This window comes from Poromitra crassiceps, assembly GCF_964638095.1.
Source record: "Poromitra crassiceps genome assembly, chromosome: 14".
In the NCBI taxonomy this organism is placed as follows: Eukaryota; Metazoa; Chordata; class Actinopteri; order Beryciformes; family Melamphaidae; genus Poromitra; species Poromitra crassiceps.
In genome coordinates this window covers 18394478-18455425 of record NC_139633.1, presented here as the reverse complement: position 1 = coordinate 18455425, position 60948 = coordinate 18394478, and the positions used below count along the sequence as shown (strand labels likewise).

General features: G+C 42.4%; 3 protein-coding genes across 3 annotated transcripts in view; all 3 read left to right on the top strand.

Annotated features, from left to right (window-relative positions):
- Window positions 1-341: 341 nt before the first annotated feature.
- scube2 (signal peptide, CUB domain, EGF-like 2) lies at window positions 342-25937 on the top strand (the record flags this gene model as incomplete). Its single annotated transcript, XM_083650937.1, has 23 exons — window positions 342-429; window positions 894-1010; window positions 1262-1387; window positions 1845-1979; window positions 3291-3416; window positions 3525-3641; window positions 4622-4711; window positions 5567-5683; window positions 5815-5937; window positions 7217-7333; window positions 7529-7651; window positions 7986-8102; window positions 8279-8368; window positions 8529-8651; window positions 9758-9925; window positions 10368-10574; window positions 19261-19431; window positions 21130-21297; window positions 21685-21846; window positions 23137-23334; window positions 23558-23710; window positions 23827-23906; window positions 24604-25937. 23 exons carry the CDS (start codon window positions 342-344, stop codon window positions 24748-24750), a joined length of 3063 nt encoding a protein of 1020 aa, XP_083507063.1. The 3' UTR covers window positions 24751-25937.
- Window positions 25938-26466: 529 nt separating this feature from the next.
- tmem9b (TMEM9 domain family, member B) lies at window positions 26467-30669 on the top strand. The gene is made up of 5 exons (XM_083650943.1): window positions 26467-26636; window positions 27460-27551; window positions 27917-28025; window positions 28175-28309; window positions 29409-30669. The coding sequence occupies exons 1-5, from the start codon at window positions 26565-26567 to the stop codon at window positions 29562-29564; spliced, it is 564 nt and encodes a 187-aa protein (XP_083507069.1). The 5' UTR covers window positions 26467-26564; the 3' UTR covers window positions 29565-30669.
- A 7156-nt stretch (window positions 30670-37825) lies between these two features.
- The window catches only part of dennd2b (DENN domain containing 2B), a 55026-nt gene continuing 31903 nt past the window's right edge, over window positions 37826-60948 (top strand). The window contains exons 1-4 of the mRNA XM_083650936.1: window positions 37826-37883; window positions 47837-47935; window positions 52635-53924; window positions 56049-56200. Coding sequence (XP_083507062.1) covers window positions 47862-47935; window positions 52635-53924; window positions 56049-56200 — 1516 coding nt within the window. The 5' untranslated portion in view covers window positions 37826-37883; window positions 47837-47861. The remainder of the gene's footprint in view (window positions 37884-47836; window positions 47936-52634; window positions 53925-56048; window positions 56201-60948) is intronic.

The window sequence follows — 60948 nt, the reverse complement described above, 5'->3', positions numbered from 1 at the left end:
GCTTCAAAAGCGCACTCTCTCTCTCTCCCCCACGTGTACGCGCACACACGCGCGCATTCCCTCTCTCTCACACACGCGCACACACACACACACACACACACACACAGACACACACACACGCACACTCTCACTCACTCTCTCTCTCTCACACACACACACACACACACACACACACGCACACACCCCCACGCACACAAACGCGCACACTCCTTTCTCTTTCCAAAAGCCCCTTGTGAAGCAGATTGACAGGCTAGAATGGAAATGAGGTGGCGGACACTCGGTCACGACTTCAGTGCGTACGCGTCCTTTTGAGAAGACCTCTAAACTTGGATCATATCACCATGGGAGCTATTTGGCTTGCAAGGGACTTCTGTTTGTTTTTGCTCTTGTTAAATAGTCGCCAAAGTGCAGCCCTTCCAGAGAATCGAGGTAGGACTATGCGTGTGTTTTTCCCCCCTCCTGCTCTGGAGACTGCTGTTCTTTACGCACGCTTTCAGGAGTGCACTGTTTCCCCAGTTCTGTCTTTAGTTTTATATTTTAACAAAAGTACCATAAATGTTTGTTTGTTTGTTTTTATTTATTTGGAATGTTTTGTCGTGGGAGTTTAATTTCCCCCTACACATACTTTTGTCAAATTTTCTTGTTATAGGCAATATATTTACTTTGATATTCGTTTTCAGTGAACTGTAACAAAACAGGCTATTGTGATCATCAGGGTAGCTGACATTTTACTGTTTGCTGTAGTTTAAGTGAGTATATAGACTTATTATGGTAAATGTCATAGTAGCAAGTGCTTTTTGAGAATTTGTCTGTTTAATAGTGAATTATGCTCAGGTGCTCTGGAGTGCATTAGTAGTCTACCTAATGTTAAGTCCCATGATGTATTTGAACAGATCCCTGTGCAGAGGAGAGTGATGGCTGTCACATTGATGCTATTTGTCAGAATGCCCAAGGCTCATATAAGTGCACATGCAGGACAGGCTTTAAAGGAGATGGCAAACACTGTGAAGGTAATGTTCATGTATCCCCTTTCTGTTCATCTGTGATTTTATTTTACTGTGCACATAAATGAATGAATGACTGTGTAGCTATATAACCTGTCCAGGCTTATAAGTCTATGGTAGCCTCAGTGTTTATTGGTCTACTTTTATTGCACTATTAGATATTCTTATAGTTGGGGTAGTTTGAGATGAAACATTTTAACTTGTCGCTCAAACTGGTGAACTTTCAATATGTGTTCACTTGTGTTTCCATTCCGTAGACATTGATGAATGCGACCTGGAGTATAATGGTGGTTGTGTACACGAGTGTAACAACATTCCAGGAAATTATCGCTGCACTTGTTACGATGGATTCAATTTGGCACACGACGGACATAATTGTTTAGGTAAGATCCGTTTTTAACTACAAACTCAATAATGTTTAATGGAAACAGACAGCTCTGAGTTGTTGTTGTTGTAGCAAGTTTCTCATCTCTTATCTTATATACGTCAGTAGCCTAAGTGTAGCCTAACAGCAACAAATCCAGTTAGGCTACATTAAAGGCCGTATGGTGACCCCTCTCTAAAACACTTTCAAACCACTACTACTTGCTTTGTTGACATAGTGATTTAATGGACTGGAGATGTGTGTTTTTCTCTCTCTGAAATTTGGTTGGAAAGAGAGCTTTGTTTACAATGGTAAAACACACTGCAGACCCTTATTATTATAATTATCATGGCGAGTTAAGACATTCCTTAAAAGCATTTCTTAAGTAATTTATTGGAAGATACCAATCCAAGTTTGATCTTAAATGCTATTGCATGAATTGATTAATGGGTGACACTAAATCCACCTCCCTGTAGATGTGGATGAATGCAAGTTCAACAATGGAGGCTGCCAGCACACTTGTGTCAACACCATGGGCAGCTATGAGTGCCGTTGCAAGGAAGGCTTCTTCCTCAGTGACAACCAACACACGTGCATTCACCGCTCTGTGGGTGAGTGACACCTGTACCGTTTAGCTTCGTAGCCTACTGAGACTGCACAGATGCACCACGTAGGCTAGAACACAGTAGAATCTGACTGCGGGGAGAGTTGTTAGTGAAGGAAACGTGTTGTAACTCCTCCCATAGTTAGACTTAGAGGACATGGCTATTTTGTGTCGTCAAAGAAACTTATGTCGCAAATTCTCAAATACTCACAGTAGAGGTCTTCACCGGTCCAAAATGACCGACCCGCACCCGAATGGACCTGTCTATTATTAGAAAGCTGAGACCCGGGCCCGTACAGACCTGAAAAATGTTGGAACCGAACCCGACCCGGACCCGGAGTCACTTCTTTTGAATGGACCCAAGAACCGGTCGGGTCCGGGTCGGGTCCTCGGGTATTCGGGGTCTCGGGGCATACCCGAAGACCTCTAACTCACAGGCAAGTCAAAGATTGACAGCACAATGAGGGATGACAGCTTTGAAGTTGGCTCCCGTGTCTGAGGCTTTATCTGCAGCAGGCTGCATGCTGTGGGAGAAGGAGCTCTGTGTCCCAGGAACAAAATAAGCTAATAACTGCAACACTCTGCTCTTTGTGGCCTGTGTCAGAGATGAGACTAAAGTCCTTAGGCATTTGTAGCTGCCAGGCCAGAAAGTGCTTTTGTTTTGTCTTCTCCACTAAATTGAATTGAATTGATGCAAGTGCTTTCCACCCCATTGGCTTTTCCCTGGCAAGCCTGTTAAATCCTACAGACATGTCCACTCAGCTGTGACCCCTCCGTTCAAATGTTACATGTCTCATTCTGCAGTTAGATGCATGGTAGGAGGACAATTTGAGAAATGATAGTTTTGTTTTGTTTTGTTTTAAACATGAACTTAAATTCCTGCTCTGCTAGTGGTCTTTTTTTACACCAAAATGTTAAATATAACAACAACAACAACAACAACAACATCATCAACAACAACAACAATACTACTACTACTACTACTACAACTACTACTACTACTACTACTAATAATAATAATTATAACTTATATTAGACATGAGAACAATCACTGTCTCAGGCCAATCTAGGAACCCAGAGTCTATTTTTCAAATAAAAATAGACTCTGGGTTCCCAGATTGTTGTCAGGCTAATCTCTCAGTATGAGTGCCTTTCTGTTGTTGTTGTTGTTGTTGTTGTTGTTGTTGTTGTTGTTGTTGTTGTTGTTGTTGTGTTTGTTGTTGTTGTTGCTGTTTTCCTTTTTGGATTTGTCTTTGTGTGAAGGCAGCCAGTCTGTAGGATAGTTTCATTGTGTACCTCTTTCTATTTTCTATCCCAGAGGGCCTCAGCTGTATGAATAAGGAGCATGGCTGCGCTCACATCTGCAAAGAGACACCCAAGGGGGGCGTGGCCTGCGAGTGCCGCCCGGGGTTCGAGCTGGCCCGGAACCAGAGGGGCTGCATCCGTACGTGCGCATCCACATGAAGCTGACTTTATCTGTTCAGATGCACGCAGTGGGCTTCAACTGTGGCGCTGTTTATCTGACCCCAGGTTATTTGTTGTTGGCCTGCAGTGACTTGTAACCATGGCAACGGGGGCTGCCAGCACACCTGTGAGGACACGGAGCTGGGCCCCATATGCAAGTGTCACGCCAGGTACACCCTGCACCCCGACAGGAGGTCATGTGTAGGTAAGACCTGACCAAATTGCTTGTAGGCTCAGTCGTTACTTAGCACCGGGGAAATCTAAAATCTCGTCTAAAATACAATGCCACATGTACACATCCCTACATCCTCCACAATAGCTGTGACTTCTGTCCGTTTCTATTTCTTAAAACCCTCATTTTGAACATACTGTATTTTAAACCTCTGGATGAAGTAGCAATCCTGTCTCAAAGTGATATTTCAGTTTATTTAGTTCCCGGCACTCATATTCCAGTATGGGTTCATGAACAACTATCTGCCAAAACTGGTCCTAACACATATATCAATTCAATTGGGAGTGACAGATATGTGTGTTTTTTTCAAGCTCTAGGTCATCATTTTCAGAAAGTAATTTTTCCTAATTGCAATTACCAATTGCAATTGCAAGTTGACTGACAATGGAGCCTGAACACATGCAGTGAAAACACATTTCCAACTTCCAAGGCCAGCTGATGTTGGAGTGTTGGACTTTTTTGTTTGTGTAGTAACGCGTAGGCCATCTTGCTGGGAAATGAAAATATGGCACCAATGTGAAATATCTCTCTAAACAACTTGTCTGTGCCAGTTCTCCTTTTTTCCTACACAATGGTTATGAATGATAAGGATCAGCCATCAGATATTGGGGTAGTATCTTTCTCTCCAGCAGCAGTGTGTGTGAGGTCCAGGCGTATCACTGATCTGCTGTGTTATCTGCCAGGCACACTGTATATCTCAAGTGAAAACATGCTTCTGGTTACAGCAAAGTGACAGACACAAACACACAGAGGTGCTCAGCTTAAAATCATTTGTTTGGGGATACTTTTCTTTTTAATATAGCAAAGTAAAGTGGATAAACAAGCCAAAAGAGAATGTTAAAGTTCAATTTGAGTGAACAGAGAAGTCACGATACATGCATCAATTATTCATGAATTTGCTACCTATTGTTAGCCTGTTTATGACTCATCTCACTTTGCGTCTGTTCTCGCAGAACGAGATGAAGCCACCACCGAGTCCTCGGACCACAACTCCACATCCTTTACCGAGGTTGACAAACGTGTCAAGAGAAGGCTGCTCATGGGTAATAAGTCCATTCCCAATCGTAATGTTTATACATGGCGCCGTCTCAAACTGAATCAAATAAACTCACCAGCAGAAATGAATGTTTACAATGGCTTGACGGTGTGTCGAGCTGCCAGGAATCCGTCCAGAGCGTGGGGTAGTAATGCCTAGTAAACCAATGCATTCCTCAGTCTTTAGAGCAAACTGTGAAATGGCTATGGACTCCCGATCCCCCCCCCCACTCCCCGGAAAGATATGTGCATTTGTGACAGTGTGGTACATTTCGCGTTTTCCTTCCATTTAGGGAGGGTAGAGTGTGAACCCTTTCTGGTGTATTTAGCCCATATATCAGTTGTGCGATGCTGGGTCAGTCTGCACACCTAAAACATGATATCTGTCATGCTTTACTAAAGTGCATGACGCTGGATGTCTGTTGGTAGGTTGAACCAAGCCGTTAACATGGACTTCACCAATGTATGGGTGTAGTCTGCTTACACAGACATTATCCATCACAAATCCATTATCCATCACAAATTTACACCATAGCAGCCATACATTGGAGTCTCCTTCACCTCTGATCCATCAGGCGTTGTGGACATTCTGGACAAAATATTATTACAAACATACAGCATTATTGTTTGTGCTTCACTCAATCAAATGTTCGAAACCGCCTATGAAGTTTAGCAAATAAATGCACAGTCTTTGCGCTCTCACATGTTCTTCTCATGTTCATCATTTTGAGAGTTTAGCATTCAGAAAATCACGGTTCTATTTTGCTAAGGATTTATATGACAGATGGGGAACAGTATAGCACATTGTGCATGGAGGTAGGTCAATAAGTGGAGGGCATTCACGTTGGATCGTGTCATTTCAGAGACCTGTGCACTGAACAATGGGGGGTGTGACTGCACCTGTAAGGACACATCCACAGGTGTGCGCTGCAGCTGCCCGGTCGGCTTCACCCTGCAGCCGGACGTAAAAACATGCAAAGGTCAGACTGCCAAGTCCACTGACAACCTCCGCAGAGAGGCTGCAGTCTCTTGGCACTCGCATTCTAGCTTAGTGCATTTTGTGTAGTACGTCTGTCTAAAGGGTTGTCAGGATATCACCTGTTTCCCACAGATATTGACGAGTGTGAGCTTCACAACGGCGGTTGCGATCACTTCTGCAGGAACACCATCGGCAGCTACGAGTGCAACTGCAGGAAAGGCTTCAAGCTGCTGACCGATGAACGATCCTGCCAAGGTACCGATGGCTCCTGACTTGTCTGCTTTCCTCACAATCTAGCAGAGTTAGCAGAGGCGTCTCCCTTAAATGATTTAACTGATTTTCAACCAGCTTTGCATCATTACAAAATCAGTAGTATATGCAAATGAGCAATGTTTAACTTCCCTCCATCTTGCCTTGGACCGAGAACTCCCCGTTCATTCACAGAACTTCCTGGACCAAATTATGTCATAATGATGTCATCTTAGGGCAGGAAGTTCTGCGAATGAAGGTAGAGAGAGCAGTAATGATAGTGAAGTGTAATAGAGAGCAGTAATGATAGTGATAGTGATAGTGATAGTGATAGTGATAGAGATAGAGATAGTGATAGTGATAGAGATAGTGATAGTGATAGTGATAGAGATAGTGATAGTGATAGTGATAGTGATAGTGATAGAGATAGATATAGTGATAGTGATAGAGATAGAGATAGAGATAGTGATAGTGATAGTGATAGAGATAGTGATAGTGATAGAGATAGAGATAGTGATAGTGATAGAGATAGATATAGTGATAGTGATAGTGATAGAGATAGAGATAGTGATAGTGATAGTGATAGAGATAGTGATAGTGATAGTGATAGAGATAGAGATAGTGATAGTGATAGTGATAGAGATAGAGATAGTGATAGTGATAGTGATAGAGATAGTGATAGTGATAGTGATAGAGATAGTGATAGTGATAGTGATAGAGATAGAGATAGTGATAGAGATAGTGATAGTGATAGAGATAGTGATAGTGATAGTGATAGTGATAGTGACAGTGATAGTGACACCATGGCAAAACTGCTCCAAATGACATCATTATGACATAATTTGGACCAGGAAGGTCTGTGAATGAACGGGGAGCTCTCGGGCCTGGGAAGATGGAGGGAAGTTAAACATTGCTCATTTGCATAATATCTATCGCTTTTGTAATGATACAAAGATGGTTGAAAATCATCAAAGTAGCACTTTAAAATGCTTTATAATGAAATGTGTATTTTTGTCTGTCTCTCTCCCTCTCTCTCTCTGTATATATATATATATATATATATATATATATATATATATATACAGTATATATATATACATACATATATATATGGTACATGACCTCCCCTGCTAATGTAACACATCCACAAATGTCCAATTTAATTGAGGGGGAGGATTCAGTATCAGACACAAATGTGTTTTTCGGGTGGGAAATCCCTCCTAATGAAGATCGCAGCTGACTGCCCTGCTACCATGTCATCATCGCTGCTGCTTTTTCATTACAGATATAGACGAGTGTTATTTCGAGAGGACATGTGATCACACGTGTGTGAACTCCCCCGGTGGTTTTGAGTGTGTGTGCAACAAAGGCTACACCCTGTACGGACTGGCCCATTGCGGAGGTGAGACTATAAGCGGGGAGGAGGGGGGGGGGAGCTGCACAAGACCGATTTGGCATCACACACAAGTGTGCAATTTACAGATGTGTCGAGTTGTTCACACATAAAGTCACAATTAATAAAAGTGAATACTTTTGTTTTTTTTGCCATACGCTGGAGGAATAGAACAATGACGGTTTTCCAATTTTTTCCTCTCAGACATAAATGAATGCAGCATGAACAATGGAGGTTGTGAGCAGGGCTGTGAGAACACCTTGGGTGGATTTGAATGCCATTGCCATCCGGGCTATAAGCTACACTGGAACAAAAAGGATTGCATTGGTAAGCCAGTGCCTCTGCACGTCTGCTGAGTGAGTGCTCTGTCATGCTCATCATCTCTTTGGAAAGTGTGCGAGGAGATAACACACTTTGGACTGAAACTCGGGGGACAAAAACAGGAGATACTTTTAGTTTTCTTTTTCTCTTTAATTCTCTGTCGCTCGGTTTTCTTGTGCTTGAGAGAAGATTTGAAATGCTACAGTGCTGCCGGTGCTGTTAGGATGCTGTACTTTGTTTCTCGTTCTTCCTGTGCCTCTTGTCTTTGTGTGCCTTCTCCCCCCTGTTGCAATCACAAGTGTTCTTTTTTACCTTGGAGTTTGTTGTGATTTCTATCTAGAGGCTGAGGGTTTACCACCTGCAAACCCCCCCTTTAAACCCACCTTGAACTGTAGCAAGCAGGAGGGAGGGGACCGCTGCTTCCTGACATGCCAGTCCCAAGTTCATATCAGCAGCGGTGAGTTGGTTTAGTCAGTTAGTCGGCTAGTTCTTTGAATAGTCGGTAACATCAGCTTGCGGAGAGAGGCGTCGTGTTGCTACATGCTGTCTGTTTGCGCTCTCTGACTTTGACTTTTGTGGCCCTGACTTTTGTCTCGGCTGGTCTGTGTGTCACGGCTCCGTGTGTGTTTTCAGGGACGGAGGATTCCTACACTGTGACCTGTGGAATGCCTCTGCCCTGCTTGGCTGAAGCACAAAACAACAACAGTGGCTTGCATTGCTTAGGCAAGTACACGTGATCACAGATTGACATCAGGCTCTGTCTCGCTCTGACACACAAAACAGTAACAACTTGATAACTCTGGCATTTTTCTTATTTTTTTTTATACTTAAAAATAGATAAAAAGGCAAGATCTTTCACTTTTTTCCTTCCTGTGTCCTGCAGGTCCAGAAATGCCAAGTGTTCTACGCATTAAGACCACAGCCACTTTCAAGTCAGGTACCGCAAAGTGCAACTTAAAACGCAGTCAGGAGACACTAAAGGAGAGCCTGAATGCTGCACACTCAGGTACAGAGGCTCCTATATCACAAGCTTCAAAAAGACTTGAAATGACAGATAGATATGGAGTGAAATTACAAACTCTTTCCTCTTTTTGGAAAACAATTTGGCTTTACTAGTAAGAAGTGCCAACATCTCATGCAACAGTGTTGAGAAGATGAAGCAGACCTGAATGCCACTTTGAAGTTCAGTCAAACATAGAAAGAAAAGTGCAGAGAAAGCGGAGCGGTTCTGAACGTTTTGAATGTGCGCTGCACATTGTTTGCTGGTGACAGGGGAAGATGTAATTAGCCATAGCACGCCTTTCAGTTGGCCCTGACCTAGCCATCAATCAAATGGATTTCCGATTGTGGGATTATTTTGTTTCTCCAAAGGGTTCCGGCATGGTCCTCCTTAACATCCCTCACAGTCATTGAAAGGACACATCATCATCATCATCATCATCAGTATATAAATGGGAGCTAGGGCTCTGTCTGTTTGTCTGTCTGTCCCACATGTGACATCATCAGTGATGTCATAAATCCCACTGTGACATCATCAGTGATGTCATAAATCCCAGTGATGTCATAAATCCCACTGTGACATCATCAGTGATGTCATAAATCCCAGTGACGTCATAAATCCCACTGTGACATCATCAGTGATGTCATGAATCCCACTGTGACATCATCAGTGATGTCATAAATCCCACCCAACAGCCGGGCTGCGTATGCGAGCTGCAGGGCAGGCGAGGCTGCGAGCCCGAGCAGCGGGTGAGCCTAGGAACCGAGTGCGCGTAGCGCGCGCGAGATGCCTAGTTGCTTCAAAAAAGAGGACATTTTCACAGTCTCATCATCCTCTTTTGAGCTTGCCAGTCTACATACAGAATATAACATAAGAACAGCGGGGGGAAATATTATAGAATGAACTGCATACACAGGTTATTTGACACAGATCTTAATGGCGTCCAAAGTCTGATTTGTTGCAGTGCAATTCTTGTGCCATAACTTGTTTCTTTCCTGTATGAGCACCTGTGATTTACTTTTAACGATTGTGTACGTGTGTGTGTGTGTGTGTGTGTGTGTGTGTGTGTGGGGGGGGGGGGGGGGGGGGGGGGTTGTCTCCCATGTCCACAGATAGCAGGTTCTTCTTCACTGAAAACGTGCAGTTCAGCTACGTGAGCCTGCGCTGCACCTCGTCCGGCCGGCGCGCGCGTAGCCGCCACGGCAGGAGAGCGGGCGAGGAGGACGGCTCCTCTATCACAGCTGAGTTTGAGCTGGATGTGAACCTAGAGGAGGTAACAGGTTGGTCTCTCTCCGCTGCCTGCCTGTCTGCCTGTCTGTCTGCCTGCCTGCCTGCCTGTATGTCTGTCTGACTGTCTCTCTGTCTGCGCTGCTTGTCACCTCAGCACCCTTGGGTGTCACCTATGCTTCACGTTCTCTCTCTCTCTCTCTGCTCATCACTAAACAAACCAAACTGTTAAAGTATCTCCTGTTTTGACTCGGCTGTGGTGGTGGGCTCTGGGTCGGGGCGCAGGGTCAAGGTGTTTTTCCCCCTCTCTTTGAATGGTGAGAAGATGATTCTTCCCCTGCCTTGATCTACTGTTTGTATACGTGAGTGGGGAGGTAAAGCATGTGTGCGTCTAGGTGTGAATGTGCGATCATGTGACACAGGTACTAGGTGTGAGTGTGCGATCGTGTGACACTGTGCTCTGGAGACAGTTGTGGTACGGAGTGCTTCTCTCAGCAGAGAGCTGTGACCTGAGCTGTGTGCGTCGGCGCTCGGAGAAGAGACTCAGGAAGACCATCCGGACGCTGCGGAAGTCCATCCACCGCCAACAGTTCCACCTGCACTTCGCCGGGTCCGACTACGAGCTGGCCAGGGGGCGGGGCCAGCCGCTCCAGCTGCCGGGGCACTGTGTGGCGGGACAGGTGCTGCTGGGCCGCAAGTGTGGTGAGCAGGCAGTTTTTTGGATTTGGAGTACAGTACAAACCCGAGTTGGCGCCACTCATGAATTGAATTGAGACTGCATGGTGAATTCCAATTCAACTCCTGGAGTTGGAGTTTGGAATTGCACCCGGCTCTAAAGAAACAATTCACTTCTAAGAGCGGTTGTCTCCACTTGCTAAACATTATAAATCAAATGTTATGAATCAAATGAACGACAGTTTTGCAATTACTTTCAATCACGTATGCATTACAATTACCGGTACATGTTTATGCATCAAATACCATCTGAAAAGTACATTCAACAGTTTATGATATTCAGTGTTGATATATAACACTACATGCAATCTTAGGTATGTGGTAAGAACAAAACAAACAAACAAACAAACGAAAACAACATGGAATTGAACAGAATGTCATTGAATTAAATTTTGAATTGGAATCGAGTTCATTCATGAATTGACCCCAATCCTGGTACAAAGCTGGGTAGAGGTCAGGACATTCACCATTCAGCCAGGCAGCACTGACATTGTAAATATCAGTGTGTTTCATCTCTCATGTAGGGCCATATGATTTCCGCAAAATGGAAAACATGGACGGAATCATGGAATTTGGTAATAAAAATTGAATCAACTGTAAGACATGCAATATTGCAAAATTTTTCATAATTTGGCTGAAATTGATAAAAGTAGGCCTAATTATCAAAATAAGAAGTAGATGTAATTATCGTTGTAACCTAAATGATTTCATAATTGTAAAATGGGCCTAGAGAAATTATTCAGTTTTCGATTGGGGTGTTTTGAGAGGGGGGTCGGTCTTGTGTGGGACCCTTACTACACCTCACAACTTAGTTTTCACATTGACAAACATGTCGAAGAGGCTGTCTGAGAGAGCCAAGTCATCAAAAAAGAAAAAGCATCGCGCCTAACCCCTAAATTAAAATTAAAATGGAAAAAAAAAAAAATTGGGAAAAAATAAAACGGAATTTGGAAAAAATAAAACGGATTTCATATGGCTCTACTCTCATGCAGAGCTACTTATTGTGAGAGCGCTGCTCCAACCGCTTCTGTTCCACCCAACATAAGGTCAGCAGCAGCTCTCTCTCTCATTGCTACACACAGGGTAGCCTCATACTCATGTCTTTAAGCATTGAAATAGTCCATGCCAGTGAGATATATTTAGACAAGTTGGTTTAATGATTGGATTTGGAGCAGGTGTTGGCCAGATGAGTGCCATATTTGGTTTGCAGACATGCTGTAATGAGCTCGCAGGGAAGAACAGAGAGACTGTTGTTGGTCCTCCAAGCCATGAGATCTTCCAGCATCTCCCTAGGATAAGAGTGTAACACGAGGGGTGATGGCAGGTCTCGTGGTAGCTGTTGGTTTTATATACAAGCCATAATGGAGAAAATGTTCATTAGGTATAACGCTGTGAGCGCTAGTGAGCTGAAGGCTGGCATGTGTTTTCTGTAGTGAGCTGAAGGCTGGCATGTGTTTTCTCTAGTGAGCTGAAGGCTGGCATGTGTTTTCTGTAGTGAGCTGAAGGCTGGCATGTGTTTTCTCTAGTGAGCTGAAGGCTGGCATGTGTTTTCTCTAGTGAGCTGAAGGCTGGCATGTGTTTTCTCTAGTGAGCTGAAGACTGGCACATGTTTTCTATAGTGAGCTGAAGGCTGGCATGTGTTTTCTCTAGTGAGCTGAAGGCTGGCATGTGTTTTCTCTAGTGAGCTGAAGGCTGGCACGTGTTTTCTATAGTGAGCTGAAGACTGGCATGTGTTTTCTCTAGTGAGCTGAAGGCTGGCATGTGTTTTCTCTAGTGAGCTGAAGGCTGGCATGTGTTTTCTCTAGTGAGCTGAAGACTGGCATGTGTTTTCTCTAGTGAGCTGAAGGCTGGCATGTGTTTTCTCTAGTGAGCTGAAGGCTGGCATGTGTTTTCTCTAGTGAGCTGAAGGCTGGCACGTGTTTTCTCTAGTGAGCTGAAGGCTGGCATGTGTTTTCTCTAGTGAGCTGAAGGCTGGCACATGTTTTCTCTAGTGAGCTGAAGACTGGCATGTGTTTTCTCTAGTGAGCTGAAGGCTGGCATGTGTTTTCTCTAGTGAGCTGAAGGCTGGCATGTGTTTTCTCTAGTGAGCTGAAGGCTGGCATGTGTTTTCTCTAGTGAGCTGAAGGCTGGTATGTGTTTTCTCTAGTGAGCTGAAGGCTGGCACGTGTTTTCTCTAGTGAGCTGAAGGCTGGCATTTTCTCTAGTGAGCTGAAGGCTGGCATGTGTTTTCTCTAGTGAGCTGAAGGCTGGCATGTGTTTTCTCTAGTGAGCTGAAGGCTGGCATGTGTTTTCTCTAGTGAGCTGAAGGCTGGCACATGTTTTCTCTAGTGACCTGAAGGCTGGCACGTGTTTTCTCTAGTGAGCTGAAGGCTGGCATGTGTTTTCTCTAGTGAGCTGAAGGCTGGCACGTGTTTTCTCTAGTGAGCTGAAGGCTGGCATGTGTTTTCTCTAGTGAGCTGAAGGCTGGTATGTGTTTTCTCTAGTGAGCTGAAGGCTGGCACATGTTTTCTCTAGTGAGCTGAAGGCTGGCATGTGTTTTCTCTAGTGAGCTGAAGACTGGCATGTGTTTTCTCTAGTGAGCTGAAGGCTGGCACGTGTTTTCTCTAGTGAGCTGAAGGCTGGCACATGTTTTCTCTAGTGAGCTGAAGGCTGGCACGTGTTTTCTCTAGTGAGCTGAAGGCTGGCACATGTTTTCTCTAGTGAGCTGAAGGCTGGTATGTGTTTTCTCTAGTGAGCTGAAGGCTGGCACATGTTTTCTCTAGTGAGCTGAAGGCTGGCACGTGTTTTCTCTAGTGAGCTGAAGGCGGGCACATGTTTTCTCTAGTGAGCTGAAGGCTGGCACATGTTTTCTCTAGTGAGCTGAAGGCTGGTATGTGTTTTCTCTAGTGAGCTGAAGGCTGGCACATGTTTTCTCTAGTGAGCTGAAGGCTGGCACGTGTTTTCTCTAGTGAGCTGAAGGCGGGCACATGTTTTCTCTAGTGAGCTGAAGGCTGGCACATGTTTTCTCTAGTGAGCTGAAGGCTGGCATGTGTTTTCTCTAGTGAGCTGAAGGCTGGCATGTGTTTTCTCTAGTGAGCTGAAGACTGGCATGTGTTTTCTCTAGTGAGCTGAAGGCTGGCATGTGTTTTCTCTAGTGAGCTGAAGGCTGGCATGTGTTTTCTCTAGTGAGCTGAAGACTGGCATGTGTTTTCTCTAGTGAGCTGAAGGCTGGCATGTGTTTTCTCTAGTGAGCTGAAGACTGGCATGTGTTTTCTCTAGTGAGCTGAAGACTGGCATGTGTTTTCTCTAGTGAGCTGAAGACTGGCATGTGTTTTCTCTAGTGAGCTGAAGACTGGCATGTGTTTTCTCTAGTGAGCTGAAGGCTGGCATGTGTTTTCTCTAGTGAGCTGAAGGCTGGCATGTGTTTTCTCTAGTGAGCTGAAGGCTGGCACGTGTTTTCTCTGGCTGAGATGAGCGTGTGCCCCTAGTCTCTGGCCTCACAGTGAGTTCACTGCCTGCTGCACGTTGTCTTAATATCAGCGAGATGGTACGAAAATGTTGCCTTTCTCTGTTGAGATGTTTAAACAATCAAATGACTTGTGTTTTGTTGGATAAACACACATCTATACCACCAGCACATCTCATGTAGACCTAAACCCATCATCTGTAAAATAGGGCTGATGAGGGGAGGAAAGAGTTGATCCATTCTAGGTCTTTGAACTTTGAACAAAAAAAGTCCAAATATCTTCCCAAAATTGTATTCATGGGGACATTGAAAGAAAATGTCAAATCATGCATCAACCACTTGCTTTATCTCCCTCCAGCTGTATTTTCTTTGGTCACTTTTTTGCCTCTAAATGACATAAAATGTAATGTAATTGCTTGTGCTGAGCTGACATGGCATAAACCCAAACTGCTCCTGTTAGTTATTTTTATGTTTTAATAACACGGGTCTTAAGTCTATTCCCCCCGCTGTGCTTTCAGGTCAACATTAAGCGCTCTAGTGGCCATGGCAGGGGTGCAGACATGTCATTTGGGAGGGAGGGGGGCTGAAAGGCATTCTTTAAACCTCCAGCTCTTTAAAAAGGAGCTCTATTTTCCCCTCCTCCCCCAGGCCAGCGCCTCCCGTCCCGCTCTGGCTCAGCTCCGAGTGCACTTCACTCCTTTCACTTTGCCCACTCCATTGAAAAGCTCACTGGGGCTTGTTCTCACTGCCAGAGGAGAGCAGACCGAGGCTATCTGCTGAGGCTATCCCGCCACAACAACCTCGCCTCTGCCGCAGCGGGAGAGAAGCTGCACCTTTACTCTAACTCTGTATATTATTTAAAGCATTTTCTCTCTGGACCTGTTTTTTTTTTGCGTTTTAAGTAGGGCTGCAACTAGCGATTATTTTCATAGTAGATTATTCTGTCGATTATTTTCTCGATTAATCGATTAGTTGTTTGGTCTATAAAATGTCAGAAAATGATGAAAAGTGTTTCCCAAAAAATGTCTTGTTTTGTCCACAACTCAAAGATAATATCAGTTTACTGTCATAGAGGAGTAAAGAAACCAGAAAATATTCACTTTTAAGAAGCTGAAATCAGAGACTTTTTTCTTAAAAAGTTACTCAAAGCGATTATCAAAATAGTTGTCGATTAATTTTCTGTCGATCGACTAATCGATTAATCGTTGCAGCTCTAGTTTTTGGGCAATGAGAGCATGTAAAAGCAAGGCATTAAGTTTGCCGTTTTATGCAGGGAGTGTTGCCGTCTAAACTGGGCCTATGTCTCTGATGTGTTACTGATAGAGGTTGCATCAGCTAGTATACTATTCCAAGGTATCATCTCTGTTTAAACACTTCGCTCATGGCTAATTGATTAATTAAGGTAATTAATTTAATTAACTAAGGCATATATCTTTTCACTTTATCCTTATTTCTGTTCATCTGTAATAAAACACAAATACTTCAGCATGTTTCTGCATCAGAACGTGAATCTTTTGTTTCATCAACACATCATCAACTGCGATGATCCAAGGATGCTGTGATTTGAGCTCGTTTGGCTCGTACTCATCCACTTGATGGTTGTAGTAGTCGACTTGTTTGCGTGTTTGTTTGAACGTTGGAGATGTTTAGGAAGTGCTGTTGATTCAAGCTGGCAGTTTGAGTGCTGCTGCGGCCCCCCCAGCCCCCCAGCCAGGGGCCACTTTGCATGACCCCCAGCCACTAAAGTGCTAAAGAGAATTGACTTCAGCCACACCATGGGAATCAATTAGCATCAGCTGTTTGGGCCCCCGCTTGATGGGCGCAAGAAGCGATTGGGGCCGAAGCAGAATGGGGGGATTCAAGAAAGCTGACCCCTTTTATTGGGTTCAGCTCCTTAGCACTGTGATAGCGTAGTGTTTTCCTATAGTGTTTTCCTATGTCATCAAGTAGGCAAAGACTGGGCACTTGAATAGGGGTGAAAGGTCTTTTAAAGAGGACTCTATAGAAGCGTTTCTTTGCATTTGAAAGGCTTCAAGGTTTTTTCTCTCTCTCTCACTCTCTCTCTCTTCTCTCGCTCCTTCCCTCTGTCAAATAAAAGCTGTTAGAGGACAATGCAGTGATGGCTCCTCATGGTCTTTCAGGATCAACAATAGGCTGCAAAAAATGAACTGCTCTTGAGAGAATTACATTTTCTTTCTTTGAAGGAAAATCTAACAATTTGCTGAGCCACGTATAATGGGGTCTCTACGCTAAAGCTTTTGTGTGTCGAGCTTTTAGAAATGGTCGGTTCTCTACCGAGAGAGGCAGATCTTAAAGGCTACTGCTACTGAGGCACATTTTGGACTAACACAGCCTGAGGGTCTACATTGATTTATTCTGTTGTGAGTTCAGCTACAGTTTTCAAGTCTTTAACGGCCTCAGACAGACAGACACAATCATTCCCAAATTAATTACAGGCATCACTCTGGATGGTAGGAACCAAAGCAAAAATGGTGCTCATCCCTTTAATCAAGCTGATGCCGTCTTGTGAGATGAGAGGCAAACGCTGCCTTTGATTTGCGGCGAGGTGAAGATGAGGGTGCTTATGATAGTATTAAGAGTAGAGCCCGACCGATACTGGATTCTTGAGGCTGATGCCGATACCGATATTGGGGAATAAAAAAATTCCAATAGCGATATATCGGCCGATATTCTTATATTATATATACACATTATATTTCACAATGTTTTTGCAATGATCCCTCAAATATCAAACACTTGACAAAGATATGACTTGACATGACTGGAGATAATGTAGGGAGGATATTTTACAGCTTATCAATCAACTTTATTGTCCAAAATGACATCAACGCAATGAAACAGTAAACTTAATTGGGAATTTACTAATTATAAATAACTAGAAATACAAAAACACAAATAGAATAAATATAAAATATAACTTAAGTTCAGAAGAAATATCAAATATACACATGCTGTCTAACATAAAAAATACAAAATAAAAAAATATCGGCCAACATATCGGCCGATAATATCGGTGGACCGATATATCGGTCTGTCTCTAATTAAGAGGGTGAGGGTGCTTATGATAGTATTCGATATCTTCCCTGATGCACAGCCATGCTTCATGCAGTATTCGGACGTGTCTGATGTGGGCCACAAAGACAGCTGTGGAGAAGCTCGGCGCTCTTTATTTGTCTGGATTTTTTGCATAGCTGCATCAGGTTGACTTTGAAAGGCGTTTTAACAGCTTAACACTGGGCCTCTGTGTGTGTGCGTGTGTGTGCGTACGTGTGCGCGTGTGTGTATGCACGTCCGTGTGTGTGCGCGATAATGCGAACAAGAGTGTGCACACCTTTTCTCTATAAGTGTGTGTTTGTGTGTACAGGCCAGGGCCATGCAGACTTTTGGGGGCCTGAAGCAGGTTTTGATTCGGGGCCCCCCGTCTGGTCCATGCCGTGATCAACCCACCCAGTGATCATCAGCCCACTAGCCAAAAGATCGTTTAACTGCTCTAATTAATAATAATAATAACAACAATAATGATAATGATAATGATAATGATAATGATAATGATAATGATAATAATAATAACAATAATACTTCTGGTTTTATGGGGGGTGGTTTTTGGATCTTTTCCTGGCATCATAACGATGCTGCCTGCATCAGTCGCATTGCAGTCAGGTCAACAACCTAATGTGGATTAAAATCAAAATGCAAACTCTGATTAATGGGATAAATGTTGCAATTGGAAGTAACACTTTCAATGACTACCATATATCTCACGAGGAATTATAAATATAATGCATTCATAAATTCTTATGACCATACGTTTAAGAAGACATCATGATTGCTGTTACATTATATATAAGCAGCATTACCCTAAAGCATTATAAATATGAGTCTTGTGAATGTTTATGACTAGCTGTCTGTCAGAGGTTGCGGTAGTCATCAACATTCACAGTACGACTGTAATGATTCATTATAATACTTTATGAATGCTATATAATGCATCAGTAAGCAGCATCATGTGTTTCTTGTTTATGACTAGTTCTCTCATTGACATTTAAAGGCTGACTGACTACATCTGATGGATAATAACTAGAGATAAACATTCTTAAGATGCTTTGGCCAAACTTTGATAGATCATAAAAAAAATGTTCTAGTATCATAATAACTGAAATCGTTAAGGCTATATAGCCTGTTTACAAAACTCCAGACACTGTGGTATTTAGGCATTTAAACAAGGTCAAATCACATATTTTCACATATATTATAAATTATTATAATTTATAATATAATTTAAATATAAATTTATAATTTATATTTATAATTTTGATTGAATTAATCACGCAGCCTTATGTCCCATCATCGTTTCTCCCTGTACATCATCAGGTGAGTAATTGTCTCTTTGGAGCCTGTCCTACACGGCTCTGTTTGAACACTCTCGGGAGGCAGCTGGTGAAGTCTGGCTTACTTTTGTGATTGAAGATTTTGGGGCTGGATAAATGTTCTGCTTTATAGCTCTTGTCATGCAACTGAACTGGCACATCCATCATAGTGTGTAGATGTGCCATGTGGTTAGGGCTGTTTCATTATGTGTAGCCAGAGGGCACTCTGCTGAAGTTGTTCATTCATGTCTGCCTTTCACATTGTCTATCTCACCTGTCCCGCTTTTTGTAGTCGGTTGCCACCACTACTTTAAATTGATTTGTCTGCTAAATGAATGTAAATGACGTGTGCAGACACAACATTAGGTTGATGTTTTTGTGTCTTTATTGCACTGGCTTGCCTTGATTAAATGTCTCTCAGTTTGATGCACATACTGTAATACAATATTCTTGTGAAGAGAATAGGTGCATTTAACTATGTAGGGTACATTATTTTTTTCTAAGCCACTGCAATCCTAAAACATAACTATCAGCCTTCAGAGAGATGAGGATGAGGAAGAGGAACAACTGACTTTGGCTAAACAGATGCATGTTTGGGGAATTCTAAGGGGTGCCATAATCAAACTTTGAAATTGTGAAATTGTGAACATGATCAGGGAGCATAACACCAAGATGGCGGTGTCACAATACAGCCTGCCCAGTTTTGCTTTGTGTACAGCAGCCAGATGCACCTGTTTGTGAGAGTCTTACTGAGTTCATATTATGAATCATTTTGGCAACTCTTGATGTAAGTCGGCGTCATTCTGCCCCCCTCTGTTAGTGAGCTGCAGCGTCGGGACGTACTACGACGGGGACCAGGGGAGGTGCGTCCTGTGCCCAGTGGGAACGTATCAGGATGAGGAGGGGCAGATGTCCTGTGAGGTCTGTCCCATGCCTGAAGGGAGAGCAAGCTCCAACGTGGTTGGGGCTCGAAACATCTCAGAGTGTGGAGGTAAGACTTTGATCAACTACAGGCAAGTGTCATTAGAAATTGTAGATGTAGATAGGTGACAGGAAAGATGGCGCAGAGAAGGAGATGAGGTGATGAGGCCATAACAGACCCTGTAACAGACCATGTAAAGGCCGAGTTATGCGCAGGTAGAAACCGCAATGCTGTAGGGCAGCGGTTGCCAACTTTTTCCAACTCGGCGCCGACTTGGAAATCTCAAAACTTTTCGCGGCCCACCTCCGACCCCATAAAAAATACAGAAGCCAAATAATGCATTCTCAGAGCACTTTTTTTCCCGACAGTCACTAACACAACAGCATTTTCAGTCTTACAGTTTTCAAGGAGCTGTCCCACAGTGAGGAGTTTTTAATTGTGTTTAATGTAAAAATAAAATAAAATAAAAAATTAAATAAAATGCCCGCCCAATTCGGCCCACAGGTTGGGAATCGCTGTAGGCGTTTGTCCAAATCCAAATAGCGTATTCAAAAACACACATATAAGGGATTGTAAGGGCATCCAGGGGTCTGGGGGGAATAGCGTGATCCTCCCACGCTCTACGTCCTCGCAGAGAAACTCTTCGCTGTCAGGTGAAACGAAGTGGCTGGTGACTGCACATGTATCAGAGGAGGCATGTGCTAGTCTACGACTCTCCCCAGATCGGCAGAGGGGGCGGAGGTGGAGCAACGACTGGAACACCCTAACAGGGAATTAGCCAAGTACAATTGGGGAGAAAATCCACATTTTGAAATTTGTCAATATCGTCTTCTCACATCTCTCAGGAGGTCATTATTTCAGGTTTTCTCTCTCCCGGCCACTCCTATATATCGACCACCATCAGGTGGGAAGTACAAATCTGAGAAAAAGTAGTTATAATGGCATATATGTTTCCATCCTCCAGTGGGTGCGTGTCACATCTATTCAACAGGTCCCTCCATAATCACAGAGCAAGGATATACATAGAGATCCATGAGTGATCATAGAAAGGTTCTCCTTGATGGTTTGATATTTTAAATAAGTAATCTTTAAACGAGCCTTTTAGAATCTCATCCTGTTATGAAGTTGAACTGCACAGGATTAGCGATGGTGCCGCGATAAAGATCTCACCGGCAGATGTTCTGCTTTGTGTAAAGCCAAAGAAGCCTGGGCTTAGATGTTCAAGATGTATTTGAATTCAAAAGGCGTCTTCGGGCCCCTCCCGGTCCTGAATGAAAGGAAAATGAACCACCATGTTTTGGTCTCCTTCATTGCCGTTATCGCAAGTCACTTTGCGGATCTCATCTCCTGCTTTGCTCAGTGACAGACTAAACAAGAGGAGCTATCAGCAGACTCCCAGTGGCAACCAGTTTTGTGTAAGTCACTCAGGAGATATGTCAGAGGTGGTTCAGGCAGAGATAAGACATGACGTCACTCCATTAACATTTGGGTTTGCTATAATGCTCTTATCTTAATAGTATGGGAGTGTGTTTCCTCTTATTGGCTGAGAACTGGCGTGTCACCACGGCCACATGAAATGAAAAATGACTTCAAGTTGTTAAGTGGTTCATCTCCCTAAAATACTCCGGGGAGAGAAAACGGGTGAAAAACGTCATAATAATTCCGTTTTAATTTTTCTTCGAGCCACCTGTCATGAAATGTCCTCTGATGTACACTGCAGCGAGTCAGTTGAAGCTCTAACTAGGCCAAATGTGTCTGTGTGCCCAGGTCAGTGTTTCCCAGGTCAGTACTCTCATGATGGCTTCCTCCCCTGCGTGTCCTGTCCGCTGGGGACCTACCAGTCCGAAGTGGGACGCACCTCCTGCTTCGCTTGCGGAGGGAACCTGGTCACAAAGCACAGCGGAGCCGTTTCCTTCCAGGAGTGTGAGACCAAAGGTGAGGCAGAGGCAGTGGCAGTCAGCCACCTTTTTCATTGTTGTCGTTTAGGTGAACGCCGGATTTTGTCTGTCCGTGTTTTAACTTAAATGGAAGGATTGCATGGGTTGGGAAGGTTATGTGACCCTCGGGTTCATGAAAACCTTTCAAAAGCCATTGAATAAAATGAACAAGCACAAATTCACAATAGCTGCGACCACATAATGCGAAAGGCAGGATGGCAGGGCCAACCCACCCTACTCTGCTTCTGCAATCCTGCATTTTGAATGTTGCGCTTGAATTTGTGTTGAGTGTCAAAATGAACTCTGCTGCCCTCTGCAGCTGTTTTAGTGTTTGTGCATTTCTGCTACACTCACTCCTCTCTATCCCGGCCTCTGGCTCCTACAGTCCAGTGCTCTCCTGGTCATTTCTACAACACCAGTACGCACCGCTGCATCCGCTGTCCCACGGGCACTTATCAGGTGGAGTTTGGCCAGAACTACTGCAGCTCCTGCCCTGGAAACACCACCACCGACTTTGACGGCTCCACCAACATCATGCAGTGCAAAAGTATGTATGTTTTGTACATAGTAATGTTTCATAGGAGTAATGTTCCTTTGTTGATACTTTTACTTAAGTAGAAGTAAAATAGAGGTGTAAAAATGTACTCAAGTAAAAGTACAAGTAACTCAAATCAAATGGTAAAGGCTACTGACGTACTCTTTTAGAGAACAGTTAGATGTGATGTTTTCCATGCAATTCCAAAAGGATGAGAGGTCAGAGTTCAAACTAGATTGTTTTAATTGGACACTTTTGAAGTTACAAAATAAAGTGCACAAAGTAAAGCCTGATTCTTCTTCTTTGCCAACTGGATGTGGTTTAAAATGTAGCATTTGAGTAAAAGTAAAATTACTGGTCATAAAAAAAGTACACAAAAAAAGCTACTCAATTACAATTAATGTGAATAAATCTGAGTAGTTATTTCCACCCTTGGCATTCATGTATGATATGATATGATATAATATGAATGATATGATATGATATGATATGATATAATATGACGACAACACTTTGATCACAACACTTGTGTTGTGATCAAAGTGTTGCTCTGTGCAACACTCTGGGATTCTGTCCTAGAGAATTCATTAATAAAGTTCACCCAGAAATGAAAATTCAGTCATTATCTCCTCACTCCCATGCTGATGGATGGGTGACGTTTTTTAGTCCACAAAAAAGTCCTGGAGTTTCAGGGCAAAACATTGTTGCAGCATTCTCTGAAGTGAATGATGACCAACTTTCAAATGTAAAAAACAACAACAACAACAACAACAACAACAACAACAACAACAACAACAACAACAACAACAACAACAACAACAACAACAACAACAACAACAGCAGCAGCAGCAGCAGCAGCAGAAGAAGAAGAAGAAGAAAAAAGCTCCATACTCCCCATCTGGCATGAGCAAAGTCTCCAGAAGCCCTGAGATGCCAAGTTGACTTGAAAATACGTCATTTACACCCTGATGTCTTTTCAAGTCCACTTGGCATCTCAGGGCTTGTGGAGACTTGACTCATGCCAGATGGGGAGGATGGAGCCTTTTTCTTTTTTACGTTTGAAAGTGGTTTACCATTCACTTCAATTGCTTAGGAGAATGCTGCAACCTTTGTTTGTTTTGTTGTTTTTTTGCTGTGAAACTCCAGGACTGTTTTGTGGACTAAAAAACTTCACCTGTCCTTCTGTCGGCATGTGGGGGTGAATAGTAGATACTAATGACTGAATATGCATTTTTGGGTGAACTTATCCTTTACCATCCCTAAGAAGGTATAAACTATATGACGCATTCTGCCACTTCACAGACCGACAGTGCGGAGGAGAGCTGGGGGATTTTATCGGCTACATAGAGTCCCCCAACTACCCAGGAAATTACCCGGCTAACGTCGAGTGCACCTGGACCATCAACCCTCCGCCCAAACGCAGGATCCTCATCGTCGTCCCCGAGATCTTCCTCCCTATCGAGGACGAGTGTGGAGACTACCTGGTCATGAGGAAAAGCTGTGAGTCCTAGCTCTGTGTGTGTGTGTGTGTGTGTGTGTGTGTGTGTGTGTGTGTGTGTGTGTGTGTGTGTGTGTGTGTGTGTGTGTGTGTGTGTGTCTGTGTGTCTGTGTCTGTGTCTGTGTCTGTGTCTGTGTCTGTGTCTGTGTTACTACTGTAGCATTAAAACGTCACACAATTAAATGATGTAGGCTGATGCTTTGTGCCCATGTCCTGATTCCGCAGCTCTCTCCAACTCTGTGACAACTTACGAGACGTGTCAGACGTACGAGCGTCCCATTGCGTTCACCTCCCGCTCCAAGAGGCTGTGGGTGCAGTTCAGGTCCAACGAGGGGAACAGTGGGAAAGGCTTCCAGGTCCCATATGTGACCTATGACGGTGAGAGGAAACATGGCGATGTGTGTCTTGTATCATGTTGCTTCCTTCATGTGTTGCACACGTTCAAAATACAATCGTGGCGCTAATGCGCTGTTGATGTTCTTTGTTTGTTTCAGAGGACTACCAAGAATTAATAGAAGATATAGTCAGAGATGGAAGATTATACGCTTCAGAGAATCATCAGGAAATTCTCAAGGTAAATCCTTTTATAACCTGTACTATACTAATTAGCCTACTGTTGTTTTCGAAGAACCGTGGTTTTCTATAATACTTCCTCCATGAAACTGCTCACAACAAAGTCTGTGGATTATCTTGAGTAACCGGGTCATGATTTCTGGAAAGAGACATTGCTGTTGAGTTTATCAAATGTATTTCTTTGGCACTTTGAGCACCACAAGCCGAGTGCCATCCAGTTCCATTGTATTGGAGAGAAGGCAGAAACTCTGCGGCCGATATCTTCAAAACTCAGTCAACTAACACAAAACGATATAAATGGATAAATAGCACTGCAGGTGAGAGGGAATGTATTTTGGATTTTAGGGTGAGCTGTCCCTTTAACAAAGATTGAGTCGGGTGGAGCGCTAGTCATCCTGCATTATGCCTGCTATGCAAAACATTTGATCAGCATGTACTCAAGTAGTACAAAGCAAAATGTATCATTTTAGCTCAACACAAAATCACACTCAGTGATGATAGATAGATGCGACAGTATGTCACCAATTTGTCAGCTCTGCTCTGGACCGCATCCTGTGTCTGGATAGTGTAAGCATATAGTGCCCTCTTTTGGAGCCATGTAGAAATACACATTACTGTTCACATGTGGCTTTACTTGTCAGTCACATATGAAATGCCTTGACTGTACACTGACTCATGCAATGTGTTTTCCCCATCAGGACAAGAAACTCATGAAGGCGTTGTTTGACGTGCTGGCCCACCCACAGAACTTCTTCAACTACACAGCACAAGAGTCGAGAGAAATGTTCCCCAAGTCCTTCATCCGCTTCCTGCGCTCCAAGGTCCTGAGATTCCTTCGCCCTTAGGATGGAGGCGACTGTCATCTTGTGGATATTCAATGAACAACTCTGATTGCCACAGCATCTATTTGATCCACTGAGCAGTTGAGGAGCATTCTGTAGTTATCCTGTTTTCACACCGACCCATACGAGAGTGGAAGATACGTTCAACTGACCCTAAAGAGAAAGCAGACCAAGTCAAGCGGGTGGACTTTTAACTGGACCTTTGAGAGGCAAAGAATCACCGGTTCTGACACACATGGGGCTTTTTTCTCAGGCGGCCATCTTGGTTTCTTCCTGTTTCTTCCATTTGTTCGCAAATGTGTTTTATTGAGCAATCAATGCAAGAATCGCAATGACCCGCGTTTGTTTTTCAAGTCTCCATCTCAGGATTCCAAGCCAAAGTGCTAGTCTGCTCTTTTACAATGTTCGTTTATAGTGTTTGGGTAAAGCTGAGGGAGATTTGGAAAGTGTTTTTATTTTATTTTCACATTAATAATATCCATCTATTTGAAATAGCTGAACACATATTCAAATCACAATATTATGAGGATGTTGCTAATACCATGGTGTCAAGACACAAGTATGGTAGCTAACTGAGATATATACTGAATGTCAGCATTATATAGTGTGTATCTAGTTATAACATAGGCTACTGTTTCAGTAGAGTTGAATTGTTGACAGAACTACTGCTCAATATAAGAAACAAATATAGCACAAATATGACCTTTTCTTGGGAATGTTAGAGCACTACAAAGTACGTAGTGACGCCACAGAAGCAATTATTCTTATGAATGTTTTGTATATGATGTAAAAAGTTTTAGGTGAAATGTTAATGTATTAGCAACGAAATCCCTGACACATGTAGCATTGACGCATCTCCTGACAGCCTGTGGATGTTTCAAGATAATTGAATGAGTGCCACTACCCTGAAAAACATTTTACCCTTCCAAAAAAAAAACACTGGATAGTGGCTTTTAGGATTTCATGAAACACATCAAGACTTTTCAAATTATGAACCAGCAACCAAAGACAACTCTTCACTCTTCAGACACTCAAGGAAATGGACATTTGGAGTGATGTGATTTGAGATATGGAGTGATAGGACGACACAAAAGGAATAAATGATCCAATATGAAATGAGTTTTGTAAAATATAATTACTCTATTCGCCTGTCTTAGATAATAAATGTATGTATATTTTTTTATTGTTTTGTACATCTAACATTGCTGTAAATAAAGATAGTAAACTTATTTGTGTGGTTAATTTCATGTAGACTAATTCTCCAAATTAATTGTTGCATTTCATTCACATACAGAAAACAAGATGGAAAAAGTGACTGGACTGCAGTTGTGTGTGTGTGTGTGTGTGTGTGTGTGTGTGTGTGTGTGTGTGTGTGTGTGTGTGTGTGTGTGTGTGTGTGTGTGTGTCTGTGTGTGTGTGTGTGTGTGTGTGTGTGTGTGTGTGTGTGTGTGTGTGTGTGTGTGTGTGTGTGTGTGTGTGCGTGCGTGCGTGCGTGCGTGCGTGCGTGTGTGTGTGTGTGTGTGTGTGTGTGCGTGCGTGCGTGCGTGCGTGCGTGTGTGTGTGCATGCGTGCGTGTGTGCCACCTGCTGGATGCTGTGGGTAGTGCTCTGACCATAGGCTCTGACTAATGATCAACCATGATGATCTTCCTCTAGTGGGCGGAGACTACTGACCCGTCTCTCCCGACCGGAAGACACAAGTCAGCTGGTCGGAACCTGAGCTGTTTATCCATTAGCCTGCTGGCTAACGACAGCTACTGTTTTTCACGTTATTTTGGAACTGTTATCTGGACACTCCGTCTGTAACACACTGCAAAAATGAATCCCATATTCCCTCTCGAGGTTTTGTCCCTGGTGTGTTTTCTACTGTTAACACAAGCGGGCGCCAAGGTAAGTAATTTATGTCGCTAGCTAGCTTAGCATTATTAGCGAGGCAGGTTAATGGTGATGATGGCAGAGCTAAAGTTCCTCCTCCCTTGAGCATGGAATTATTTCGTTTGTTAATCTTGACATGCTAAAATAGCCACAGTCAGATACATTTCCCTTTAGTTTTCACATCAGAATGAGAAGCAGGTATTTGAGCAGGGTGTTTGACAGTTTTTTATTTTTTGTTTTTTTTTATTTTACACTTTTTGTTTATTGGAGCTTTCAGGGCATACATGTTACAGCAGATCAGTATTTGACCTTCAATGCCTGTTGTGGGACAGGTAAATGTGTTAAATGTTAACAATAACAAACAAACAAAACAAGAACAAAGACGGAACAATTCACATAGTCCGATCACCCATCAGAGACAATGTACAAGTACATTATTCATCATGTACACACCCCACCCACACAGGAGAAAAGGAGAGACAGCACAACAGACATGAAACCCAATGCATCACAGAGCATCCTAACCCGGCCAGAGATGGGCAACACTCAGAAGTCAGTCCTCTGGATCTCTGGAAACTGCAAGCCATCCACCACCATAGAGAATTATCCCCGTTTTCTTAAATCTGGCTGATGAACCTCTCATTGTACACCTCATTATTTCCAGTTTAATAAAATACAGAATATCTCTGATCCATAAGGAATCAGAAGGTGGACTAGCGGATTTCCATTTTAATAGAATCAGGCGCCTTGCTAAAAGCGTTGTATAGGCCTCAAAGTCTGCTTTGTATTTTGACAATGATTGTTTGACAGTTTCTGTGTTGTGATCTGTCCCCTGTAGAACTCTGAAGACATCCGCTGTAAATGCATCTGTCCGCCGTACAGAAACGTCGAGGGGCAAATCTACAAACAAAATGTTTCCCTGAAAGACTGGTATGTTGTGTCACTCCCATCACTCACGTCGGACTTCCTCTTCTTAATCATTCAGGAAGAGGAAGTATTAAATAATGCTAGTCTAGCATTATTCAATGGTGGAAAATGACTTACTCAAGTAGTTGGAAGCAAGCTACTGTTACTTTGCTGATATTACATATATCTCACTTGAATATAAGTAACCTTAATGCCTACTGTTGTAAAATTTACTTTATTAGTAAAAGTTAAAAAGTGTCTCATTTAATTTCAGAGTAAAGATTAGTATCACTGAGTTACATTGTTACATGTGATATTTGCCATACAACTCCAACTCTAAATAACCTATATACATTAGCTAATTCTGCAACGGTCCTCCTGTTTTCCAGCAATTGTCTTCATGTGGTTGAACCCATGCCAGTTGACGGGAACGATGTGGAGGCCTATTGTTTACGTTGTGAGTGTAAATATGAAGAGAGAAGCTCAGGGACCATCAAAGTAAGTCGAGTACCTTCACACAGGGTGGGGAATTGTATCTGTTACACATTGCTTATTACTTACATTACTTAATTTAGAAGTTTAATGTATTTGGATCATTGGCATGTCACAGGGATCCAAGTTGAATTGTTATCGTCTGTCATGTTTAGGGTACCATCATAATGTACCTGTCCATCTTGGGCCTGCTGCTTCTCTACATGGTCTACCTGACTCTCCTGGAGCCCATCCTGAAGAGGCGTCTGTTTGGACACTCCCAGCTTATACAAAACGATGATGATGTCGGGGTATGTGTTACTCTCGTTGATGTATTTTGTGATCATATTGAGTTAGCTTACATTGGTCAAAGAGCGTGGTCAGACAGTGTCGTCCTGTTTTATTGTAGAACTAGACTTATTGTTCTGTTCCACCCTTCCTCCACCAAAACAACATCCTCAAAGAAACATGGGAGACAGAGCTTCCTAAATATAATTGGGAACAATAATATGCACCTTTACTTTCACACCAAGTAGAAAGCATTATATTAGTCTGGCAGTGATTTTGATATACATGTAGGAGCCAAATCAGAAAGATTTCATTTGAATACATTTTTGTATATTTGTTGGAAGGACAATTGTGAAGGATGATGCCACCGTTGGCGACAATGACGATGATGAATACAAGTGTTGTCACTTGGGCAACTGTGATGTCATTTGGTGATGTCATGAGTGATGTCACTTGAGCACATTGAGTCCATTGGCCACTGCAGATTCCAGTGTGGAAGCTCATAAACATGAAACAGGCAACTTCCCCATGTTCTGTTCACAACACTGCAAGGCTACAGTGCCTCATTGGGTTAAGGTGCATGCAATCTGGGCACGAGAGTCTATCCAGTCTGACGAGTAATAAGACACTAATGAATTGTTTTCCAAAAGAATGATGAAGTGTTCAGATATTAGTCAAAGTAAAACAGTGATAGCCCTCAACCTGTGGTCAAAGGTGGCACTGCAGCTGCCTCACTGGTCTGTGTTTTCACTGGCAAAAAGAGAAAGTGTTTGGAGAGATGCAGCAGTTTTTCTACATATTCCCCATGATAATGTCCTAATAATGTAGCTGACTGTAGGCTTTACAGATGTTGCTGGATTCGCTTGTTTGCCAAATGACAGAAGATTTGTAAGGACTTCAGTGTTTGTGCTTTCAATTGGTTCAGTAGCAAAGCAAGAAACCATGAAATAAATATAACCGTACAATTAACCAGTCCCCTCCCCCATTTCCCGAACCAAAATAAGTGATAGTGAAATCTGTGACATTTTGATAGATACGCTACCGTATTGTACCGTACTGTGAACTTTCATATTGTTACATCCCTATACTTCTGACCTTATTTCCCCCCCTCTTTGCTTTCAGGACCAACAGCCTTTTGCCAATGCTCACAATGTTCTGTCCCGTTCGCAGTCCCGACCCAACATGTTAAACAAAGTGGAGCATGCCCAGCAGCGCTGGAGGAGGCAGGTCCAGGAACAGAGGAAGTCTGTGTTCGACCGACACGTTGTTCTCAGTTAAACCCCCTTAATGAACAGAACATGGAGCGTAAACACTGTGACGGAGCTTCTCTCCTCTCCTCCTCTACATACATTCTCATTTGTGATTTGTCCGTCACCAACTATGATTCAGTATATGTTTCCAAGGTGACCACAGTAAAGCGATCTTGAGGTTTTGTGGTGCAGAAATCCCCTGGCGGAGAGGTATGATCAAAGCTGGGAACTGTGCTATTTACTCTTTAATCAGCACAAGAGATGACGGCGAATTCATTTTTGCAATCCTAAAATGAACATTCTTTCGTATCATACAAAAAAAAGCAAAATTGTTATCTCTACCTGCTCTCCCGATTTGTGAAAGTGCCAAGTCGCCAGAGAGTTGCAATGCAAAATTCACGGTAGAGGATGTCAGACTTTTTTTTGTTTGTCTGCAGCCCATGACAGAAAAGTAAATCTTTTCTTTCTTCCTCTGGCCACAGTGGCTGGTGGAGCCAAATAGGCTTTTAGAGCAGAATGGCACATTCAAATGATGGTTGGTGTCTGTTGAAGTGGGCGGGAGAGTGCACTTGTATAGGTTTATTAGCATGTGGCTGGTGGCAATTTTCCACTCATTTACAAATAACTGCTGCTTTTACCGCAAGACATATAGGAAAGCGTGTAAAGTGTAAATGTTTGCATCGGCTTCATTTGAAAATGCATGTTTTATAATAAATCTTTTATACAATTATTTACAACTTCACCCTTATAATTACATATTACTGTTGTGAAAAATCCTTGTTTCATTCATTCAAATCAGTTTGATATTTGGAACTAATTTCACTGAGCCTCATTGCAGAAATGAATGCTGTTACACATTTGTGTTGTCATAGTAAATCAGCGGTGTGTTGAAGTTCTGTTCCACTGTCTAGAAGAGTAATTATTCCTTTTGTTTTTTCCCCCTCAGTTCTATACCTGGTCTAACCTCTCAATTATAAAGGTTCTAAGTAATATTAATTGTCTTATCTGATAGACAGCATCTGTATGACAGGATCGTCTTACTCTGAGGTGTAAAAATGTGTCGTTCTTTTGAGTAGTTGGGCGGTAGGTTGGATAATCACTGTTGGGAAATCTAAGTGTTCTTAACTCTTGTATATGGGATACATTTAAATTTGAAATAAATGTATGTAATATTTGTGATTCTTCCATCTTTAGTGTCTTGACATTTCATTAGTGGTGCATGGGCCTAACTAGCGGTGTATATTGTTTCATTAGAATCAGAATAAAATCCCAAATGGAGGCCAAAAGTTGCAAGGGCCTCTGAAGAGGGAAAGTGACAGCTACTGTAGGGCCCATGTTCGTGAGGAAATCATGGGTAGAAATTCTGCCATTAAGAGTATATTTTATGTCCCACCACCATAACCCCCCCCCCCCCAAAAAAAAATGAACCAAACGCAAAAAAAATCTCGTATTACTGGTTGAACTAGCAAAATCCAGTTTCTAGTGGTTTAATATGTCTACCGTACTTTTCAAATACACAAGTCATTTTTGAAGACTGTTGATGCCTAAATTGTACTCCAGTGCATGCAGTGGGTCGAGTCCAGCTCTCTTACAAATCTATAATTGGAACACAATTGAGAAAATATTTCTCCCCTTGAAAAAAAACAATATTTCCTAAATAAAATCTCGAAAACACTCCCAAATGTCCCATAGCTGACAGCTCTTTAGCTGGCAATTAGCCTGCCCTATAATAAATGTAATCAATAAGTGTTTTAGGCTAGCCTACCAAATCTCTGCGGATAAGTCCAGCCTACTAGCCTACTGCAAGCTTACTTTGCAATTTATTATTTAAAAACACTATTATATTGGACACTATCAAGCTACACAGACTGGAACTTAGTAGATCAACATTTCTTCCTTTAGGTTACGGCTAAAGACAGCCAGACAGTGAAACTCAAACAGTGAAATGTGATGGCTCAAAATCTAATTTGCAGACCGGGCTGCCTACACTTTTATTTTGATAATCATGAAGTTATAGCCTACACATTTTTTTCCAACTTTGAAATGATTTACATACAGCTGCCGTCATCATTTCCTGTGCAGTCCACTTTTTTCCTCCCATGCATGCCGTTATACAGAGGAGACTACTTTTGCGCAGGGAAAAAAATCAGTTTTCAGGCTGCAGAGGCAGAAAGCAACAGAGACGCTGTTCAAGAATGGATTATTGACGAAACTCTGCAACAACAACAACACAGACAAGCAGGTACGTTTCTGACTAAACGAATTACATCTTGTAGAGAAATAGAGAGATCTAACACAATTCTAACAATATATTAAGTAACTTTGTGGCATCTAAAATATTAAAAAGTGAAAATCTCCTTACATGTGTAGCTAACACTTTTCTATTGGTATAAAGACGACTAGGCTGTTAGTTATGCCTGAGTTACGAGGAGTTTAATCGATGTTTAATCGATGTTGGCCAATTGTCGTTTTCACTGTTAGTAAGGACTGATGTTTGAGGAAAATGGGATTCTTGTCAGCTGTGGTGCTGTAATGAGAAGGCTCGGCCTACAGGGGGCGCTTCAGCCTTTGAATTTAATTTGTTTCCAGCTAATTGATGCAAAGTGGCAGTAGTCTGTGTCTCAGTAGCTACATTTCAGACAGTGGGACTCACCTTTAGATTGTTTTATTTTCTTTTATTTTCTTCTTCTTCTAAGTATCCCAGCACGTTAGTATCCAGTTGCAGCACACCCGTCTTCAAGGTTTCTGTGACAATGGTAACATTTCTGTTTTGAATGCGTGGTGAAAAGTTAAAAATACCAGATAGTGGAATGCAGCAGATGTCCTTAGAATAATCTTTCCCCACTGCTAAAAATCCTGTCTGTGTTAGATACAGTATCTAATAGCCTACATTTTGAATACATTTTATTTTTGCTGAGTAGATGGCTCAATTATTAAGAAAATCAGAGCACATTCCTATACATATTGTTCAGTTATCAGTACCCAAGTAGTAGAAACTGGGTTGATTGCATATTATTGATCTGTGAGTAGTAATCAATTCTGATTGCTGAGATTTTGGTAACTACTATTCCTTCTCATTTGTGTAGATGTATGTAGATCAATGATTTGATGAGTGTCTTTACTACTCATGCTACATACTGTAACATAATGGGGGTTACCAGCATTGATAAGGATACGCACGCACGCATGCACGCACACTGGCGCACGCACACACACACACACACACACACACACACACACACACACACACACACACACACACACACACACACACACACACACACACACACACACACACACACACACACACACACACACACAGGGAACTCTTAGAGGCTATATGAATCACAGGTCAAAAGAAAAAGGCAAAGGGGAAGGAAGAATTCACTCTAAAGACTTCATCCTATGGCTCAACTTTTACAACCCAATAAATTCTTCAACATGCAGTCAGTAGCCTATATTGAATATGTCTCAACATCCTCGCTTCTGTCTCAGTCACTTAATTTTCTTCAAGTCATTTTGCATAATGGTCTAATTGGATCAGAGATACAGTGTTTCTGGAGTTCATGGGACAGCAGCAGCAGCACAAACTTGAGGAGGCCTGGAGCTGATAGCAGTTCCCTCCATGGCTCATGGCCAGCAAATGGAGTCCATATGAAAAACACAGCCAAAATAGGGTTTTAATTGTGCCTGAGGCTCTAGAAGTCATTAAAATGATGAATTCACACTGACAACAAAATAGCTACTTCTCATCTGAACAGTATTTAGGCTAGCATACTGTACAGTAAGACCGAATATTCCTATAAAATTAACAGGTAGTAGCATTTATATTATTATTATTATTATTATTATTATTATTATTATTATTATTATTATTATTATTATTATTATGTTTTAACATAAGTGAGCTAGCCTTTAAAGAAGAGAATGTTCTTGCTGGGCAAGTTGCGTCTTCGCTCTCACTGCTGATGGACTGTGTTTCAGGCTCTGAGCAGGAGATGAGACCTGTCACCCTAAGACACTGAGACAACTTCATGTTGGAGTTTAAAGTCCCCCTCAGGACTGTTTCCGGCACGCTATGTGGTGTTTACTGTACCGCGACCACACCTTTACACCTGTACACCTGTACCGACGACACCTTTACAATCAAATAGAGCGTATACGTTGCTCTTCCATTTTCCAGAGCTCCCTGGACCCACTGGCCTTATGGCTAGTTAAAATGTTCAGATACTGGAGGTAAAGATCAGATAGGAATTTTACAATTGAACCTTGTGGCAAAAGCGCTACAACGCTGTGGGACAATCTCCTCAAATCAAATGTCTTGGACTTTGCATTCAGTCAACAATGATGCAAACATCATGATTTAATTGGTCCTGCTGTGAGTTCTTAGTCAATGTTCTCACTTATGTGACTGATTGGCTTTAGCAGGTGTGTAATAATAGTGAGAGAAGACCTTGTGGGATGATTGTGGATTCTTTTATTTTTTTTTACAGCAACATAACTCTCTTATGCTGCTGTAGATTTATGATGGTGTAGCCTGATGTTTTCTGTGCTACTCCTTTGTGTGGCAGTATATCAATCTGTTAAACGGGTGAATCGGGGCCCCTATGAATACTCACCTTGGATTATGGCACAAGGGATCGTGACATCACATCCTGTCTTTTGATAAATGCTCTGTGGTCATAATAATCCTGAAGCTAAATCTTGAAGGAAGTACATGAACCTCTGGGAGTACCGACACACGGAGACTCTGGTCACAGCTCTAAGGACTTGATTGAATGTTTGAATGCGAGCGTATAGCATATACAGCACCAATGCTTATTTTGGTCTGAGCTTTTGTTTGACGTTCCCGGCGTCATGTAAGAAAAGACCCAGCTTCCTGTGAGAACTCCAGATGGTATTCCCGTCAGTTAGAAGAAGGAATTCCTTGAGCACAAGTTAGGTTAAGAGTTTGGTAAAAAGCAGCCCACAAAATACAATACAACAGATGTTTTGTCTTTGTCTCTGTTGTGTTCAGACAACCAGGATTCACAGTGTCTCCTCAGGAAAGGAGCTTCTTTATGAGACTTTTGAAAGCTTTAGAGCGGAGCACCAGTGAAAAGCGTCACCGTGGCAAAGCTGTAGACTTCCCGCTGACTTGATGTTAGGAGCGCTGATGACTGTGAGGATGTCTGAGTTTTGTGACTTCCCCTGTTCCCAAGACTGTGGGGTGATAAGACGTCCCAAGAGACTGAGGGGAACAGAGAACAGTGTGAGTCAAGTACAAGCTTTCTGGATGGGGAGTAGAACAAGAGACTGAGGGGAACAGAGAACAGTGTGAGTCAAGTACAAGCTTTCTGGATGGGGAGTAGAACAAGAGACTGAGGGGAACAGAGAACAGTGTGAGTCAAGTACAAGCTTTCTGGATGGGGAGTAGAACAAGAGACTGAGGGGAACAGAGAACAGATCTAGGCTACGATATCAGATCAGGTTTCTATATCGGTTTGATATATTGTGATTGGGAGCCATTTCAGTCCATTGGTAATATACTTGCCTCAGTGTATTGATTGTATTAAAACCAAATGTGTGTGTGTGTGTGTGTGTGTGTGTGTGTGTGTGTGTGTGTGTGTGTGTGTGTGTGTGTGTGTGTGTGTGTGTGTGTTTTATTCTAGTGCTGTATATTGCTGTATATAGTGAATTATGTTCTAAAACGGTTGTAAAACGGTTTGGTACTATTTTTTCTTGGACAAGGTTTTGCTACTAGCAAATGCCAACAACTTGTGCTTCCAATTTCCCAACAATCAAAATGCCAAGCAAGCTCCTTTTGGGACGGAGTGGAAGAGGCTCTTATGATAAATGAGATACAGAGGAGGCTTTAAAAACGAGCCATCAATTCAAATTAGGGTTATTTATGTGTCATTGATACAATTAAATCCCTGTGCCAGTCAGTGCATTGTGATAGATTGTAGGGCAGATCACATTGCATCCATGTTGGTCTGTGGTGTTTTATGAACAGGTGTGTGTGTGTGTGTGTGTGTGTGTGTGTGTGTGTGTGTGTGTGTGTGTGTGTGTGTGTGTGTGTGTGTGTGTGTGTGTGTGTGCATGTGTGTGTGTGTGTGTGTGTGTGTGTGTGTGTGTGTGTGTGTGTGTGTGTGTGTGTGTGTGCGTGTGTGCGTGTGCGTGTGCGTGTGTGTGTTCGATGTGCGTGCCGTGCATGCATGTATTTTGATCAGACATTATATCTAGGGGCAATTGGAAATGATTTGCTAAAACAAACATTGGTTTAAAATGTGTTTAGTTTATATTTCGTATTGAAATGAAAAAGGATTTATTATATGTGACTTTCTAAAACAGAAAAGTAGTACTTTTGTAATGCGCACTGACCGCTGCAGGCATACTATAGATGTTTGGAATATGAGTGGCTTTCGGATCCCCCCCCCCCCCCCCCTCTTTGGTCTGTATGCTATGTTTTTAGATATCGTGCGGTTTGGTACTATTTTTTCTTGGACAAGGTTTTGCTACTAGCAAATGCCAACAACTTGTGCTTCCAATTTCCCAACAATCAAAATGCCAAGCAAGCTCCTTTTGGGACGGAGTGGAAGAGGCTCTTATGATAAATGAGATACAGAGGAGGCTTTAAAAACGAGCCATCAATTCAAATTAGGGTTATTTATGTGTCATTGATACAATTAAATCCCTGTGCCAGTCAGTGCATTGTGATAGATTGTAGGGCAGATCACATTGCATCCATGTTGGTCTGTGGTGTTTTATGAACAGGTGTGTGTGTGTGTGTGTGTGTGTGTGTGTGTGTGTGTGTGTGTGTGTGTGTGTGTGTGTGTGTGTGTGTGTGTGTGTGCATGTGTGTGTGTGTGTGTGTGTGTGTGTGTGTGTGTGTGTGTGTGTGTGTGTGTGTGTGTGTGCGTGTGTGCGTGTGCGTGTGCGTGTGTGTGTTCGATGTGCGTGCCGTGCATGCATGTATTTTGATCAGACATTATATCTAGGGGCAATTGGAAATGATTTGCTAAAACAAACATTGGTTTAAAATGTGTTTAGTTTATATTTCGTATTGAAATGAAAAAGGATTTATTATATGTGACTTTCTAAAACAGAAAAGTAGTACTTTTGTAATGCGCACTGACCGCTGCAGGCATACTATAGATGTTTGGAATATGAGTGGCTTTCGGATCCCCCCCCCCCCCCCCCCTCTTTGGTCTGTATGCTATGTTTTTAGATATCGTGCAAATGTCTCCAAATTAACATTCATGGTGCACAAATTGTGTGGTTTAGCTAACATTTCAGAACTACAAAGATGCATTTTATGATCCAGCGAATGCTCCAGAACCGCAGTGAGAGTCAAAGGATTTAATTTGCTTGGTGCTAACTTAAACTTAGGGGGATAGCTATTACATATTGGTTGAATATTTGTGTTTTTGCGGTTACCCCAAGTTCATGCCTGTGGGTACGTCCAAAAGCAAACACACATATTATGGCAAAAATTCACATACTTCAGAATATGTTTAGAGATATGCTTCAAAATATACACACTAATTGGCCAAAAATATGTAGGCTATGTGAAGTTTGTTCTGCTGCCCCTATGGCAGGTTCTCAGGCTTTTTCACGTCAAGGACCCCTAAACTGACACAAATTAGACCATGGCCTCCATTTGATAAGATTTGGTCCCTGGGTCCCCCATCTGATAAGATTTCCTATTAAATGGGGGTCTCCTCCATGGAATAATTTGTGTCAATGATTCAGTTTGAGAAGTTCTCAAACTTTACATAGTAAAGTAATAGCAATAGTTTACTGTAAAATATTACCCTTGTTGCTGGGGGGACCCCCTGGAAACCCCTCCCAGACCTCACTTTAAGAACCACTGCTTTATGGGATGGTGATGCTCCTGTCTCTGGAAATCCCTTTTGCTGTTCCTGGAAGGTTTGCATTCATATCTACCTCGCCACTCAGTTGGGATTGAATGTAGATGCAGCATTATAGTTATTCTGGGTAACAGTCTGTCTCTCTCATAAGCCGAATTCAGATCGTGAATATGCTGCATAACTTAGTCCCAGAGACATTACCCAGCATGACAATAAACAAAGCCAGAAGGGCATGGGGCCAAATCCCAAGAAAAGCGGGGGGCAAACAACCCGTTTCCATGGAAACAAGTCCTGCCTACGACTCTCCAACAAGCAGGGAGGCAGGGATTTTTTTTTTTTTTTTTTTGGAAAGACATGACTCGCAGTGTATTGAGAAAGGTATCCGGGGCAAACTGGCTCAACTTTCTCACCGCATAGATCAACGGGATTGTGCGTCGCAGGGGATTATTAAGCTGATTATGAAAATGGCCATGGATGTGAGGCGAAACTCTGAGGTAACGTTTTAAAGCCGACTGCTTTTTGAGACTGGCATTATTAAAGGCGACTTCGGCAGGCGCGTTAATGAAACGTGCAGGGAACCGGACACCGGTTTTTAAACGGACGAAAACAAGCATAGAAACAATTCCACGCGAAATGTTACCGAAAATGCGCAAGGTGCGTTAAAGTGCGGACCTCGTCTCCAATGTCACCATATTTGGTCATCAACATGTTAAACGATGGAATTGAGCAGTCTGGTATTTTTCTTTCTTTCTTCCAGCTGACCATTTGAATGAGAGGAAAAAGTCACAACGGATAGATAGATAGGCAGTAGACGCCGGTGAAAGTGCTCTGTTTAGTGTAATTAGGCTAACCGTTAGCGTAACATGAAAAAGTCAAACTTGCAGATAAGCAGAAACAGTCCAGGCGCACAGAGCACATTCTGACGGACACTGTGCTGTTTTCCTCTTGTGGGGCACTGAGGGGACAAAGTTTCTTTTCGGACATAGAGTTCTTCCGCTTCACTTCTTAACAATAACAACAATGAACTGTATTTATGTAGCAGAATTCCTAACAAAATGACAATGAGTCTTATTAGGCTAAGTGTGTAGGCTAAAATGCAGACTGTGGGAGAGCGCTTTCACTTCTCTCTCTCTCTCTCTCTCTCTCTCTCTCTCTCTCTCTCTCTCTCTCTCTCTCTCTCTCTCTCTCTCTCTCTCTCTCTCTCTCTCTCTCTCTCTCTCTCTCTCAAATAGACTTTCTATTGTGCACATCTAACAATGACCTTTCCCTCTCACCGGACGAGAGACTGTCAGCACAAAGCTGTTGGAGGCCCCTCGGTTCCCTATTCAATGCTGCCTGTCACCAGATGCTTTGAAACCTGTCATTTGATAGAAAATGTGATTAATCCTCTGTTCTGAGCTGAGTTATATGTGAGTCTGTCGGCCACCACCATCATTTTCTTCTAGTACCCAACAAGGAATCCATTTTGGCCCAACCATCCCTCTAAATGTGTGTGGGAACATGTCTTTACCTCTGATGATGATAATCATCATCATCATCATAATTAGAATAGTGATGAGGAGAGCTCGACTCAGATTAATGTGGCATTTTGTTTCCTTATTGTTATATAGGTCTTCTAAAAACTTTGTTATTTGATGACTTGTAAATCCAATTGAAAAAGGCCTACCTCACTTTTTCAAAGTGAGAAATGTTACCCAAAAAGCAGGTAGCTTTATGTAACCTACAGGTGTGTGGCAGTAGTTTGTGACTCTTTTGTAGTTTGTTTCAGCTCAGCTTTTGTTTTTATGCAGAGTGAATGGAAAAATATCAAAGCTATACTAACACATATTAGAGGAAGATGTTATACGCTTGGAACGAATATGGCGGAGACATCTGGGTTTTAGTGGAGTTTGACAGTAAGGTCACCCTGTTACTAATGATTTGTTTGGGAGTGGGACATGAAAAGACTATTTCTCACTGTGAAACAATGTGTGACTTGAGTCATGATGATTTCTGGAACCAACATGTGCCAAGTCGCTACCAGACATTGACATCATCATGACATGACATCACATCACCATGACATCAACATCAACACAGCATTGGATGTTCTGCGTTCCTCTCTTCGAGATGCTGGTGAATCGAACCCTTGCTCAGACGTTAACAGTCCACTGTCAACTTTGACGTCTAGGATTGCAAACATTAGAGTTGGTGAACTTTCAGCCTGTTAAAACCTGTGGATGGATGGTGTGTGCCGCTCTTTCAGGCTCACTTGCTGTGCAAACGCCAAAGCCTCTTTGTAAAGTAAACAACCTATGACCTGCGGAAGCGCCAGGTACTTTATCTGGCAGTACATTTCACAACCCAGCAAGTGGACACACCTTGCCAGATCATGTAATTAAAAGGAGTCATTGTTTTCAATTTTCAACATAGTTGATGGATCATGAGTTAATTCCCAATTATCTAAATTGATTGATTTGTCATTCTTATGTGAACAATGGAAAGATTGACTTGAGAGGACGGACATTCTGTCAGAGAGCCAGATAAACTCCACTGTCAGCTTATATCTAAGCTTATATGTAAGCTTTAATGTTGTCAAGAGAGGCCGTTTGATTTGAAAGTGGTTTTGAAAGATATGTTCACAGTAAAATAAGCATCAACACTGGCACTGTAGTAGTAAACATTTTGGTGTTGAGGTTAGTTTAACCCTGGCTTTGAGACTGGCAAACAACAGTACATCTTGTCTGCTTTGTCTGCAGTGACACAGATCCTACCCCCCCCCCCTGCTGCTGCTCAGATGGACATAAGCATGTTTTGCACATGGCGGTCTCCGCAGCTGTGCATGTTCATATCAAGGTTACACAGGAAGGGGTTTCTTCTGTTCTACAAAGAGAAAATGTGCCATGATTGCCTTAAAGCTGGAATGGCTGAAAAGTGGGTGAGATAAAAAAAAAAAAAAAAAAAATCGGCTCCAAGAATTGCTTCCACCTGGCCAAGACTATGGTGGCAGAATATGTAGGTATTTTACACCGGTACAAGCTAAGGTTTTGGCTGTCAGGGACAGCCCTCCAAAGACAGACTTACCATCAGATAAAAGATGGTATATATGGTAGATACGCTAGGCTAGACTGGGTCATTTTCTTGGGAGTTCACTGCTGGCACTGAAATAGTCAAAGTAAATGAAAGATGGCCGCTCTTAAAGTATCATTTATGTCGCTTTTGTGCCTTTGGTATAGGCTGCTAATTACGAACAGAATACTTACACTCAGGTTCTGTGATATCGAGCTTTCAAGTCAGATAATTAGATTCTATTTGATCTTGTTTGGTCTGTGATAAATGTCTGTATGTCTGCACATATCACGAGCACAGTCCATATGTCCGGTATTTCTAAATGCTTTGAGTGTCTGGAGGTGGACCCCCAACTACCAGGATATTTATGCAGTAACTCAACTCCCACACAGGCTCTGTTAACACGTCCGTTTCAGCCAGCTCAAAACCCTTTTTGTCCGTATTGGACAAAAATGCTCTTTCTGGAGAGTTTGAAACAATGGCCTGGATGTGGCCTGGATCACTGTGTGGGCTCATAGTCATATAGTCAGTGATGTCTGCCTGCCAGTGAGTTGTGACGTTTGGAAAGAGCTTGAGAACTTGCACAGATTTTTTTTACTCTTCCCTTCCCCACTGCTTCTTGGCAGCGAGTGAGCTCCGTGGTGGTTTTAAAACCTTGAAGTCAGGTTGCAGATCAGCAGAACCAGAGGACCTGTCTGCCAGAAAAGCCGAGGTGCGGTAGACTGTAGAACAGACTTACAATGTTATCCTCTATTTGTGGAAGCCAGAAATTGGAATCCACTTAAAATTAGATTAATTGACGCTTGTCCATTAGGAATAATTTTGAAATAAACCAACATAATTTAAAGAATTGCATTTCTCAATTGTATGTTATAATAACAACACTCTGGTTGTCAGCCAGATTTAGAATCGACTTCCTGGTGTAAATCAAGGACCCTAAAAAAGAAGGATAAGACATCAATCACATCACAGCATTCACATTTTGTATAGACCAAATCACCGTGACGTCACCATGTAAACAAATTTACTTCCGGGTACCACTTGGGGAAGGCGGCAGGTTTAAATGTGCGTGTTGTCAAATAAATGCTGTCAAACCCTCTCGCTGTTTTCGGCCGACTACTTTCAATTTAAATGGTTAAACGGTTGGTAAACATGCTTGTCCGACGTATCTAGCCTTTCTTCTGTGTTTGTTTTATGTAGTGTTAGCTAGCTAATAATGTTTGTTTGTCTGTCAAACTCGCTGTTTTTTTGCAGACTCGTAACCTCGCGTCACCAGGCTCTTCTCGGCGAGAGCAGACTCGTTAACGTTACAGACAGAGCTACCGACGCCACGTTAATTTAATTTAGCGTCAAGTCTACTCTGGTCTGGTCCAACAGGTAAATAACCACTAACGTTAGTGAAAGTGTTGTTATGAATGATATTAAACAACAACACAACACGGACGAACCATTTTTGTCTTCTTTGTCTGTTTTTGTCTTCAACACGTCAGTTTGTGCCGTTCACCGCCATTATAATGTGTGGACCCAGGGGTACCCGGAAGTAAATGTAAACATCCCGCTGATTTGGTCTATTGCGGCCAGACTTTGTGGCCAGTTCTATTGAAGTGAATGGGGTGGACACAGGGAAAGTCCCACTATAAACCATCATATCTGTGTTGTTTCAGCTTTGATTGAAAAATGCTTCCACCAGATTAAAGAAAACACATTACATGATGTTGACTGATACCCTGTGTGGTCATTTATCATGATGTAGTTAGCTAATCTAGCTCTATTTTGGACCAAACAGGGGCTTGAGTTGAGCTGTATGCAGCTGCTGGACAGAGCCATGATCTGTTTGGAGACCAATAATAAGGAAAACTAACATGCACATTTACATAAAAACTTCAGTCAACATCGCATAATGTCTTTTCTTTAATCTGGTGGAAGCATTTTTCAATCAAAGCTGAAATGACAGATATGATGGCTTATAGTGGGACTTACCCTGCTCGCCCCCCAATGCAGAATTCAAACGCTATGACGTGAGTGATGTCTTATCCTTCTTTTATAGGGTCCTTCGTTGGTGTAGTTGATGTCACCCAGAGTCATGTATATAGAAGAGTCGCGACATCTCCGTTCACTCCAATGGACCAGTTTTTTTACTCTCAAGAGTTCCAGGAAGTAAGATTCTGGATTAATCAGCACTGTCGAGTTGCAGCAAAATGGACAGTTTGTGTTGTACTTTGAAAGGGTCCGACGTTTAAAGAATCAAATTGTCCACTATCTGCTTTATTTTAGCATCCAAAAGTAGCGCGCGCCTCCTTCCTGGCTATTCATTGGCTCCTGAGTCATGCATTTTGGACCTCCGCTGACACCACTCTCTTACTAGATTGCTCTGATGTCACCTACACCAAGGCTCTAATGAATGCTGTGATTGGGCGAAAGTATGCATAGATAATGAGTTGCCAGCCACTATAGGCAAAATCTCTGTGCGTCCATTGTTGCTGAGTGGCAAAGTTCCAACACTGGATATCCGTATCGCAACAAAAAATAAAAAGAAGGAAGAAAAACATTATGTTAGAAAGAAATCAACATAAAATATTTCTTGACTGAGTTGAAATCAGTGCACTGGATCTTTAAATGAAGTGAAATAGCGCTGCACTGAACAGGAAGTGCCATGCAGGTGCTGAATTTTAATTGCCAGTAGTCTTTGTTGAATGAGAAAGAAGCTCTTACATTAGATCCAGGTGTTTCCACCCAGCTGTGCTTCCACCCTCTGAAAACATTCTTTCATGTGTTGAATGCAGCCGGCGTCTGATGGATAAGGCAAATATTAGTGCATTCCTGTGACGGGCAGACATGTGGATCAGACGATCTGTCAAATCTGACAGGGCCAAGGACTTGTGGAGTCAAGATCTTTTACCTTATGGATTCACACACACACGCGCGCACGCACACACACACACCACACAAACCACACAAACCACACACAAGCTTTGCCTAAGCGTTGTGAGGTTCACTCTCCTGATAAAAGGCTTACTTTTTAACCACAGCTCCCTCTCAAGGACGTGTTGGACACAAAGACCTCTTTTATTCCCAGCCCAGAGTCTCATGGAGACGTTCTTTTATTCCCACTTCATCAATATGTTCTTGTTGCTGAGAGAAATGCATTGATATGCCTCTCCCTCTCTTGCCATCAATTTGTACTTCTGGACATGAGGAAGCCAGGAAAATAGCATCTGAAATAGCTAAGCTAGAGCATTTAAATGACTGTGATGATGAACAGGTTTTGTTCTTGGTTCGGTGCTTTCAGAGTTTAGTTTACTTCTTGTTCCAAGTTGTTCAAAACTCTGAGCATAGATTGAAGTATGTGTGTTGTTTCATTGGACCTGGAGTGACTCAATACCAACCAATTACAGAAATTGTATGCCTGTGTTGTGTTTTGCATTTTTTAAACCTACATTTTAGAGAAAAGAGAATGGAAAGTATGTTGAAAGATTCTGAATTAAAAGTGAAACAGATGAAGAAACACAAGCAATCATGATTTCTTAAGGGGTCCAGTTATGGATGCTTGCTTCATCAACAATGGTTCAATAAAATAAAAAAACACAGATAGATGAAGAATAAATCCTTCAATGTCAAAGTTAAGCATTGCAGAATCAGTGGTAACCACCATGTTGCTCTATGTGTTGTGGATGTAAATCATGTTGTCGGTCATGTAACTGTCATGTTGTCGGTGACTCTGGACGAAAATGTAAAGGTGAGAAGCCTACAGAGTCTTTTATAACCTCACTATGGAAGTCATTCTCGCTAAATAAACAGACACTTTTGAGTCAGCTCCGTGTTAAGTCAGTACATGAAATTCCACAGAAATATCTGGCAGGTGTGCTCCATGATAACGCAACTAAACAACTTGACATCTTAGGGAAATCAAAAGCCTGTATAAATCATTTGAAACCCTCAGACAAAACATGGCCACACAATGTTGTTCCCTTTCGTAGACCTGCCTTCCCGTAGAAGTGATCTATTTTACCATCAGTGCCAAGTCTGTCATCAACAATGCTAATGCTCCCCATTAGCAGTAAGCTTGTTGACAACTCATGGATGTGGTGGCTATCTCTTAGCGGTTGACGTTTAGCTTGCCTCTGGCTCTGACCTCTCAAGAAAATTGGTCTTGAATCTGGTTGAATGCACTTCAAAGATACTCTGGAGCTTGCTTGGAAATGGTTGTTTACAGCCGGTGATCTTTTTTTGCACAAGATGTTATCACACCTCAGGAAGTCAGTTGGCTAACGCCTTGGTGTTTACTCTGCCAACTCCATCTTGGACCTTTGTGACCCATTTCTCTGATTGTTTTGTTGTAGAGCTTTCTCAGCCAAAATGCTTAAAATGCTAGCATACAAATGGAAGAAAATTAGCATTGTTACCCGCATGATAGCTAAATTTAAGTGCATAGAACAAGTATATTAAAACATTTTCTTGACTTCTATAACTGACGGCAGTTTTCTCCCTAATCCTTGTATATTTGCTTTAGGGTGCTCAGTTCACTTATTCAGTTCAAGTTTATTTGTATAGCACATTTCCTTACAAATGCTTTCACAGAATAAATAGGTAAAAAGTTACAATTTACATAATTCAAAAATCTACACAATAAACATTCATAAAAATAGGAAAACAATATATACATGATATACATAAAAATATATATATTAAAAAAATCACACTTCCTGATCCATATTTGCTTTAGGGTGCAGTAAAATTATCGAATGGTCCAACGTTTTCAGTGAAAGAAGAAAGTCTTATCCATCTTAGTCAATGAAGTCAATGAAAATGACCTTTGACCTTTGACTTGCTTGTTTGTTGCAAGTTTGCTTTTCCACTTGACTGTGTGCAAAGTCAGTGACAAAATCTCCATAGCAGCGGTTTGTAGAATCATTTGAGAATTTGTTCTAGGCCTACTCTAAATTTTCGAGCAGTTGCCATGAGAGCAGTTGCCATGTTTCGGAACTTTTCAGATGCTGTCGTAGTCTTTGTTTGTTTTCCGGTGGTCTATATGCGCATCGATGCACTCTCAAATTTCAATATGTAGGTAGGCTTGAAGTATCCAGAGACGTTTCTGTTCGCAAAGTGGTGGAAAATCAACCTTTTAAAGCCATTTCTGTGGGATTCCACATTTATTGTTAGAATACCATTGTCAAACATAAATTCTGCAATTCGGTCTGTGTTTACCGCAGTCACAGGAAGTACCGTATACGCCTCTAGCTTTCATGGCCTGCTTTCTCCTGATGTACCATAAATCGTTGCACTTGCTGTGCCATGTTTAGATGACCTTTTCGTCCAGAACCCCAAAGCACAGAATAACGACCGTGTTTGAGAGCTGTCAGGAGGATTGAACCGGACCATTCTTTGTGTTTGATCAAAATAAGGACGCATGGCCACTCCACTTAGCCCAGTCCGCTGCCACAGGAAATAGCCGACAGCAGGAATGCTGCCTCTCTCCTCATCTGTCTATATAGGTCCTCAGCTCCACTGCTGATTGGCTGCCTTCTCCATACAACAACTTCCTGTAAACAAGTCACCCTGCCAAAGCACCCTCCCATCCTCCACCTCTGATCTCCGGGAGCATTTGACCTCCTCATACATCAGAACCATCTTTTTTTTTAGCTGAAGAATGGGAATAGAAGGTGTTCTTGGAAGGGTCGATGCTGCGTTAGAAAATAAATAGATAATAATACTATTATTACTAAACCCTATTATAGGGGTTAGTAAATTGCTGGTCTAATGGGAGGTTAAGCATCCAGGAAGTGTTTATGGTGAGGACGATGTGTTAACGGTTTTTCTGCTGCTTCAGCTTTGCAGGACTTTGATTGTAGGATGTAGGATGTAGGAAATGGATTGACAGTATATTCCATGATTAAATCTAACTGGTTAAAATGGGGTAATGGTTCATTAACCTCTGTATTAGATAGAGACCATGACTGTGTGTATAGAATCCCGAGAGTCTGAAGCACTAAAACTACAACTCTTCTGTACATATTAGAAGCAAAAAACCCATTTGTAATGAAAACACTGGACTTTTTCCTTTGCTCTCTGGCTGTCCAACACATACACTGCTAGAGCTCACTGAATCCAAATAACTGTGCAATGTCTGCAACTGTTCTACAATCCAATCGAATAAGTAAGGTCCAATTGCGCTTATTGGAATTGGATGGACTTTGAAGGGCGTCTAACCACACCTTTGTATGAGATCTTACGCAGATCATAACCGCTTCCAAATTCCAAAGAACTCTGGGTTCGGCCTCTGTGTCAAGTCAAGTTTCATCATAGAGCTTTTCATAACAAAGCATTGTCTCTGAAAGGACTTGACAGAGAACGAGCCTACCTAGATCTATCTACCTAGATCTATCTACCTAGTTCTAACTACCTAGATCTATCTACCTAGATCTATTGACCTCAATCTATCTACCTAGATCTAACTACCTAGATCTAACTACCTAGATCCATCTACCTAGATCTAACTACCTAGATCTAACTACCTAGATCCATCTACCTAGATCTAACTACCTAGATCTAACTACCTAGATCTATCTACCTAGATCTATCTACCTAGATCTAACTACCTAGATCTAACTACCTAGATCTATCTACCTAGATCTATCTACCTAGATCTAACTACCGGTAATCAAAAATCAATCACATACCAAAATTAGGCAAAACAGTATGCAACAAAGAGCAAGAGGAAGAACCTGAGTCTGGGTTCCAGAAAGTCTGGTTACTATATTCATGCTGTCTGGTCTCGCACTAGACAGGGCTAGGGCTGGTCAGGGCTGTAATGGTGAAAATAGATTTTAGGTTTTGAGCTTGGATTTGAATATATGTATTTCCAAAGAATTTGCTTTCTTAATTGCAAGAGGAAATTGGTTTGAGGTAGGGATCTTGGTAGGAAAACGCTCTGATGCCTGCTTGCCTACCAAAGCTTTCCTATAAATCTCTAATAGCAAAGTTCAGTAGCAGCGTTTCGCCCAGTGTAGGGTAATGCAAGTCTGGTGGCCCACTGGGCCAAAGTTGACCCCCCCCGGCCCCCACCTGTCCTAAGCATTGAGGTTCTATTTTATGTATTTTTTTTATTTTTTATTTTTTTGCCCAATTTTGTCTATGGAAGCTGTGTCATAGCTTTTTTAAATGCTCAATTCCACGATTCCGTCCATGATTCTGTTATCACATAACTATATCACAGCCTTACTGCTGCCATCAGTCTGTTCTCCACTGGGGGAAGGGGTGTCAAAAACACACACAAATAACACTCATAAGCCTAAATAATCCTCAGTTTTCGTTTGCAGTTCATGCCTTTTGTTTTTTCTCATAGCTTCTGAAATGCTGCAGCTATTCCTGGTGTTTCATATCATTTATGTTTGTCCATCAGGTGAGTGGGCGGTTCCCTGGCAAACATGACTGCCAACAAGAGTTCGAAGGCTGCGCCTCGTGCAGGAGGGGGTAAAGCTCCTCGGGACGTCCCCGACAGGTCAGTGACATCAGCATCTGGGACGGGGACTCGGGGGAGGGCTGCTTATCTAGGATTCATGGCACATGGCATTAAAGCTTCCACTTTTTCCTCAGATTGGATTTTTTTTGTTCTATTTAAATCAGAATGGTATTAAAGAGCGGAGTCGTTGACGATGTCTGTTGATTTCAACAGTTTCTCTCCATGAATTATCAGTTCATAGTAGTGTTATGAGAAAGTACAAACTTGATTGGACTTTCCATGTTTTTGTAAAGAGGATCCTGTATTCTGGAGTAGGGCCCTGTTCAACTATGAACTGTGAGTAGTGAGCTGAAGCTGTGTTAGCATGTTAAGAGCTGACATTTATAAAGAGTTTTATAAAGGCTTACAAATGCATTATGCCTCATGAATGTGCTCATAATGCATTATAGACATGACCTTCATAGAAACTGTTACCAAAATGCCAAAGTCTACAGTATACAGACTCTATATACTCTATATTATAGAGTTACAAAAAGGCATCCAAAACGTCTGCTGGAGTCAAATAATATGTGCTGGGTTTGTAAAAACAAGTGAGAGAAAGAAAGGGCCAGCAGGTGATGGGTGTCAAATAAATGGCAGAGTTTACAAATCGATGGTGAGCTATAATAGGCTGGTGCAAGTGCTGCCCTTGAGCTCCGTCCATCCTGGTCACCCGGCAGGAAGTGGTTTGTGTGCAGCCGGAGTGAGAGCCAGAGGCCAGCTTGTCAGTGGCATCCAGCTCTGTGTGCAGTAACTCTATGTGTGGTCGGCCCAGCTGAGGCCGTCTATTGCCAGAGCCGGGCTTATTTTTACAAGCTTGATCCAGACCAGCAGAACCCTTAAAGACCCCGGTCCCAGCAAGCCCTAAATAGACAAGAATTCTGTTTTCTTTTTGATTCAATATGAACTTGAAATGTCTTCATACTTCAGTCAAACATTTGACAACTTAAAGAAGTCATCCCAGCCAAATTAGGCTATATTTTTTAAGCATGTTTTATTCTATGGCTGATTGACTCATCACTGATGTTGATGTTGATACTGGATCTCTTGCTATGTAATTATATCATCTTTAAAGTACAGTGAGTTGATCAGATTTTGATCGACAAACACAAACAAAGCTATACTGTAAAATAAAGTACTGTAAAACAAAAGGAACAAAGCAAACACTAGCAATCGACTATATTAAATAATGTCTTAAAATTCAGTGAATTTTCAAAGTGGTTGGAATGGGGGTTTCACACTGAATTACAGCATGCAGTCCACATGGTGGGCCACTGAATCGGTCACTGATAGGGCTGGGTAGGTATCCCCACTGATTTTCTGATTCGATATGATTCTGATAAACAAGGTGTGGGGGTGACAAAGTCTTGATTTCTGGTGGTTTTTGGGTCTCAACAGGGTTAAAGTTTCAAGCATCCACGGAAAAAGGCATTATATTAAAATAATTTATGAACGATTTATGATATCAGTTCTTTCAAATGAGTATCGATTTGATATGGATATATCGATTTTTCTTTTCAACCCTGCCCTAGTCACTAATATACTTAAACATATGTATAGTCTTTCTTGTTCATAAAGGACAGCCTCAGGCCAATTTCTATCACTAGTAAATATTTCACTGCCACTCTACAGGAGCCTGGTCCTGCCACACCGGCACCATTTTGGATCTGTGAGTCAGGAGGCTGTAGTCAGCATAGTTCAGGATCGGATGGAGGCACACCAGGGAATTCTGTTCCATTTTCTGATTTTGAAATAAGAAAATAAAATGTAAAAGAGGATCAAACCCATACATTATAGACAAAATTTAAAGTGAAAACGGATGTGAATAACTCACTAATTTGTGCTTTTATTGGCGTTAGATCTGCATTACTGTTTGTGTTTGGTCTGGCCACCTCTCTGCTCGTTGTCTTCAAAGACACCGCTGCCTCTCTCTGGCCTTCTGCATTAGCCGTGCTACTTGGCAGAGTTTTAGACAGGGTTGATTTTGCCAAAGAACCATTATGATTTTAATTTGCCAGACAAATTAGAACTGCTCCCTACTGGACATCATAAAACCTGGAAGTGTGTTTGATGGATTATAGGTTGTTCAAGTATGCAAGAGTGATGGAGTTTTCACTTATAAGTGGGATGTGCGCATCTCTTTAATTTGTTGGACACACCTGGATTTAGAAAGCCGACGAGTGACGATTATAAGGGCATCTTTACACAGTGTGCTTTTGAAAATTATAATTCGTTTGCCATCAACCATTTTCCTGTTTATATGCATAGTAATATTCTGAGTAAGGTTATAATCAGAGGACATACAACCTAATTAAGTTGAGTTGTGCGCAATATTTTTGATTGTGTAAAACAGGATTTCTCTTGCCTCTTTGATGGAGTAATGTTGGATATGCTATCTATCTAAACACGGTGGAAGTATATCAAAACGAACGGTAGCCCACTAAATCCACACAATCCATATGAGGAAACTGAGCCCCTAAATGGACTTCCATAAGTGTCACAAAGGATGGCTCATTATAATTTTTGTAAGAAATACTGTAATAGACTAACAAAGCATTTTTCTCAAAGTGGTTGAGTGGTTGTCATTGTTTATTATACCTGGAGTATATATTATATATACATGTATACACAGTATATATATATTATATATTGTTTATTATACCCTACCTGCCGCTGCCTGGTCTGCCGGCACTGTGCTGTCTCACATTTTGTTCTTGAGGCGGTTAATCTGGATAGAAAGATTGTTAATATTAATGAGCCATAACACAGCCTGTTGTTGGCAAGGATCAGAGTCATGCTGGACGTAAAAATGTGTTTTATTTTTTTTGGTGTCTATATATAACACCATACAAACAGCTTTTAATGGACCTCAAGACATAAAATAAAGCACTGGAAAGTATAGAATATGTGAGCTTTAAACACCTTAGTAAGTCACTCAGATTCAAATTCCTTGGCTACAGAGCAGTGTTTTTACATGAGAATGAGTGATGGCAAAAGCAATTTCAAATGTTGATGTTAACCAAATAGTGAACAAATTGAACATTGTTTTAAATGGGTATGTGACAATCTGAGATTTCATATTGAATATTAAGCAACCGAGTCGGAGTATGAGAACATTGTTCGTAGACTAACCTATCCAGTTAATCCATGTGTACCAAGCTGGCGGAGATGATGTTGTTTAAATCCATTTTAATGCTTCAATCAAACTATAATCTTAATCTGATTAATCCTGTGTTCATCCTACTTGAAAACAGGACAAATCAGCAGGCGCTATAGAGAGTGTGTTGTAAGACTCTTCAGGCAAGGCCGGAATACCTGGAAATACTCGATTTGTCATCGGGAAATTAGATGAGACAATCCATCCTGTAGACTTGATCACCTGCGTAGGGCTTGCAGGTTCCCAGGTGTGATAACAGTCTCACCCGCCCTGGAGCATGAGTAAAGAAACCAGGGAAAGGCAGGGACGTGTGAAGAGAGATCTGTCCCAACCTGCATGGCTGGATCATAGTCCACACAGCACTCAGCTTCCACCTCCCAGCAGCCCCCCTACGCTTGTTATTCTAACCGCGGCTATGACATCAGATCTCCCGACGCTTCACTTTCGCAACAGTCAGCGAGCTTCCAAGTCGTGACAGAGTTCCTGAAAATGAGTAGCAGCAAGGTGTCAGCGATCCATTAGGGAAAGTCTGTCTCTCACACAGTCTGTGTGGAAACCTTAAATCAAGTTCCCAGAATGTTTGTGCGTGGTGAACAATAGTGTAGTCAGCAGTGACCGTGGGACTAGCATCCAGTCTGTGTGTCAGTTAGCCTTAGGGATCACACAGAGAGAAGGCTTTGAGGACCAGAGCGCAGCAGTGCGTCTGCTACAGGTAAGGTTGCATATCTTGCTCAGTGTCATGGGTTCTTTATGTGTGTGAGGTCCACAGTGATTCTCCCTAAGTCCTGTGGAAAACTCCTCGTGGGCATTTTAATGTGGTCTGTATTTGCTCTGGCCTTAATTTCGATCTCCTGCTGCCAAAGACAGAATACTTTCCTTTGGTTGTTTTAAATATGTGGTTCAAGTTTTCATTTTGTCTTTTATCTTGGAAATCAATTCAAAACGTTGATGTGATTCTTTAAGGTCTTTTCTTTAAGGTCTTTTCCTTAAGGTCTTGTGGTCCCTTCCATTCCATAGTTATTTCTTCTTTCTATTCCACACCTGTTATTGTAGCCTAGTACCAGTCAAAAGTTTGGACACATCTGATTGAATGTACTATGGGTTTCATGATCTTAAAGCCATTTTGGTATAGAGGTTTACGTTTAAATGTTTGAAATTTGTTTCTGAAACAAATGTATGTATGAATTGTTTTCCCAAAGCCTTTGTCTTTCCATCAAGGCAAAGGGTGTCTACTTTAAGCGATCTCAAATAAGAGAGTTTTGATTTGTTTAACACTTTTATCTGCATAATTACATTTGGGTTATTTCATAGTTTTGACTTTACTGTTATGCCAGAATGTGGAAAATATGAAAAAATATGAAAAATGTTGTGCATCCAAACTGGGACTGGTTGAGTGGAATATTAATGATAATTATCAGGCTGACATGTGCCTTTTTTCCTACCTTCTTTTCTAGGAACAAACATATCAATGTTATTGTTGCCAAACGTTTCCGAGATGTGAGTTCACGCCCTCACTCACACCTCTCTCTATCTTGCTTGCAGGTGCCAGTCTACATCCCCGCCTCCTATTCTCTCAGCCAGTCAGGCGCGGTGCCAGCAGCCTCTCCTCAGCGACGGTGAGGGTTCCGGGAAGGAGAGCAAGTACGTCAGAACCGACGGCAGGTTCCTGGGGCGTGCTGGCCGGAGCAGCAAGACCGCTAGCCTGTGCGTCGTGGACGTCGACGACGCGCACGGCCCACTCACCAAGTCTAAGAGCATCAGCTGCTTGGAAAACACACTCTCCATCTACAAACCCCCAGCTCTCACCCAGGCGTGTGAGGAAAGCCAGGGCATCCAGGAGGAGCAGGGGGACACTCCGAAACAAGGCGATCTTTCCCGGGGAGATGGACTTAACGGTAGGCCCTTGAGCTGGAGCACACTCTCGCTGGGACCTCCCTCTAGCCAAGGCCACAAGCGCACCCTTTCCCTCACCCGTCCAGTAACGGGTGCACCCCCCACCGCTATCCGCAAAAAGATCTCGGAATGGGAGTGCAGGAGGGTGACTCTGCCTAGGATGAGCTTGTGTCTGGAGAAACGGCCAGGAGGGGAGCGTGTCGGGGGTAGCGAAGGCTGCCCCAGCATGCTGTCGTCCCCCTGCAGTGACAAGACGTTTGACTTTAAGGGGGTCCGCAGGATGAGCACGGCGTTCTCCGAGTGCTCCTACACAGAGACGGAGGAAGAGGAGGCGGCGTCGGACAAAGACGGCGTGGGCCGCTTTCAGAAGCGGTTAGGGAAAACGGAGACCTCGGGGACATTCCTACGGTCCGTCTCGGCGCGGAAGGACAAATCGGCAGTCCTCAATAGGATACAAAAGATCGAGCAGGCCCTGAAGGAGAGCCCCAGCTCAACCCCTCCACGTTATCTGAATAACTGCTATGCTCCGGACAAGACGAGGCAAAGGTCTTTCGTGCTCGGTGGGACAGAGGACTTGGACAGTGCGTGCACCAGTAAGCGCAGCAGTATTTGCTCACTGGCCACTGAACCGGACATCCTTTCGGTGTCTGATAAGCTCTCTAAACTCAGACAGAGGTTTAGTGTGAGCTCCACGAGGTCTGAGAGCCCGGAGCTGGCCGGCCCACACACCGCTGGGGGCACACCAGTCAACCCCTTGCCCAAACCCAAACGCACTTTTGAGTACGACGCCAACCAGAACCAGACGGATGTGTTGCCAACCAATGGACTACCTCCAAGCAGAGCCTCTGAGTCCCCCCCGCCGCTGCCCTCTACCCCGGCCCCTAGCGTGACGCGTACGGCGAAGACTGAGGGGAGCACCCCCGCGAGACTCCAGGATAGGTGAGACAAGAGTTTTCTGTTTCTTTTAGTCGAAGATGCGAACGAACACCTTTGATCGCGTTGTGTGTTTTGTTGCTGCATTCTCAGACAGTAAAACCATTCATGTCCTTTCCCCCCCTTCAGTCTTCCTCACTGGAGATGCTGATTTATGATGCTGCTGCGTATGCAATGTGAAACCACCCGTCTTCAGTCAAAACACGGGTGCGAGGGATTTGTTTTAGACCCATTTGGGGAGTTCCACATGTATGGCAGATCATTTATTTTTCTTGGATTTTGAACTGTTTCTAACATGTCTTGAGAATGTTGTTGGGGATAAGGATCACAGGCTAGCTGTTTGTTTTGTGGGTGTGTTGTAGTGTAATAGGTTACTGGCCAGGCTACTTTGTCTGGTTGTAGCGATGGAGCGGTCTTATTTGGTTCCTCTGTTAGGATTTGATAAGCGGAGAGATGAATAGGGAATCTGTCTTTTCCACTAATGAATAATAGTGTTAGTGCCTGGCTTCATGTAAACTAGAGTATCATGTTATGTTGATACTGCCTGTAGCCCTTTTGTCATCCTAGCTTGCCTCATGTGTTTTGTCATCATGAATGATATCATCATAGGCGTTTTACCCTAATAGGGTCACAGAAAGGCAGTTCACATTGAATAGCTCATTTATAAGCTACATTACTAATATATTGTACTCTACTGTAGTAGACAGTAGAGTCAGACTGTAGACTTAAAGTAGCACCATATTCCTACATCAAAACAATACTAGTTTACTAAAACTTCGCCTGTTACCAGTGTTGGGGGTAACTCATTACAAAAGTAACATATTACATGTAATATATTACTTTTACCAGTAACTCGGTAATATAACTTATTATTTATGGGATTTCAGTAATATTATACCAGTTACTTTGTCAAGTAACTCAAGTTACAAATTGAGTTACATCAAAGCACATATTTAAAAAAGATACAATCATTTCCTAATCAAAGTGTGTGTTTTTATGCAAATAACCAATATAGATGACAATAACAAAGGAAAAGAATAATGTTTAGAATTGTGGATTGTTTACACTGACTTCAAGGCGGTTGAAATTATTTTTCGGGATGGTTCCGGGGCGGCGATGTCATTCTGCTGCTGCTGTTGTTTTGGTAAAAGTAATGCAATAGTAGTGTAATAAGTAACGAGCTACTCTACACAGAAAGTAATATTGTATTGTCAAGTAACTTATTACTTTCAAATTAAAGTAACTAGTAATACGTGTAGTATATTACATTTTGAAAGTAACTTGCCCAACACTGCCAGTTATTTAGTATAGATATTCTCTGATTTCCTTTAGTTTGTGGCAGCAATGTACTACTAGGTAAAGTAGTGAAGTGCCCCAATCTGAATTATGATGCTGCTCTGTAGTTGTGTAGATAGTCTAAATCTGATGTTTCTGTAGTATCTAGTCTTCATTCTTTATTTATAGCGCTCAGAGTAAGATGTCTTCAGTCCATTACGTGAGGGCGGGGCCATCGCAGCTCTTTCTGATGGGGATGAAATCCTGAAACATTCACGACTTGGACTCTGTGTTTAACATTCCTGCGGCTCAGGCAATTTTCAGAGCACGCTTAGAAGCCGAGCCGTGGAGGCAGCGACATGGCCGTAGGATCCCTGCACTAATTTAGCGACCTTCCTCTGCAAAGACAGGCACACACACTCACTATTAAGCGTGCCAAATAGTGTGCAAACAGCACACAGAATTGGTGAAATATTTGCATGTTTTTTACGCGTGACTCATCAGGAATGTCTTGTGATTGGAGCACATGTTGCTCCGAGCAATGAGCATTTTGAGCTTGGCGTTTCGTTTCCCTGCAGCTTGTGTTCCATTTTTTCTTCCTCTCCTTTTCGGTATTTTATATTTGGCGGCTTTTGACTTGGGGCTGCTGAGGGACCAGACATGTTTTGGACTCCTGGAGGTGTTTTTTAGCCACCTGTTTAGCCCTTCTCTCTCTCTTGGCCAGTGGAGAATGTTACGAGTGAGCCAGACCCCTCTCTACTCTTATCTGACTGCTTGCTCCGTGTCATTTTGTGTGCGTAACATCTTTCCCCCCCTCCGTCTCGGTCTGTGTTGACTTTCTTCACTTCTTTCTAGGGAGTCGTGTGAGTCAGAGGATGCTGCAAGCCTGCCCTCCTCCTTGTCTCCATCATCACCACCAACAGAGAACGGCACCGTGACCAGACAGACCCGGAGTCGGCCCAATTCCAAAAGCACTTTAGAGGAGAATACCTATGAGGACATAGTAGGTAAGCGCCTGCCACACGTCACTGGTGTTGAATACAGTAGAGATGGCCTCCAAATGACCTTGATCACTTACTGGCCTGTTTTTGACCTGGGTTTTCAATTTCTATCACATCCTTTTTCAGTAGGAACTATCCAGTGTATTTGAGTGAAACCAACTTTGGCCTTTCAGCAACGAATGTTGTATTTACATGGACTTTACTTGCTGAAAGTTTTTTCAGGAAAAAAAATTAACCCACTCTGCCTTATAAATTCTAAGTGTACTAGCGTAGCTACTGTATGCCTTTCTTTGAAACCACGTTTTTGCTATTTTCCAGATTATTTTATGATTACCGTAGTTTGTGATGATTGGATCGTAGGAAAATATCAATCTGATATCAATCAGTTGTCTTATTCTTAAAACAAGGGGAAAACAGTGGCTCTGCAGTTTTGTGAGGAATCACAGTCAGCTCCAAAGTTGTTGTTTTTTGTCAGTGTCACTACCGGTTCTGTTGTCTCTGTACTGTTTTCTGGATATCTAATGACACATTGACTATGAAGTTCAAATTTTGACAGCCAATATCATTTGAAGATTCAGGCTATTCCTCTGGTAACCTTGCGAGGCAGCCGGATTCACGCGAGATCATGAGATCACGATCACATGACAAATGCATCTCGCCACGCTCCAATCTATTGGTTCGAATCTGAACCACCAGTGGTTTGCACCAATCAGCATCCTCTGAGGCAGCTACGGCCGGGTTTTAGGTGTGACGCCAGTGAGAGCGAGCCTGTGATAGACGGGATAGACAGGTGGTTCATCCAATCACCTGCCAGGTGTTTTTTGAAAGTGCACTGCCCTTTGAAACGGTTTCCCGAGCGACTCATTCCCAGATGGTTATGTGAAAACAAACCATGTGGCAGCGTCACGTGAATTCCTCTGTATCAGCAGAACAATCAGGATGGTTAGGAGATCCCCACTTCCATGTCATATATTGCTACAGATAGGATATGACAGATATACAATTGCATCTTACTACTATAATTGGAGAACTGTCTGTTTGTCCAGCCAGATCTTATCGTTCTTATCTTTCTTAATCTTGACTGGTGGGCAGCTTTCTTGTATACAGCGCCCGGGGACCATCTTTAAACGTTGTCATCACTGATCTTATTACGATCTCTTTTGCACGTTTTAGTGGGGGTCCATACCGATGTTGTAGGGAGGAACCCCAGGGGAGAACGGGGAGAAAATGGAAACTCCACACCCAGAAGGGGTGTGTTTCTCAGCTTTCAGACAGATTTCGGTGACAGTAAATAGCCTATATCACGGTTGTAGTCAGTGTAACAGAGGAGAGTAATCAAATGTTACTGATAGGGATAGCACCTGCATGGTAGCATGGTTTGATGTCATCATTTGATGACTCCCCTCCTACATCTGTACAGCAGCAGCCTTTAAGTGGGCTGATCTTCCGACAATACTGCCGAGTGCCATCTACCAACACAGAGGATAAGCTGCCAAAATCCACATCCCACTGCTCCTTTTCTGAGCATATTTGCAACACAACACTGTCCTTTGTGATATTTGCTGGTTTAGACGAATGGTTTTTAGACAAAGTGTTCCAATACAACAACGACAAAAAGGTTCTCAGGCCCATTTTACAAATGTATCAAGATCCACTCAGGTTGTTTTATATATCTGTATGCCTGGTGCTGGCACAGTTTATTACATCAGTCTGTCTAAAACTACTTATTGTCAGATTCATCAGTTGTTTCAATGGGGGAGAATTTGTTTGAGGCCAGATTCGTGTTAAATGAGCTCACTTAAATTTGCATTGTCCAACGTGATCTTCTGATGTTGCAGTTGTTTATGGGATGTGTTGTGTGTGTCTTGTGTGTGTTGTGTTGAATTGTGTACAGTTGTTTATGGGATGTGTTGTGTGTCTCAGTTTAAACAGGATCAACTCATAGAACTCTATGGAGTCTATGAAGTGCTAGACATGTTTAAGAGCCAAATTCATTTCCACTAGCCGATGACCTGAGGCCCGCTGCCCAGTGCAGTTGCCAGCTCTCCTAGTGCACTTCTCCTCACGTGTGTCAGAATGAGTGGAGTCTGGCCTAAACGCCATACGTTATGTTTCTGATGAGGAGGCATGTACTGTATGTGAGACAGTAAAAAGTCAGCATTCACATATTGAAATATTTTTCATGACAGATGCACAATGATGAGCAAATTATACGTGGCATCTCTACAAGGAAATATGCTGTGAGCCAAGACCGAATGTTTATTTCTCCGACCATTTAAACATTTTTTACATTTGAATTGTTTTTATTTAACATGGGTTGAAATGATCAGTGTCTTGGTCACTGGCATTTTATTTCAACTGGGAATGTGCAGAAGCTCCAGTGAGCATAAAGACACGGGTGATTATCATGTGAATCCCAACAAAGCCTCCATTGTCCGCCCAGCACTGTGAGTGTGGAATTCACAATTCAGTCAGACACTTCTGCGAATGTCGATTAGTTCCAGAGAAAGACGCTGTCTTTGTGTGCACGTTACGTTATGAGTGTGTCTCCAGTGACTCCAGTTTGAAATAGCTGGCTCTATTGGAGGCACAGAATGGTGGTTTCCACCAGCAGTGGTTTACAGGTCAGCTGTTGCATTTGAGAAGCAGCCACAGCAGTGGTAACTTAGCCATCTTTCAGTCCCTCTGTGCCCCTATTTCAACATACAGCGCATACAGCCCATACACTGGAGCAGATGTCCCTACACATTTGCTGGACTCCAGATTGGCTGCCTGAGAAGACTGAGCATGGGGAACAGGACATTCATTTTACACCATCTTGGCTCTTGGTTCTTGTGATTGATTGTTGTCAGAGGTTTAGTCAATAGGTGAAACGCACACCTGTAGTAGTGGTGAGCTGCCGGCTCAGGGTTAACCCTGAGCTCAGGGTTAACCCTGATGAGCTCAGGGTTAACCCTGAGCTTTGCCCTCGTCTGTGACTTGTGCTACAGCTACAGTATGAGTGCAATCATGTGATAGACTGTAATAGCAAGGGACTATATAAGTGTCTATGACTAGTGGACTTGATTGATGGAGTGCCACTGAGAGTGATAGGTTTCCACTCCAGGCGGATGAATCACGCCCTGTGCACCAGTGGAGTTGTGATTCAGCTGTCTGTGTCAGTGTGTCATTAAACCCAGGTCTTGCTCAAGCTTACAGACTATGCTTCACACTGCTTTTGGCTAGGGTAGGTAAGTGGTGATTTGTATGTTTGTTAGCTTGTTAGCTTGCTGTTAGCTTGTTTGGTGTTTGTTAGCTTGTTTTTAAATGTGTTTTACCTCGAATTCTGTGTATTAATGAATACAGCATTATGTTCGCTTTACTGAGCTGGCTCGCTTATGTCGTCTGTTGTTAACACGCGTGAATAAATCTGTATATTTAGTATATATAGGAGTATTTCGGATTTCTAGGAGGAGTATAATGTAATATTTTGATGCAAAGTTTTTGAGTCGACTTATAAAACTTACAGATACGGTTAGACAGACCTATGTTTTTGTTATTCTTGCTCAGGAATTTGGCCTCCAAAAATACTGTGCATTCCCTCCCTCGCGTGACTTCCCCGATGTGGGCACTGGGCATCAGCAGGCTGTCCTCGGCTGGATGGACTCTATGGTTTGTGGTGCGGCCAAAATGTTGACACAAAACTCCAGGCCTATTTTCCATCCGATGCACATTCATGTTTACCACATGAATGGGTGGGCAGCGTCTGTGTAGCTTTGTCCAAGGAGAGGGGACGTCCCGTTCATTGTATATATATACGGTAAGCCGATAGGGACATTGTTGGTCTATATAGTTTGTTCTGTGTCTCGCCCTGCCCAGAGAGTCTATATGTAAACAGAAAACTACTACAATCACTGTGTGTGCAGTCGAGGTGTGTCCCCTGCCTTTATATTGCTGTGCGTGTTTGTGGGAGTGTGTGAGAGACTCTTGGATGTTGGTAATCAGAGGAGTTGATTAGTAGCCTGGAGTACATCAGCAAGCCACAGAGACCTATCATTTTCTCAGCAGGCTTTCATTACGGCACTGCTTCAGTTTAATGGCGTTTCATTACAGCCACTGCTACAGTTTGATGGAGCTGTGGGGCCCTAACGATGCACAGAAGATCACACAGTCATCTCGTTTAATGTAACGATGCACAGAAGATCACACAGTCATCTCGTTTAATGTAACGATGCACAGAAGATCACACAGTCATCTCGTTTAATGTAACGATGCACAGAAGATCACACAGTCATCTCGTTTAATGTAACGATGCACAGAAGATCACACAGTCATCTCGTTTAATGTAACGATGCACAGAAGATCACACAGTCATCTCGTTTAATGTAACGATGCACAGAAGATCACACAGTCATCTCGTTTAATGTAACGATGCACAGAAGATCACACAGTCATCTCGTTTAATGTAACGATGCACAGAAGATCACACAGTCATCTCGTTTAATGTAACGATGCACAGAAGATCACACAGTCATCTCGTTTAATGTAACGATGCACAGAAGATCACACAGTCATCTCGTTTAATGTAACGATGCACAGAAGATCACACAGTCATCTCGTTTAATGTATGACAACAGAATGCTAAAAAAAAAAAAATCCAACTAATGCTACTTATTCGTTCTTAAAATAACTTTCAACAAATGCTACTTTATTCTTGTGCTGCACACATGATTTCACTACTGTTTACTGTTGACCAAATGTGCCATTGTAAGTCG

Coding starts and splice junctions, on each gene's coding strand:
- tmem9b (XM_083650943.1), top strand. CDS start 26,565: ATGAATCCCATATTCCCTCTCGAGGTTTTGTCCCTGGTGTGTTTTCTA. Junction 26,637..27,459: donor TAACACAAGCGGGCGCCAAG/GTAAGTAATTTA, acceptor TGTCCCCTGTAG/AACTCTGAAGACATCCGCTG. Junction 27,552..27,916: donor AATGTTTCCCTGAAAGACTG/GTATGTTGTGTC, acceptor CCTGTTTTCCAG/CAATTGTCTTCATGTGGTTG.